This window comes from Ambystoma mexicanum, chromosome 2p (assembly GCF_040938575.1).
Source record: "Ambystoma mexicanum isolate Mex_15411 chromosome 2p, UKY_AmexF1_1, whole genome shotgun sequence".
Taxonomy (NCBI): domain Eukaryota; kingdom Metazoa; phylum Chordata; class Amphibia; order Caudata; family Ambystomatidae; genus Ambystoma; species Ambystoma mexicanum.
Window position 1 is genome coordinate 1,129,848,711 of NC_090923.1, and position 72,089 is coordinate 1,129,920,799.

The 72,089-nt window shown below is 45.4% G+C and overlaps 1 protein-coding gene, 1 long non-coding RNA gene and 1 other non-coding gene across 3 annotated transcripts; 1 reads left to right on the forward strand and 2 right to left on the reverse strand.

The window, feature by feature from the left end:
- Nucleotides 1–2,497: 2,497 nt before the first annotated feature.
- LOC138567204 (uncharacterized) lies at nucleotides 2,498–5,196 on the reverse strand. Its single transcript, XR_011302133.1, has 2 exons — nucleotides 5,067–5,196; nucleotides 2,498–4,025 (listed from the first exon to the last, which is right to left on the reverse strand). It is a non-coding gene; the product is annotated as an uncharacterized lncRNA (long non-coding RNA).
- LOC138568133 (small nucleolar RNA SNORA57) lies at nucleotides 4,116–4,250 on the reverse strand. The gene has a single exon (XR_011302505.1). It is a non-coding gene; the product is annotated as a small nucleolar RNA SNORA57 (small nucleolar RNA).
- A 127-nt stretch (nucleotides 5,197–5,323) lies between the features above and the next one.
- On the forward strand, nucleotides 5,324–39,604 carry C2PH11orf98 (chromosome 2p C11orf98 homolog). Its single transcript, XM_069645182.1, has 4 exons — nucleotides 5,324–5,480; nucleotides 10,301–10,440; nucleotides 14,700–14,797; nucleotides 39,039–39,604. Exons 1-4 carry the CDS (start codon nucleotides 5,433–5,435, stop codon nucleotides 39,173–39,175), a joined length of 423 nt encoding a protein of 140 aa, XP_069501283.1. The 5' UTR covers nucleotides 5,324–5,432; the 3' UTR covers nucleotides 39,176–39,604.
- The last annotated feature ends 32,485 nt before the right edge of the window (nucleotides 39,605–72,089 follow it).

Consider the following 72,089-nt stretch of genomic DNA (forward strand, 5'->3'; position numbering starts at 1 on the left):
TAACCACTCAAGTTTCACATCAAGAGGTGACACCATAGCCCACTCTGTGTCCACGGCAAGGAACGTGGCCACATCCCTAGGTACTCACTCAATTTCTGAGCGAAGCAGTGTGTTGGAGCTTCCATTGAACCAGATTTGGAGAAAGGCAATGCCTGGGGCAATGGTCGCTGTGCCAGGAAGAGGCATGTCAGCAGATTTCAGATGAGACTTCAGCAAATTCTACACAGAAATGTGGGGTTTCGCTCAGAGCAAAAAGGCTGGTGGAAGGTGGTCCCGTCTTCCCAAGGTACTGAGAGTTACATGCGAGAACTGTATGGGGGTCCAAGAAGGAACAGTGGATGCCAGCTTAATCTGCCGTTTTTAAACAGCACCAGGTAACAATTAGCAATGCAAAAGCTAGATCCGAATTTTCTCAAAGGGAGGTATAAAGGCCTCATAGTATTATTCCTTTCCAGCTACAGATGAGTGATGCGAGGCCGTGTTGAATACATTTGTTGGGTGTCTGTTTAGCACACACTATTGTTTTCATGCGGTCAATGTGCACCAACTTTAGCAGTGTTTTAATGCTTTATTCACTTGTTGGGCTTACAGGAGATAAGACTTCCTAAGTTACTGTATCTAGCTATGCAATAACACTTCCTTTGCAGGTTCGACTGTTTTACTGGAAGACTTCTCATTCAGATCACTCAAGTGCAGGGTGTAGAAACGATAAGTATTGTGTGATGCAGTTCTGTCCCACTGTGTAGGGACGGTCGCAGGGTTTGTGGGGTGCGGATTGTGTAGGTCTTCGAGTGTGTTGGAGGGGGGAAATGTGTGGTGTCCCCACACCCTGCCATGCAATGCTGTGAGGATGTTCCGTTAGTGTCAGTTAAGATGAGTTGGCAGAGGATGCCAGTCTTGCTCGACAGCTTTTGCTAAGCTTTACACCCCCACCCCTCGTTATCCAACCACCATCAACAGCATATTGTCCCTTGCCGTACTGCTTTTTCCGCGTGTCTGCCCTAACCCAGCGAATTTCAAACTAGCCATAAAACGCTTATTACAGAAAGTTTAGGCACCCCCCAAAATGGTCTCTACCGTGTTATCTGGCCAAACCTGACCGCGGTGAATTACCAGTGCGACTGCGAGTCCCCATGTCGCATCCAGTTCTGAACCCAGCTATCAAAAGAGCAAAGGCAATTCATATCCATGAAACATGCTGCCCTGCGTTCTGCTCTACCTAGAAGCTCCCTCTTTAACCCGTCAGAGCTTCAACCCTTAATGAAATGTCAGTACACAATGTTTAAGTTGTGCAATACCACTTATGATTGAAAGTTGCAGCTTTATGTGGAACTATTTTCAAGTTTTTCGCAGAATAGCTGTTAAAGTGGCCTTTACAGCATCGCCTTACACTACGTCCTGCAAGGTGTTGCGAGCCAAATAAGAAAATCTGGTGTGGACTGCAATATCTGCTCGGCTTGCCTGTACATTAACCAGCCGCTTCACCGCAAACAAAAAGCAGGTTTTGACCCGATGGACAAATGTACAATATGGCTGAAGACTTGCAGGAGAGCAATGCCCGTATGAGTAATCGTTGGAATGCACTCGCTTCGGAAGGTGTTTGTGTTCACATTGGTCACCAGACATCGCACTATCTATAAAAATGGGGTGGATTCTTACACAATAAGAGGGTCTGGTGGGAACATTCCCGAAACTCTGGCAATGGAAAAATTGCTATTTCGCACAAAGCACAAAACTATTAAAGCTTAAAGGTCCGGTCCAATTACTGAGCCCAAGAAAAATCGAGGCCATTGTGCCAAAGCTGTATCCATATTTATAACGCATGTATCCAGAGACCTCGTGCTGGATAGCAACGCTACCTTGCACAGGGACGTAAGGAAACAACTACATTGGCAGTGTAATGGCTGAGCCCCAGCAAGGAAAATTTGAAACGTAGGCACGGAGGAAGCCCAGTTCGGAGGGGGGCTCTTTTGGCGCCAGTATATTTGAACGCGACAATGCCACTACTTTAATGAAATAAAAACGGTGCTATCTCCAACCCACACTTCCAGGACCGAAGCGGTAACCACAAGGCCATAGAGATCTTCGCGTTTTCGTATGCACAAGTTATAACAACCGAGGACATTTTTCAGGGAAAGCAACTTGTGCATATGAAAGCGATAAGAACTATGGCCGTGTGGTTACTGGGCTTGCGACGAACCAGTGACAATATCGCGCCCAAACAAGCTGGCGCCAAAAGATCTCTGCGGACAAACCGAGCCGCGCCGAAATGGTATGACATGCGAGAGGCAATGCCTCGCTGAGTCCAAGATGCAATACATCACCTGATTTGTCTCAAGTAAGGCGTCCTTGCAAATGTGAATTGGGCTTGGCACCAGAGTAGGTGCATGTAAATATTTGGGATGTTTACATCCAACTTTGTGCTACCCCATCGGTCTCAAGACACACCAAAAGCATACATTTTATCAAAATTACACCACACAAGACGAGCCAGAAATCGTGTGTTTTATTGGTTTATTACATTGTGCTATACATTTTGACTGATTACAAATTGACCCTCGGCCAGTAAAGGGGTAATTTCCAACAGTAAGGATTTAAAAGGAAAACAAAGTCAGTCTCTGGTAAAGTTCCATAACAAAATAAAAGTAGAGACATTCACCATAATGACTGGATCCCCAAAAATATGTATATATGTGGTGGCTTGAGCAGTATAGAAGGGTGTGGGGGGTTCTTCTATAGCTAGGTGGATGTTGCAGTAAGCCCTCAAAATATTGCTTTCGCGGATGTTGCAGGGGGCCTACAACTGATCATTGATCACACCCAAAGGTTCAGGAAGTTGGGTGGTGCTGTAGTTACGGGAGATTTGCGCAGCGGAAGACACCCACGAGGAAAGAATTATCCAGTTTGATGCATTCCCAACACATCTAGATTCACAGCCTATTTTGACCCTTCCACCAAAAAAAATAACTTAGTCCAACCACCGTCTTGCCCCCATATACGCCATCGCAATCACCACCCCCTCCCAGTTCTACACTAACCTTAAGCCACGCCTCCCAGTTACTTTCCACTTGTGCCACTAAATTATGCACCACCGTGCAGTGCAGCCAGCAGAATTGCTCAAGACAAGGCTCCTGCTATAAAGTGAATGAGTGTCCCCTCAGATCAACCCATAGTATCCACTTATGCCCAGTCTGCATCTAGGTAATTTCACACTACATACTGTACCAGGTAAATAGTGCCCCCCAAAGCTAGTAAAATGCCAGTTTCCATTACCACCACCCGAGACTAAAGTAAAGTATGTAGTGACAGGCATACGTTATTTAGTTGCTTATATAGCAGTTCGCATCACCTACACGCGAATAGACGGCTACGATGCCCATGTTCTTACCACACCCAAGCATGACCATTAAGTACTTCAAGATGCTGGCAATGTAGAGTTACATTTTTAACGCTACATCCCCGCACATAAGAGTCCGTAATTCCTATCGCCATGGCAGCCATTTCCAGCTATGTGCCGTAGCCATCACTGGTACCGCCACGTGGTGGTTGGGCTTCAATTTATTTAATTGTTAATAACGCGCTTATTGCGGGGTCGGGACTCGGACCTGTGTTACACACTACGGTGTCTTGTATCCTAGACAAACGCGTGGCCTCCGAGCTATCCTTCCTCCCCTCGTGTTCGGGGGACCCCGTTAGCCACGAGGCACCTCAGACAAACTTTAGGCGTGCATAGAAATGATCTAGGAGGGGGATCATTTCCCCCATGCTAAAGCCAGCCATAAAAAAACGAATTTAGGGAGTTCTGGGTAAAAGCCACGTTCTTAGGGTTAATACTTACACGTATGACTAGCAGACCACACGACAAAGAAAATGAATGAAGAAAGAAAGGAGATCCTAAATAGAGTCTAGGGGGTAAACCGTTACAGAACACCACATTGTCAGCACGCTGCACCAGGTCCAAGCACTGGAACGACCTCTATTGACCGGCGGAATGAAGGGTGTTCAAATTCTGTAAAGCGACCCACCTGTAAGGGTAAAAATATTGCACATTAGTTTAAGGGACAAGGTGGACACATTAAGAGACCAGAAAATGATTTCGAATGACATTAGCAATTTACTGTCCCAGCGATTGAGGATAGAACCAGCCGATGACAGCAGCTGGTACCGAAGACATAGCACTGGATGTTATTCTACCTCCGAACATTACACACCTTAGTATGGAATAACCAGGGCATGCCAAGAAATGGAGGCACATTCATTCAGACATCACCCATTCAAACCATTTTAATACAATCCTACCAGTTAAAGTAATTGAAAAAGCCGCCCCCAACGGATGCGCTAGTAGTCTGTGTCGAAGGAGCAATTACCACGGAGAAAGAATAAGGGGGGCGAGCAAAGGGGACAACGGAACATTAAGGCTAAAACGGAAGGGTCAAAGAACCTGAGAAAGACACTTGAGAAAAGGCCAGACGTAGAAGGACGTGAGAACTCAACCACCCAAGAAAGAACCGAAGAAAAGGGGAATAGTATAGTAGGGAACAAGCAACATAAAACTACAAGAACGGCGGGGGAAACTCGACGGAGCGCGAACAAGTTGTTACAAAAATAAGAACAAAGATAGAAACAACGTGGCATATCTATTCGTGAATGGGGAACAATGCAAGACCAAACTGTTGGGAGTTAAACTGCACACTAGAAATCCAATACGCGGCGATTAATTGTGGGTGGGCAGCGATTACCGAACCTGTGCCGGTTTATGCCCCTTGATGCAACTAGGATCATATCCACATATGGGGCACCCTGAAAGAGTACCCGAAAATAAAGTCATACAAAAAAATTCCCACCTAGAGACTACATAGGTTGAGACATAAGTACGAGGGTGGCAGGTGGTCTGTACTTAGATTCTTGCAATTAAATTGCATTTAATTGGTATACGAAACAAATGGCAAAGTGCCCCATTAAAATCGAAGAACGTCCAGTTCTTTAATTTTTAAGAGTTAAGTACATTACTTTTTAGGGAAATTGGTAACTTAAACATACAAACACTTAAGTTTACAAATACATACCTCCTACTCCTGGACCCCAAAAAGAAAGCCGAGACGTGCGTGCGGTCTTTATATACTCATTCGGAGGACACTACGCCTGCGCAAAGAGCAGATGTGTTTCGGAGATTACGGGCCTGTCAAGAGGTGCCGCCTTATCACTTGAGTGATGCAATTAACAACCAATGAACGAGTAGTTTTTGTTTTCGTTGGAAGACGGACATCTTCTATGGCCAATTGGGCAATAAAGAGTGGGCGGACACCTCACACATCCAATCGCTTCCGGGTAGGATAACAGAGGAACTGCTACCGGTGGTTGTTGGGCTAGACACGTGCGAAGAGCGATTTCAGGATCCGTACCAGTCCTTGTGTATCCAGACCTACTTCAACATGGCGCCCGGTGGAAAAATCAACAAACCCAAAACTGTACCTAGGAAGGTAATGTATTGTACTTTGTGGACTACGTGTATCTACTTTTCGCTCTATCACGATCACTTCGGTGGTGATTCTTTTGTTTTAACACGTTACAGTTTCAATCTTAGACGTGCTACAGGAAAACGCGTGGCATTTTCTTTTCTCTTTATTCAATCAAGATTACCAACCTTTGAAGTGAATGCTGTTTCCCCCGCCAGCGATCCCGTACCAAATCGTATATCTGCCTTTTGACACAAATCCCTCATGCTCACTATGTTATGATAGAGTGTGCAGGACTCTATGGTAGGACTGTGGAAAAGTGTTAATGTTTTGCAAGTAGCCCTATATTACACTATATGGGAAATATGACTGGGTTTTTAACAAAGTATTTACGTCAAATGGATGTGGACAGTGATGTGCTGGAAAACGAGGGGAGGTTCTCTGTGGGCGTGGCCTAATTAGTGGCTTCGGCAAGTGCCGCTGATCCCCACCAGGCACCCATTTGCAGTGATCATCACCTTCACGTTTGCAGTGTGAAGGAAATGATCCCTGCTGCGTACCTTAGCTAAAGGACTGCCTGGAGTACCGGCGCCACTATTAAAGGAATAGTGCCATTAAAAAAATGTATTTGCTCAAAAGATGGCCCATGATTAAAAATATTCCTATGTAAACTTTTGAGCAAATGAAGGTCAAAGTCACACATTTAAAGCACTAGGAGGCATCCAGTTTGTGAAATAGATGAGCCTCCTGTGCTTGTGTTAATTTCTGCCCTAGCAGCACTAATGAAGCAAAAGCCAGCCAGCTTTGTGTAGCCAGCTGCTTTTGCTTCATTATTGCTTGAGAGCAGAGATTAATACAAGCTGCTGCTATTAAGTGCTTAAAATTTCATTCTTTTTAAAAAGCACTGCAAAATGAATGCTGCGGTAGTTTATAGTTTATTCATTTGTATTGCGCACCAGACCCGAGGGCACAGCGGCAACAAGGTTATTCGCAGCTTGGTTACATTTACAATGCAGTACAGTAATTATAATGGTTTTATGGATACAATGCAGTACATGTAGTGGATAATAGATGATTGAAGCAGTCGTGAAAAAGGCAAAAGTTTACGGATTTACAAATATACATATTTGTAGGTAGCAGTGAGGTGGGATGAATGGAATTAGCGGTCATTGTTCTTTATCCAGTGTATGTAGTTGAGTCTAAAGTGTGTGTAGGTTTGGGGTGTTCTTAGAGAAGGTGGTAGGGAGTTCCAGTCTTGTGCTGTTGTCACCCATTTTGGTGCGTTTGAATCTGGGAACTGTGAGAAGATTAGCGTTGGAGTTTCTAGTAGGTCTGTTGGAGGTGTGTTTACTTATTCTATCGACTAAGTAGCGGGGGCAGCGTTGTTGAGGCATTTGTGTGTTAGTGAGGCTACTTTGAGCAGGATTTTATCTGTTGTGTTGAGCCAGTTGGCTCTCCTAATGTTGGAGATGTGTTCTCTCTTGGGGATGCTGAGCGCTGCTCTGAGAGCGTTGTTTTGTAGCGTCTGTATTTTGTTAGTAACTTGTTTGCTAGCTCCTACTAGAGGGCATTGCAATAGTCCAGTTTTGATAATACAAGGGCTCTGGCTAGAGTAATGCAGCTCTGGGTGGATAAGAAGGGTTTGGCTGCTCTTATAAGCTTACATGTGGAGGATGCCATAGAGCTAACCTGTTTATGGAAGGAGAGGGAGGAGTCAATGTATATTCCTAAGGTTTTCACTTCCTTAGCTACTTTGATCGTGTTCCTGTCTATAATGAAGCTGGTGTAGTTGTGGTCCAATTTGGTTAGGTTTGCAGTGGAACCAAATATGAGTTCAGTCTTGTCATCATTCAGGCATAGACTGTGAGATGCCATCCATGCCTGGATGATGAGGTACACCCTGTTCACCAAGGACAAATCATGGTTGTAATCTCCCATCAGCGGGATGAGGATCTGGGTATCATCGGCATAATTGGTGTAGGGGATACCCAGACCATCTAGATCAAGCAGGGGCTTTGTGAACATTTTGTACAGTGTAGGGGAGACGCATGAGCCCTGGGGGACTCTGCATGTGATGGGGATGGGGTCGGTGGCAGCTGTGGTGAAGAGACGCATGGATCTGTTGCTGAGGAATGACTCGATCCAGCCGACGGCTTCTTGGGAAAAGTGGGCAGCTGAATCCAGGTGATTGCGTAAGATTTTGTGATCAACTAGATCAAATGCCGCAGGGAGGTCAAGAAGAAGCAGTAAAGCTGTTTTCCCGCTGTCTCTAAGAGTGTCAATTTGAGCCTTCGGGTCGATAAGGGCTGTTTCTGTCCCGTGTTTGGGTCTGAAGCCTGATAGTCGGATACCAAGGAGATGGTTTAGTTCAAGGTATTTTTGGATTTGTTGGTAGGCTGTCTTGTCTAATATCTTGAGCAGGAAGGGGACGGTGGTAATAGGTCTGTAGTTGGTGGGCATGAAGGGGTGCAGAGAAGGGGGAGTACCCAGGACTCTTTGAGGTTGCGGAGGACGGTGCCCGAGGAGAAGGAGGCGTTGATGAGTCTTGTGGTGAATGGTGAGAGGTCTCTTGTCGCATCTTTAATAATTTGTGGGGGGCAAAGGTCGCCCTGACAGTTAGGCTGAGAATAATTTTTTTCTACTTCGAGAGTGGAGACTTTGGAGAAGCTAAAGCGGGAGGGGTTGGGCAAAGGGTGTTGGGGCGCGGGGTCGTGTTAGTGGGGTTGGTTGGTTTAAGTGGTGACAGTCTAAGGAGTCTTATTTTTGATTTTAGTTTGAAGGCTTGTGACTTTGTTGTTGAGGGCATTTTGGACCCCTGTGCACCATTGTATGTCCTTCACACCAGTGTCCGGGGTTAGCACAGGTGTTTCCGGTTCTTTAATGATTGTAAACAACTCTTTGGTGCTGGAGTTGGATTGGGCAATTCTCAGGTTGTACGACTCAGCTATGATTTCTTTTTTGTAGTTGGACGTTATTTTATTGAGCAATATTTTGTTGTGGTCTGTGGGAGAATGTCTCCAAGCTTGTTCCATTTTGCGTTTTTCTATGGAGAGCCAGTGGTTGAGATGCTTTTTCGGTTTACATTTTCTTAGTTTTAATGGTGCAATGGAGTCTAGGGCATTGCGCATAGTTTTGTTATAGCCTTCTACAAGGTCGTGAGGGTTGGAGGAAGCAGGGAGTTGGTTAAGAGTAGGGAGGATGAGAGGTATCAGTTTTTACACTATTTTTTTACTTCTCGTGGGGGTGGCTGAGGCTAGCACATTGTTGGTGATGGGGCTCGAGGCTTTGAGGGTAAAGGAGAGGAGATGGTGGTCGGACCATGATTGAGGGGAGTTATCGGTGATGGGGCTGCGCAGTTGTAGTCTGCTACCCAGTCGAGGGTTCTCCCTTTGTTGTGGGTGGGGCCAGATACTTTTTGGGTAAAACCTAATTCAGAAAGAGTATTATTGATGAGGGTAGCCTGGTGATCTTTGGGGTCTTTAAAGCCTTGGTTGAAGTCCCCTAGGAGGAGGCTCTGGGGGGTGTTTTTCAGGTTATTGGTGAGGATGGTGCTACGGTCTTCCTCGAAGGATCCTAAGCATCCGGGAGGCCTGTAGAGTAAGTGAATGGATATCGTTTGGGAGTTAGTAGTAGGGAGTTTAGCAGTGAGAGATTCACAAGATGGGAGGTGGGTAGAGGAGTCAAGTCTAATGTTGAGGTGTGTTTTGGCAATTACGGCCAGGCCACCGCCTCTAGATTCTGCCCCAGCATAAGGAACACACGCAACAGTTTTCTCTGTCCGGGCTCCATGATCACACTGGCGATCCGTCCGTGGCACGCCCCATTTATTACATGCGCACACGGTGGAGTTGCACCACTCCTCCGCCTGTGTGCCCTTCAGGCACCACCATTAAGGAAAACAAGGCCTTTACATAAAGCCTGAAGCTCTTGCGCATGAGCTTGATGCTTTATATAAAAACGGCTTCTAGCAGCCTTGGTCTAAGAATGATTTTGGGAGACTAGTCCTGGCCTTCTTAAAGCCCTGGTTTGTGGGGGTGGAGAAGAATTTGAAAGAAGGGGGCAGTGCCACTTGTGTACAGGCGCGTTATAAATGCCATATCATACATGCCAACATACTGGAGCAACCATGAGGGAGATTCTGCCACGCAGCGGGAGAAATTAATGTTCCCAAAGGATTGCATTGGGGTTCAAATTATTTAGACGGGAGAAAGTAAATCATATTTGTAATTGAAAAATCTGGAGGGTTGGCATGTGTGCTGTGTTGCTGGGGGAGAGGGTAGGAGGAGCAGAATAACTTCTTGCCTTTTAGTACATAGTGTTGACATAGCCATTTCTATGTGTTAGTGGGCAATCCTGTTAGGTGTAGGCCCTGGGAATACGTGTTTGTTCCCTTTAGTTTGAACTTGTATCTGCATTTATATCCCTGTAGAATCGTCTTTGAAACATAAACTTAGATTGAAACTTAGATTGAATCCTAGTTATCTAATCCGTCAAAGTAGACTGAGTCCGCTGGAGGCGTGTAAATTGCACACTCCACTAACAATTCCCCTTAGCAAGTGCTATCTTCTAAGAATGGCTCGCCCTGCTTTCTCAGACCGCCACCAGTAGGCCCTGATCAAGCGATTTCTGTCACACTTCAGAGGCCCTGACCTGGCTTCCTTTTGGTTTTTGTCTGTCCAAAAGTGTCGGGTCAGACGAAAGGGGTGGATTTTACAGTACATGTTCTCACACTAGCATCTCCTGATGTTCTGTGGTGACTCTAGTGACTCCCCACCCCCACATCTATTAAGCCTACATGTGTCGTCCTTGTATTGACCAGTAATTCTCATTCTTCTTTTCCATAGGACCTTGGCAAGAACATATTCAAGCGACGTCGTGTCCTGAGCAAGCGCAAACACCAGAAGCACAAGATCACAGGAGCCAAGATTGCAAGCACCATCGAGGACCTTGGCCTCAACGCTACGCACCCTCTAAAGAAATTGGTGTGCGTTGGGTGGAATGGGGGACTTGAAATAATACCTCGCCTCTCTATGGGTTCTCAGGTTGACATTGCAATGTTTTTCGCTCATCTTTGTGTTGTGCGCTTGTTCCCTTGGGGTCCCCAAACCTCAGACTAAAACAAGCATTTAACACCCTGTGCTCTCAATCTTTTATCACCCTGTGGTAGGTTGCGATATGCAAGGTGTTGGGATGACTGGACTCCTAATCCATGATTCTGCTGCCTAAGGTGAAATGTTGGCTACTTCCTTGGTGCACACTACAAGCCTAATGTCAAGACTGACTAGATTTGGCTCTTAAAGGAAACGCAGACCTGAGGGGTTATGTTATTCTTCCGAGCAGAAGCTTTTTAAGGGTGCCATTCTGTGCTTGTAGTAAATATCCACTTTGGCTGGTCCTATATACTTTGCTTTTAGCCATTTTGAGTGTATGGAAATGGGGAGCGTACATTGTATTGTGCTGTTTTATGCTCCCTCATGGATTGCTAAATCGTTCTCTGCACTAATGCTGTGCTAGGTAATGGCTGCCGTCAAACTTGTACTCCCTGTTCGCACGTTTGGCGCTTGGTAATTGGACTACATCCGCATCCAACCTCTTTTCACTAGTATTTTGAAAAACAATATTTCTGCATGTTTTCTCTTTATCCTCTCCTTTGCCACCGCCGAACCTTCTGTTTATGGCGTTAGTGAAAATATACACAAATGAACCCAACCTGCGTTCAATGGTTATTGGAACACACACATGCGTGTCCGGAGTGTGACATGTTGCTCTGCCAGCAGCATCAACATTTTGGGCTGCAAGAGGCTAGAATAAGGTCCCAAAGGTAGGGAAAGAGTAAGAGATCAGCAGTGAGTATGGCTACACACTGGCGTGAGGCTGTCAATAGCTGGGGCTCGATGATTTGCTGGCTCCGGGTGTGGGGCTGCTCTGGTATGGCACAACTTGGAACACCTGTGAGTAGACGATACTGCGTGATGCCCCTCCAGCCCCAACCCCTCCTGCCGCCACAGCATTCGGCCAGAGCAGCGATGTTCGATAGCACAGTTCCATCGAGCACTGTCTGCTCTGCAGTTGACACTTGCCATCACTGCCAGGTGCCTGCCCTGCAAACGTTGTGCAACTCCAAGAGGAATCCATTTATGAAAGCGGGGAGTAGTCGGAAGATAATCTGTTCTTGGGTATGTGGAGAGGTATCGGACCAGGGAAGGGATTATCATTTGTGCCATTTAACATCAATAACACGTTTCCTTTGAACAAGTTATCAATTTCCGAATAAATGCACATGGTGGGAATTTACTGTACAAGATCCTCAAAATGAATACTAACACATGATGATTTTTACTAGCCTCTTCTGGAAAAATAGTTAGCTTCACTTCCCCCCTCCCCCCTCCTCTCGCTGCACATGTCTGTCCTGTTGGTCTATTGTCTACCTACGGATCGCTCATACTTTTAGAATATATGTGCAGGTGTCTATTCTGTCCGTCCAGCCATCTCATCTGTCTATCCTCCCATACATTACTCATCGGTCTCATGCAAGTGTGTATATGTTCAGTTAGTAAGGAATTTAAAATTGAATGTAACTTGTAAGGCAACTGTGCCTTAGATTTGTCTTTAAGGCGAATATGTTTGTTAAAAGAACTAGTAAAATTGGGGCTCTACAACCAAATTAAACATGTAAGAAGGTAGTAAGTTGTTTTCTTATGGCTGGCCAGGATGCCTCGGACTGCTTAACCTGAATTTCATTAGTATGTAAAATGACCAATCAGTAGGGTGTGGCCATGTTAGAATGGCAAAATCATTGGGTTGCTATGAGGACGTGATCTTGTCTGTTATCCCTTTCTATCTCGGCTATGGTCCGCAATGCCTGTGCCTGGGGGTGGGGTAGGTGCAAAACGCAGTGGGGGGCTAGTGACAGCAAATCCAAGTAGTGTGATGGGAGGTGCAGCATGTCGGGGCTGCAAACAGTTGGAAAAAAATTCATACAACAGCACAAAACGTGAACAGGGAAGAGATGAGGAGAGGCCACCACATAAATCCGTGTCCATGGGTAAGTTGCTGGTCTGGGTAAATCGAGCGACCTAGATGTCTTGAACCATAGGGGAGCATGTCGGATTTAAACCTGTATCTGGATAACACCTAAATGGGGTCCTTTACGAACCCGTATGTTTCTTTTTTTTAATGTATTTTTAAAACGTGGGGAGGTTTAGTGTAAAGTCTTGTTCAGGACACCAGGTGCAATCCCTTTTTATTGTGAACACTATCAGCAGCTCCCCCACCACCTCAAGTGCTGATCTCCTCTGTCCATTGCCCTCTCTGTTTACAGGCAGGGTTTGTGAAGCACATTGATCCAAAAAACAGGTTAGAGTAAACGCAGCAACAATGCACTTCGTCATGACTCGCACTGAGCCACCCACACTCGGCTCAGCCGATGTGCCTCAGACCTCATTTGCAACACTGCCTGTTATCCCTCCATTGGCATGCATAACGGCGCTAACACCTACTATAGCCCCCCCCACCCAGTAATAAATCATACATTGCCCATACATAATGAGATGAGACTGAGACCTTTTCTGATTTGGAAAAACATTTAAAAAATTTGGGAAAAACACATGTTCGCTTTCTTGGCGTCATCCTAAAAGGCGGTCCTAGCCCTGCTCAGGCCACAAGTATGCCTGGCCCAAAAACCATGCTTTCCCGGGTGGCTCTGCCAATCCTGTGTTACGTAGTCCCATTCCAAACTGGTGAGCCCTTCTCACTTCTGTTTCCGCTCTTGCGAGAACGGCCCGGCACCCGACTGCCAATTCAGTCACTCCCATATTATTCCAATGGAGCGAACAAGGCCACTGCATCAAACCGTCCCTAGTGATGACAGCTCCCGTCTCACCCCATCCTTGCTTATGCTGCCAGCGGTTATAGCTCGCGGCATGACTGCAGAGTGCCTCCTTCTCTAGGACCGCCCTTGTAACTCTGCCTGCGACAGAAAAACAGAATTAGAAATATTGCTACAATCACCTAGGAAAAATTAGACGTGGTTAACTGTCAAACCACGTCAAACGTGCACAAATTTGAAGAAACAAAATCGGCTCGGTCATTAAACCGTAGCTAACATTATTCCTCTACTAATCTCTGGAACTATAGTTTGGGCGGGAGGGTGGCTGCTGATGCCTGGGCTGGAGGAGTGGCCTGGCCCTCTTAGCCCATGCTATTCAAGTGCCTCTCCAGGTCGGGCAGTTTCCGGCCAGACCATAGGGTACACGCACTTCCGCCCCCCTCAGTGAGAGGAGGCGAGTCCACGTAGGGGGTGTCCGGAGGGGCGGCCTGCTATGCCAGCTGCCCCTCTAGCGCCTGCTGCGTAGAATGGTTTATCTGCTGGCACAGAGCTCTATCGTTGCCCCTCAGCCAGGACCAGGCCTGGCCCATTGGACAAAGCCAAACCGACGGGAGAGGCGCACAGGACCAAAGAAGCAGAGTGGTGACCCCTGCTGAGGTCCATGATGAGAGCCACGAAAGCCCTGTTTATAAAGTGAGGCAAAGTAAAATGTAAATCCAAGATGCTAAAGGACCAATGTTTCTTGGCCAAACATGCAAAGCTGTGCATGGATGCATAAATAGATTAACAAATGCGACAACCACCTCTGGCTACCAGCCAACGGTTCTCCCCTGCTGGTCGTACCAGAGACCTGAAGACAAACACAGGATGGCACTATCCCATAATTCCCGACTGAACCACCCCCCCGGCCCTAAAACCAAGCTCTGCATAAATAGTTTGGGTGGTTAGACATTAGCATTGATAAAAGGCAGATTCTTCTCTGTTTTGGGAGCACACGGTACAGCATCCCTCACCTGATGGCAATCTTGACCAATTCCTTAGTAAAGAGGTGGCTGCAACAGCGTGCAGCCTTGTTTAAACGCACACAGAGCTGCCACCAGCCAGTGAGTTGGGAAAACGTGCAGGGCAGAGCATCTTGCTCGAGCTAAGGTAACTTTGAGGCACCCTGATCTGGGAGACCTATGGACTCCAGGGCACATTACTCAGTTACATTTCAGTGGGATTGATTAACCAGTAGGGCAAGGAAAACGTCCTTGTGCTTCGAGGGTCGCAGCATACGACTTCCTAACGGTAACCTGGCATGGGCCGTCATGTGCTTTTCGTACAGTGTAATGGCCAGATTGTTTGTCTTTTAAGAGGTTTATAGTGTTAGATACTGGGATTACTCACATTGCCTTTTTTCCACCGCTTCACAGATCCAGCACTAGGGACAATATTACAGTGTCGGGAAAGCAGCGCCGTAAGCTTCTAAAGAAGATTAAGCACATGGAGAAGGAAAAGGCATCCATGGATGGTGAGTAAGTAGAGCGAGGAGCAACATATTCTTTGTTGATTTCTGGCACTGAGAATCTGAGCACATGGGCAGTAGCGCTATATCAAGTGGGAAAGCTATCTGGGTTTGAGGGGCAACACCGAAATAAGAGGTGAAAACAGCAACGAGAGCCTTTTACTTTTCTTCATTAATAATTGACTTGTTCTTCCTTCCCTACTTTGGCCTTTCACATTCCCCTTTTAGATAAGTGCATTTCCATCTTTTAGACTGCAAGGCATTCTATGTTGCCATTGGATCTCCCAACTCTCGGCTGATAAGATCGCTAAGCAAGTGGGGCTAAATGGTCTCAAGAAGACCAGGCAAGCTGACCTCTGGGAGCAAGACAGAGCCACCCTCGCAGTGTTTCAGACAATGAGTGTTTGACTGTGACAGAATGCTATTGTGAGGGCAGAATAGCCTGAACATTTGTGATTTTTCAGTGTCGAATGATACAGGTAGATGCGGTCTGCTAATCACATTCTTCCCTTTTTTAAGGTTACATGATGAGAAGCATAGTGCAAACATTTTACTGCTAAACTTATCTACTGCACCTCTCGGCATCTGTCTTGTTTGGCAACGTGGCATTTACAAAGCGAAATGGGTGTTCCAGGTTATCAAAATTATGTTTAAGCAGGAGCTCAAGGCAGCTTCTGGGTATCCATCATTACCCAATGTCCAGGAGCTAACATTGAGGAAACAAGAAGCTAGTTCATAGTGTTCCGCCAATCGCTAAACTTATAATTTGGTCTATTGGGGACCACTTCGGTGGTGACGGTGCGTGGTAAAAATACACTTTTTTTTATTTTTTTTAAAACATTATTTATGATCTCTTATGCTTTAAATGTCTTTTAGATTTGTCCTAATGTTCATAGATTGTCCTAAAAGCACATTGTTAAATCAACACAGATGTGTTTGTTTGGCGTCAGTTGGTATGAGAAGCCAAAAGTAGCACCTGGCAGCTGTGAGTGTCCAGCTAAGCAGGAGCCAAATAGCTACCAGCTTCCCTCAATTTCGAACACCACGTTCATTTAAAAAAAAAAAAAATAACGGATGGAGCTGAAGGCTCAAGCAGCCTGGTGTCAGACGGGTCTAAAATAGTGTTTCCAGAATCTTGTTAAACATACAACTTTAAATATAAAATGGAAACCAGAAACCGTGTCTGGTTATTACATGGTCTCTCGGAATTCTTTACTGGCCAAAACCTTTTGGTGTCACCTTGATTGCTACTGACTTTCCTTTCGGTCCTCCTGTGTGTTTGGGGCCCCCTGTGTGTTCGGAGCCTAAAATGGACCATTTGTGCTTGGGCCTACCTAAAGCCTTAGCCTCCCTTGGGAAAGGCTTGTCACTCTTCAAAAAGACAGGAACTGTGCCCAGTGGGCTACTGCTTCAAAGGACAGGTTTTTGTCAGGCTAGAGAAAATGCCATGCCAATAGGGTGGTAATTTAGATACTCTTGGATATTGGCAGGCTGGAGAAGAGGTCAGAGTTGGAGTAACCAGGATAGCAGGCCATTGAAGGTTCCCACCATCTTGGATTCTCCCTGAGCTCTGAAACGTCCCTTGCCCTCTACAGTGGTTTATCACAAAATGTGGGTTTTAGGGAGGATTCATTCCAGACATGGTCTTGATCACGAATCCCAAGAAGAGAAGGAGTATTAAGGAGATCAGAATGATGTCAAAGGCAGTGGACAGGTAGAGGGGAATTGGGATGGATGATAAATTGGCATAGGCAATAAGTTGGAGACATTCATGAGAGCAGTTTCCGTGGAGTGACTGGAGCGGAAACCTGCTTCTAGGAGGTCCCAAAGGTTGTGGATTTCTAAGAAATTTTTCAGACTGTTGAACGCAACCCTTTTTAATAGTGTGGAAGGATAGCAACAGGGTGAAGTTGGCCAGTAGGTTCAGGTCAGCCCCTTGCTTTTTCAGCAGAGGGATGACACTGGCCATTTTATAAAATACAGGCTAAGCAAGCCGAGTTGAAGGACCGGTTGAAGAGTTCAGCGAGGTGAGAGGCCACTAATGGGGCGCAATAGGCTTGACTGGCTGAGGAGCAAGAGGGTCTGATGGGGCAAACGAGGTAGCCCTCATCAGTAGAGCGAGGACTTCAATATTAGTGTGTGAGGAACATCAGGAAAGGCAGTTTCATTTTGGACATTTTTGCAGTGCAGTATTCAGTGAGTGAAGTTTATAGTCGAATGTTTAGGAGAAGTGAGTTTAGGGTGCCCTGTAGCCTGCAAGGATTGTTAAAAGTGAGTCAATGAGGGTGCAGTAGAATCCATTTTTGCTCTATCAAGAGTGGACTTGGAAAGAGTTCAGGGTAGAGTTGCAGGTCTTCATGCGAGTGGGTACACCCTCATTTGCGCAGCAGCCGAAGCATGTTTGTGCAGTGACATAAACAAAGGTGATGGCTGGAAGGAAGGTTTAGAATGATTCTTAACCTCTGGCTCTGACCAAGCCTGATTTGCATATGGTCTTGCCCCTTCTGTAATGGCTTGGCAGTCTAAGAACAATGGTCTGCAGGGTTACCAAGGGCAATGCCAGCGGTTCAAATTCATTCTAAACCTTCCAACCATCATCTTTGTTTGTGCAGGGACCGAATATGAATGAAGTGTCCCATGGTTAACTATGGTGAGAGTTGGTGGTGAGAGTTAGCAGTGGGAAGTGTGCTGAGAATGAGTTATAATAGGGTTTCAAAGCTTGAGAAGGCAGTGTTGGAACAAGCATATGTTGGGAAGTGGCATCAGGTGTGAAGGAGAGTGAGAACTGAAGGCACGGCGAAAGCTAAGAATGGCAGATGGTAATCTCCTTTTAGTAATGGGTGAGGCAAGTGGTAAGGGGAGGTCAGGAGGTGGTGATGGAAACAATGGAGTGATCAGATTGGTGTGACGGTAGTATTGGTGGCTGAGAGGTTTATCGTAGATGCCTGTATGTCATGCCAGAGTAAGAAATGGCTACATTGGCTGAACCAAAATGCCAGTCTTGCCATGTAGTAACACTTATCATGCTTGCTTTATAACGGATTCTCATAAAAAATGCTGTATGAACGGGCAGGACCCCCACACTCTCTGCCAAATCAGCTCCTCGTTGGCTGGCACTGCTCAAACGCACGCACACACATTCGCTCTCTTTAATTTGCACCATTCACATGTGAACCCAGCCACCCATACATCATTCACTTGCTCATGCACCCACAAATTACAGAACACACAACACACCCTTGCATGCACGCCATACATACAAACATACATCGTAAACATGCAACATCCTCGCACTTGCACACACTTACAAAAATATGTTTTTCTTACCCGCTGTCCCTGAATCTGTCCTCTGGCTCCAGCCTCCACCACGTTGACATGAGCTTGGAAGCAGGTTCCTGTAATGTGAGGTGGAGCCGGAGCGCCTAGATCCTGTGCCGCAACCAGAACATTTCTTCCTGAAGTCGGATTGCAAGTGCTCCAATTTCAGAAAGATGTGCTTTCGTTCAAAGCTTCACGGGACCCATCCAACACCACCCCTGTCTCCCCCCCCCCCCCCCCCCCCCTGCATTCACCCACTGCGGACTGAAAACTCCAGGTATAACCATACAATGCAAGAGACTCTGAAGCAGATGCCAAGATTGAACACTTGACAGAAGGCTAGAAGGGAGTTCATCCAATGTTGAAAACTGTCTATTTAAGGTGGTGAGACTACCCCTCTGTTGAATCGTCTTTGTACTACTGAAGGGTTGCGCCTAGGACTTTGTTGGGCGTACAGTGTGCTCCAAAGTCCTCTTCCATAGAGACGAAGACCAAGACCTCCAAGAAAAGGACATGCCTTTTCCCTCAACCATCCCAGAGAGACATTTGGGGTGACCTTCTGGCGGGACAAGGCAAGACTACTAGTACCCAGGTACCTGCTCCGTGGATGTGGCAGACCTTGCAAGTGCTTTCTACAAGCATTCCTGACTGGGAACAAAGGTTTCACCTTTCCACTGGAGACCACGACAGTGGTCCCCAGGCAACCAGAAGTCCAAAACTGGCTCTAGGCACTGTTTGCTCACTTCGATCTGGTTTCATTTTGGCTCCATTGTTTCTGGTAACTTTTCAAGATCTTTCTTGCAACCAGAGCTACTTTTGACACCTGCTGCATCGCATTGTTGTGCCTCTTAAGACACTGCCTGACTGTTATTCACCTGATTCGACAGATCCCCGCTGCATGGCAGCGCCACATTCATGGACCATGTCACGCTCACTCGACTGTCTCGATGTGCGTGCTCCTTTGGGGACAACTGACTCAAAACGCTGACTCGGACCATCTAAAACACCTAGTCTGTCAACCTTGTTGCGACCCAAGAACAAGCATTAAAGGTATTCTAGTTGATTTTGCCACCCTTAAAGTGCTCTACTGACCCCATTTAAAGAAATCGTTAGAACACTTGACATTGCTGCTGAAATTGCCTGTGCTCCCCTGTCTTCAAACCAGATTGCCCCCTTTCATTTCAGAGTCTGTGTATTCTGCATCTTTTCTTAGATAGGTGGGTTATAGTGTTTTTGATTAGTGCGTTTGTGTTTTTTTGTTTTAATGATCCTAGTTTTATAGAACCCTGGTTGGACAGTCTTTTATGTTGGTGCCACATTAATACTTGTCGGGTGTTTCCTGTTTCATCATTGTTTTGGTGATCACTGCTGGTTTAGTAATAGTTTTGGGCTGAGTAGGAATTTTATTTACTACTCATCCCTGCAGAGCAGTGTTCCTTTCATCATAGTGGCGGGTACGAAGAGCCCAGAGAGAGTGCTAAAAGCGAGAGGTGACAATGCCAGTGAATAGGTGGTAAACCAAGGGGATGAGTGATCACAGGGCAGAAGAATAGAGAAACACCAAGTGAGCAGCCTGAAGGTTCTCCAAGGCAAAAGTGCAGAGCATATTGCCCAAGAGAAAGAGCCAAGGAGTAGTTCATGCTAAACATTTAATGCTGTTAGCCGACGAAGCTGCCGAGTGAGTCCGAGGCATCGCTGGAACCGGAGAGCCGTCGGGACGCCCGTCGGACAAGAAAGCAAGCCCCTGGGAGAACCGAAGGATGCCGATTAAGCTGGTGAGCCCATAGAGGGAAGTTGGGATGCTAGGGCGCTTCATGGCATGTAGCATGAACCTGAACAGGAGAGCTGGGATGTCGAGCTATTTGAGAGAATCAAAGGCAGATGAAAACTGGTTAAGGACCTGTATAAGCAAATATCAAATCCTGGGAACTGTTTAGCATTGGTCTGTTTATTGATAGAAGGCCCTGGCAGGAGAGTATACCAAGCAGAAGGATTGCGTGTCTGGGACCCTGACCCAATTGTGTTGATACACATCATTGAAAGCATAACTGGAGAGTGTACCAGACTGACCGCCTCACTCTCGAACTTGGAGTGTGTAGATGGAATCCAGGGGATGGTAGTCAATTCCTCCCTCCCACCCCTCAGCACTGGAATTGTGATGTAGTGTGACCCAGGGAATCATTTCCCTTTGGTGCGTTCAAGAAGCTAATGGAAGTGATGCTGCTTCTTGGCCTTGTGACTATCTGGGGAATCTCAAGGGGGAAGAATCATACCCTTTAAAGATTGTGAACTGTGAGAAGCTGGGAAAGCTCAAGGGAAGAGTCAAACTGAACCACGCCCCCTCGGGATTGTGAATTGTAGAAAGCTGGGAAAGGTCCAGGGAAGATCCATACCCTATACCTGAAGAAACTCTGGGGGAAGGGAAGCCCCCCTTCCACTGAGAGTTGTGGAACTTTGTTTTCAGCACCTTTCTTTGGAAATTTTTGTTGAAGGAGAGCTGTGATTCTGACACCATTTAGTTTTTAGGCTGGGAACCCCCTCTTCGTTGGGGTGAGCCAGGACTTTCTCCAAAGCCCCCACTGCCCTCCCCACACCCCTTTTTACTTTGGTTAATAAGTCTTTATAAACCACCAAGACACCCCTGTGCCCGCATCTTACTCCTGGTTCCTCTTTGCTTATGTCTTCGCTCTTCCTCTCCTCTGCTAATCTGTCTGCATTGTCACCTGGTTATCCTCTGATTTCGGGGCCCAATCCCTGCCCGCCCAGCCACATACCAGCACTGCCTCCTGGCAACCCTTGCCCTTGGGACTGTATCTGCTACTCTACAGTCCCCTTCCAGCACTTAGCAGACACCCATTGTATACATTTTATCCTTGCACTTACTATCTGCTGGCCGCACTACTTGTTGTTGTTTCTATCATATGTTCAGCACTTTCCACTCCTCCCCTGCACTTGCACGTTCTCATGTCACTGGGCCTAATAAGATCGTTGTTTTGTCCTCCCTCGTTTCCCTTCCCTTGGCTCGTCGCGCTCTGAAACACTTGTGTATGGGCACGATACAAATAAAATGGGTCCTATCATACAGGTGGCACTAGCAAGCAAAAATAATTCTGAATTGTATGGTGTGGTTTTTTCTACCACTCTAGGAATATCATGCCAAACGGGAGAGAACAAAAAAAGGGTGCCATGATGGTGGAAGGTTTTTTCTAAACAAACATTTGTCTGGGGTTTAAAGTTACCAGCATGGGTTCCTCAAGACTGGTCCGACTCTTTGGCAGCCTTGACTGAGCAATTAGGCCTCATTTTTGGCAGATGGTTTAACACTGTTATTGGGTACAGATCGCTTCCAAAGGAGACCAAGTAAAAGATTATCCGCACAGTATGTATCTATGCACACACGTATTTGAGGGCTTGAACTCCCATTTACTATTACCTTCTGTAATGCAAATAACTATTATGACAAAAGGTACAGCACCCCCACTTTTAGGAAGAGTACAATTGTATCTAAAAAGATACTGTAGCAATGATAAAATGCAGAGAAAAGATAATCGGATCTTTATAAGATTATATGGCAAACCAACAAAATCACCAATATCGGCATGAAAAGTCCAGCCCAAGTCCCTGAGCAATTGTTCAGCAAAAGTAAGCAAAACCGTTTAGGAGGGTTTTAGTTCTTGCACAGATCTTCATGCAGCCCACAATAGGACAAAGGAGACCAGCGCGTTGTGGTGAGCATTTACCTGCATGTTTCCACTTTCCAGAGTAAAAGGGGGCGCAGACCTCACTGCAGTTTATGTCCAGGTTTTACAACCAAAGACATTGCAAGGGATGGCTCTGGTCAGGACCTTGCAGGTTATGCGTTTTTTCTTGCTTTGTGGGGAGCAGTAAAAAAAAGGTATGCTAGCTTGACCAGGAGACCTCTGTGAGGACAACCAGCAAACCCAGATAAGTGGACAAAGTTGGGGAAAACCACTTGCACTGTTGGTGGCAGTGATGAATACAGGAGCCCTGGGTGCAGAGGTCAGTTGTGGGGACAGTATTGAGGCTTGCTAGTGACTGTTACTGTTTCAGAACTTCGTCACAGATGGAGCCTGTAGCTGGAGTTCAGGATTCAAATGAAGGACGTCCTCTGCAGGGGTCCAAAGATGTTGGAGAAGGGCAAATGGTGCAACTAGCAGTGAGTAGTCTGCTAGTAATAAAAGGGGAACACAGGACTTCAGCTCTAGTGCGCAAATGCGACCTGGAGGCTATGACACTCGGTAGAGCCACAGAGGTGTCACTCGAGGATGTCAGACGGCACATGTAGCCACAAGTTCAGTGTCCACATTAAAGATGGCGGGTGTGGGGAGAATCCCCTCTTAGGATAAGCAGGCTTTCTGGACTGAGCGTGTTTTGCAGCTCTACAAGGGAGCGTGCCACGCAAAGTGCATGGCACATACGTTCGCCCCACTGGCTCGTGGGAGGGAGACGCCCGAGGTAAACTTTCCATACTCAAGAGGCAAAGCTTGGCGATTTCAGTTTCAGCGGCTACCAGCATCCTTCAGTGTCTTCCTGGTGTTTGGGATTCTTGTTTGAGTGGTTGACGGAAGATCAGCTCCAAGATGTCCCCAGATATACAAAATGCAGGGTTTGAGGTGAACTTGGCAAACTCGTTCAGGACATGCACCATTCTAACTGAGTGGTTATCCAATCCTGAATAACTAGCTCAGAGGCCCTTGTGATATCAGCCAAATGAGGATATGTATTCAGTATCTTGACCTTAAACCAGTACTCATCCGTTCCAAACATAAACACAGCTGGCCATCTCAGGCTCTGGATAGAGCGCGCGAAGAGGCATGACCGTTTCCTACTTTGAGGAGTGGGAAGATGGCCAACAAAGTCCGTGGTCTGCAGAGACTGGACTTAAACAGGGATAGGCATTTGGCTATTGTAAGGCATTTGGCTATTGTAAGGCATTTGGCTATTGTAATGTATTTGCTGTACATATGCTGTAAAAATAGGTGCACAGGAGTTCACTAGTAGGATATATAAAGTTAGATTGCCACCAAGCTGTCTAGGGCACAGTAACAATTAAGAAACACATTTTATAAGAAAATAAATCGTGGTGGGGTGGTTGGCAGAGTCCCCCTGTACTAGTGTCTGCAGTGTGATGAATCCAGTGGCGTCATCTCAGATTAACTGGCGGTGACCACCTCCCCATGTGGCATGGGGACGGCAGCCAAAACCTGATCATGAGAGCGGCTCACATGGTAAGAGACAACATCCAGGGGGATATTTTGACTCCATTGACCAAGACGCGGTTTACACCGGCTTCCTAGGAGGCAGAACCTCTGATACCCAAATTATTATTTGCATTTTGTTATTCTAGACCCACTTCCACCTGTGGCTCAAACGCCCACAAGATCATGCGTCGCTAATGTGCCTTGATGTGGAATGCACAAGAAAAACCATCTAGGAGTGAAGTCCTCAGACAATTATGGACTCCACTCCCATTACCATCTTGTACTGAGACGAGGCGAACCAGGGAGTTTCTGCAAACTTCATAATACTGACAAGTTCTTGAAGTTTAACATGCAGACTAGTGCAGGAGGAGACGTTGCTGCCCACGAGCAACATCAGAGCTGCTGGGAACAACCAGTGAGTCTACCCGAAGCAGCTTGAGACCCCGGCGCGCCATCAAGTGTATGAATACCGCAATATTGCAGGTGCAGAAAATGCAAAGGTTGTTTAAATGCAGTCAAGGCAAACTAGCAATTCGGCAGGCAAGACAAAGTATAAACTCCATACTCCATAATACTGACAAGTGCTTGTAGTTGAATATGAATAAATGCAGACTAATTGTTTTCCCAAACCGGCAATGAGCGGGACATTAAAGCCGGCAACCGCACTGTCAAGTCAAGCTGTGCAGGAGGAGATGTTGCCGCCCGTGCTGGGGCTCAGGAATGCGAGGTACAACAACTGGTGTAATGGAGGGAACCACTGGGAGAAGAGAAGTACTAGTGCAAGCACAAGAAGGGCCTTGGAGCCACTGGCAGCCGCACCGGAGCTCCTGGATTTTGGGATGCTCTATGAAACGCCATTCCGTCCTGGACCGAGCAGGAGAGTTGGCGTGTGCCTGAGGAGCGGCAAAGGATGTAGCGGGAACGTCTGCACACTCAGGTCTGGAAGTGGGTGGAGTCTCCCCGCGGAGGCCCGAGCAACATCGGAGATGCTGGGAACAACCGGTGAGTCTGCCCAGAGCATCTGGGATCCCGGGGTGTTTGGACAAGTGCGCCATCTAGTGTGTGAATGCCACAATATTGCTGACACAGTGCACAAAGGTTGTTAAAATGCAATCAAAGCAAACTAGCAATTAATCGCCCAATAAGGAGGACAGCCAGCCACCACCCGGTTCCGTAAATTGCGTGGAGAGTTTGCAGCGGAGTGAATGGGGAAATCCTAATAAAGGTGAGGTTCCTGAGGCAGAAGGCAAGTCAACCACTGGAACACAAGATCCGACTACCAAAGATGCCGGCAGACCCTTCCAGTAATGGCAAAGAGACCACTGCTGTCCTGACCCGGTTTTCCAAATCGACAGACGAGCTCCGAAGAGGACGACAACTTCCCTTTGGCTGGTGGGACCAACTAGCCAGAAGACGAGCCCAAAACGAGCCATCCCACAACATGCGGTTACTTTCAAGGGCTGCAAACCACCAATACCAGGGGACCTCCGACTCAATTGTATGACGATTCCTGGCAGGGGAGTATTATAGATGGTCTACCAAGTGTTAGAAATACTACAGAAATGCTGTGGCAGTATCCATTTGTTTAAACAAGACTAGTGAAGATGCAAAGGAACTATTTGCTAAAGAGACATGTGTCCAGTTGGTTTAAGAATCCAGGGGAAGGGGAACAACCTCTGGATCTGAGGGTCTTTACTTGGAGACCGTTTTTGTTGGAGTCCTCCTTTTTGTTTGATTTTGAACACTTTTGGGCCAACATTTCCTTGTCCGACTAGGACATTTTGGACACAAGGACGGCTTTTCTTTAACAACTGACATCCTGACACAGACAAACTCTTAGTTTTAGTTTTCTAGGTAGGGCAGTCTCTCTTTAGAATAGGGCTTTAGAGGTATTATCCATCCCCCTTTTGTTTAATAAAATATCTGATTTTGAGGATAAGATAATGTCTGTCTCATTTCTGATCCCTCACAGAAGGTAGTACAGCTACTTTGAATTAAGTAAGGGGGCAGTGAGCCGTTTACTGGCAACCTTGCGGACTAGCCAGTACTTGTCCAAGAAGTGAGCTATAGTCGCAAGTGAGATGGAAAAGGCACCTCACCTGCCAAAAAAGGGTAAAGGAAAAGAAACCAAGAGATTCCACACATATGCTGGTAGCTCAGGATTGAGGCTAAAACGAATATTTTTCCTAATGTTAACAATTTCTGATCTTGGCGTAGTGGCACTGACCAGCAGAACAGAAATTTACGGAACTGAATGCTGGAAAAGTAAGTAAGCAATAATTCATATAGGACCAAAAATTGAAAGGTTGGTCTCTGACCGTGAAAGAATACTGACAGATGTCAGACAGATCGTCAAGACTGGTGGAGAGCAGAGCACCTTACCTCTAGGAACCTTTTGAAACCAAGGTTAGGACTGGAGCCATACTAAAAATCTAACTTGCATACTCAAAATAATTTATACTTTTATCACTTAGTATGTCGTTTTTCAAAAAGTTACCCAACCCAAGCCAGACTCCTGGTTCTTTTAATCCACAACATTCAAGTCCGCCTCTAATTGTGTGAAGAGGTATCCCACCATTACTTGATGAATGCTCTATTTTGTTGGCATACCAAACTGAGCTTGATTTCCCACAACTGCACTAGTTGTCTGCACAGATCCTGCAGTGCTCTCATACTTTACAAAGGCTATTTGCAGAGGCTAGAAAACTACAGGATTCTGCTCTTTTAACGTTCATCTCCTTCTATTATGTCCTTTTTTTAAAAACTTGACATACATGATCAGTACAGTACCCCTGGCCTCCTAGTCCCTTTTGGCCCAGTGGCTTTAACATCATTGCATTTTTTTCAGAACCATTTGAGTTCCCTCTAGGCCTGAATTCACTTGCTACAACAGAGTATTCCATTACCTCCAACTTATCGCAGTCTATCTTCCCTGATACGTGCAGAATACTGACACGTAAACGACATCTAACATTCTATCAAGGCTGAACCAGGATCTTTATTTGCAGATTGAAACTAGCCGCGTACTGCTATAACTCTTCAGGCCTTACCTAGGCAGAGAGTATTTGGAGTTTCAGTCCCTTAGTTATCCTTTGTACCACATGCAATCTGGTCTCCATTCTAACTGACCAGTACTCTGATATACTTTCTTCTTTTCTTGCCATAATAGGCACATTTCTTATGAAGCGGGCTCCAGTGATGACCTCCACGCCCTTTTGTCTTTGGTAAGCCTATTTTTGTCTGCCTCAAAGAAGCCCCCACCTCCTCTCCAGAGCTTGGCTGTAATAAGTCTCCTTTTAGAGAGTTTGTCGCTTGTGTGGTTTCTAAATCTTTTCATCCGTGCCTCATTTTTGTAAGAAGCCAGCCCCACAGATAAGGGGCGGATCGGTCCCTTTTACTGGCAAAAAATAGTCAAATAAACAAATGGAGAGTAAGAATACTACGAACAAAAAAAATAGGAAACTGACACATAGGAGCTTGACCCCCTGATGTTGTCCACACAGATCCATGGGTATGTTTGGACCAGTAGTAGACCTAGTGCCACAGGGGGAAACGCTACTATTACTGCGTGATCGGAAGAGCTAAAAGTGTATCTGCGCAAGGACATTTCAAGATACGGCCAATGGAAGATCTAAACATGAACCCACCAGTGTGATACTCGGACGCATATGACTACTCGCCCAGCCCGTCGGCAGGATATACCCTTGACCAAGGACTCGGTCAAGACCACACCGTGAACACGTACCCCGCACCATATTACAGCCAAGACCCATACGAGAGTGGAATGCCAGAGCATGCGGACAACCAATACTACACTCACGAGAGGTACAGCAAAGAATATGTCAGGCTCATCAGTGACACCTCAGAGGACAGCACGGCACCGAAGGTCGCCATCCAAATTGGCGGTCAAACAACCAGTTTGTCGTGGACACCGGGGCAACAGTTAATGTTGTTCACGAAAATCTCCACCACGACATAGCAGACGCCTACCCATTATGTCAATCCCAGGCTCGCATATTGCAGGGGGGCGGGTCGTATTGGATGTTGAAGTTATCCAGGGCCTCCCGCCAGGCGCACAGATCCTGTGCTCCGTATCCTGTTAAGAATTAACCATCGAAGAACTCCAATCCCTGTTTCCAAAGTTATCTGAAGGAGTGAGCATGCTAAAGGACACAGTGATATCCCTCCACATCGACCCAAAAGTCAACCCAGTACCTCAACACTCTTGCAGGGTTGGATTCCACATGCCAGCCCAAGTCACGCACAAACTGCAACTACTCCTGGACAACGACATCCTCTCTCTCACTCGCTTTTCCAACTGGACCTGATTCAAGGGTACTACCAGCTGGTAAGTGACCCCGCCTCCAGACCAATCGCCACTTTTGCAACGCATCAGAGGTTGTTCCGCTACAAGCGGCTCAACTTTGGGATATCCTCTGCTGCAGAATGCAACATCATACACAAAGCGGGACTCCCCACTCAACGGACTGAAGTGCGCCTTCAACAAGCATAGCCTTTGCTGCTTCGGCCACATCTTTTCGGACCAGGGCATCACGGCTGATCCCAATAAAATCGGTGCCATCATTGGCCTAGCCTCCCCCACAGGAGTCGCCGAGCTCCGATCATTCTTAGGGATGGCAGGCTACTGCGCCCGCTTTCTGCTGAACTATGCCACTCTCACGGACCCGCTCTGGAGCCTTCTCAAAAAAGATACTCCCACCCCCCCTTCGAATGGGACCAGCGCTGCCAAGAAGCGTTCCACACCATAAAAGAGCAACTCGCCAATAATCGACAGCTCGCCTACTTCAACCCAGGGTGGCGCACTAACCTCACTGTTGATGCCAGCCCTGTTGGTCTAGGAGCCATACTTGCCAAGACAAGCTCCAGCGAGCATCACAAACGCAACATTGTTGCATAATGCCAGCAGAGCCCTCCCGTCCACCGAACATGCATACTCCCAAGCCAAACGAGCGAGCCTAGCAGCGGTAGGGGGCATGTGAAAAATGTCACTTATCGGCAGAAGATTCACCCTCCTCACGGATCACCAGGTGCTGGTCTCCTTATTCGGCAACCCCAAGACCAAATTGACCCCGTGTATCGAAAGGTGGGCCATCAGGCTCCAGGTATATGACTACCTGATCGTCCAAAAACCTGGGGGGGGGAGGTGCCAACCCAGCAGACCATCTATCCCGACATCCGGAAGGGGAAACTGAGGACTCCAGGAGGCAGAAGACTGCATCTCCTACCTATCAGTCAATGCGCCCCACACCCTGCAATCGCCAGAGGCATTCGCTGCAAAAAACAGAGCGGACCCTACCATACAAGCGGCGGCACGCCTCCCCAACACAAACCAGTGGAAACGCCTCAGCACAGAAACATTTGTGGGAGAAGTAGACAAAAGATCTGGAAAAGATGGCTAAAATACAGAGCGAACTCTCCACAACAGAACAAGGAAGACTGCCCTGCCGCAAACGCCTAGTGGTTCCCAAAGGCCTCAGAAAAACACTTGTGAACATAGCCCATGGGGTTCACCAAGCGGTTGGAAACAAGAAGAGGTGTGGTTCCCGTATGGGGACGCTATAGTCGAGGACAGCCTAACCCACTGCCTGATTTACCAGAAGACCACTGCGAATAGTCCCCCCCCCCCCCCCCCCCCACCCTACCCACTACAAATAGTACCACTACCAGACGGGATGTGGCAGAGAATAGCCGTGGACCTTTATGGCCCACTAGAGGAAGGGGGCTACTACCTACTTGTAATACTGGAGGAGTACTCCTGATTCCCACTAATAAACATGTACAATCCATGGCATTCCACCATGTGGCAAGAGTGGTTGATGACTGTTCAGTGAGTGGGGGGGGGGCCTGTAAAGACTGATAATGGCCTACCGTTCCAAGGACAAGATTTTCGGAAACTCGCCGCGCATCTAGGATTCCACCCCCAGAGAATCACACTGCTGTGGCCAGAGGCGAACGGAATGGTGCAACGGTTCATATCCACCATTAAACAAACCTAGCAAGAGGCCACCATAGATCAAATGTAGCTACCCCAAGCAATATGCCAAATGCTGAGGAGCTACAGAAATGCACCACAGGAAGCAACAGGACAGACGCCATTAGAACTAGGATAAAGTACAAACTTCGGACGCCTTCTTCCCCAAGTGGAAGACTACACGCCAGAACAGGATGCAGAAATCCAAGAGATGCAGACAAGAAAAGGAAAGCCGAAGAATGGGCGGATCAAAAGAGAGCAAGGGAACACCAGTTTCCAATCTGGGAGATGGTTCTGGTGAGACAAAGACAGCAAAAGAAGACCGACCCAAGGTACCACCCAGAACCACTCCTAGTGACCGAGTGAAAGGGCCGATGGTGACCGCAACAGGAGATGTGGAGGGGTGCGGGGGTGGATAACCTGCAATGCCTAGTTCTTCTGCAAATTATACCTTGACGAACCTGAACTGAGGGAAGTACCGGCAGCAGAAGTGGAGGAACCAGGAAATGAAGAAGCAAGATGTTTGGCAAGATTGTATGCAGTTCCCTGTGGGAGACTGCACCAGCCTTGTCCTCTTGCCAATAGTTAACCCAACCTCTTGCTATAAGCATCTACTACACAAGTTGGTGGAGTGGCTTTGCAGCCCGGCTTATTTCAAGAGGGGTCAATGTGAGCTGTAGGGTTGCAACAGTTTCACAGTGACAAGTATCCAAATGACACTTACACTCAAGGTTTCTTGGTTAAACAATTATTTATTAATTTAAGAGTCAGTTCAGTAAGCCTTCTTTATAAGGGAGCAAATCTGTAACACTTAAATATACTTCAAAAATGCACACTCAAGTTTCAATAAATCGGTAGATGCCCATTTGGGATGGCACACAGACACTTCTACACCCTGAGGTGACTTCAATAACTAGGACACTGTGGACATTGATGTATCACTGGTACATTTCGAGCAATACTGAGTTTGGTGTCAAAAGGCTAGAGGAGGAAACCATGGTTAACAAGTTTCTCAGACAGGTAAGCACTCCCCCATTTACACCCCCCCCCCCCCCAAGCAATGTAGATTAACCCTTCCCCAGCTACACAAGTAAAGAATGTGTGACTTTTTGGAGAGACAGATCAAAACACAAAGCCAGAGGTTAGAAGAGTATCGGGGAGCCAGGACCGCCAATGTCAATTGAGCCAAGTCTAGGGGAGCTGATGTTGTTCTTGAAGGTCAGTAAAAAGTCTTATACACTGTTGGAGAGTTTCTGTTGAAAAAGAAACTGTTGGGCCACAAGCTGGGAGGCTTGTGAAAGGCAGAGCTGCAAGCAACTCTACACAAGGCAGTAAATGCAAGTCTCAACTGAGTGCAAGAAAACTACACAGCAAGAGGTAAGTACCCCTCAGTTGACAGTACTTTAGGTCTGAAGAAATTGGTTCCAGCTGGCTTCTGTCCCTCTTGTAGTATGGCAGATCCTGTTGTTCCTGGGCCTCAGTCGTGGGGACAAAAGGGAGGACGTCTGGGGACTCCTGCACTACGGTTTGAAGGTTGGCAGCAGCAATGGGCAAACTTCAGATCAGTGGCACTTCGCGATTTCAGCTTCTCGTGAATAGTACCACTGCGGTTGTCTGATACCTTGTGAGCTTTCCTTGCTTCTGGGGTCCAGCACTCTGTTGTCGCTCAGGCTTGGATCGCCCTGCTTCGAGGGAGCCCGGAGGATCTTCCTGGAGCCCAGGTCTGACTTAAAAACGATACTCTATTCTGGTGTTCCTCTCCCTGGCACTCTGTTCCTGCAGCAGCAATGGAAGTACAGCCAGCTTCAAGGGGATTTCCAGATGCGTTTGTCTTGGTCGATTGGTTACACCAACCCAAGGGAGAAGTCGTCCTTTGCAGGGCTTCTCTAGTCGAGGCGAATCCGGAGCTTCAGCACTGCAGCAGGGCTTCACCGGGCAAACCAACGGTCCAGGAGTTGCAGCAAGCATCTCTTCCAAGCTCTTCAGATTCCTTTGTCCACTGGTTGGCTCTGCCTACTGTTGAAAAGACCTCGCCTTTTTATGCAGGTTTCTCCCTTCATTTGCAGGCTATCTGTCACTCGCACAACAGTGTGGCTGTCTCCCAGGACAGCCAGCTGGCCGGCCAATCACCTTTTGGGTGCATTCCTGTAACCCAGAAGACTAAGCACAGGGAGTTTCGGGCACCTCCCTCGCTTCCTGCCCTGCCAGACACGCTGGAGCCAGAGGCGGGCTTCAGCAGTGAACCCTGCCAAAGACCAACAAAGGGACCAAACCTGGTTTGACGCGCAGAGTAAATCTCAAGAAGGGCCTTTCCAACAAGAAAAGGCAAAAAAAGACCAGGGCCATTTTGACAAAATTGGCACCCGTAGGTGTCTTATTGCAGCTGCAATTGCAGCTCGCGGTAAAAAAAAAACGCAAGGATAGGAAAGAGTAAACCACTGCCACCAGCCGTTAATTGCAGAAAGGGTAACATAAAAATGTTGCATGAGAAAGTGGACAAAGGGGATACTAGGTAACCCCTCCAGCACTCTATGTAAGATGGTGTGTGCTGGGTCTACAAAGTTACAAAAGGTAAGTAAAGTCAATTTCACTTTACTGCTCTTGGAAACAGTTTAACCAAGAGAAGGTATTTAAACCTTTGGGAAATCTGAAGGACTTCTGTGCCACTGCACTGTGCACTGATGTCACAATGTAAAAAGATGATGCCTATGGAGTTGTCAGACTCCAAAACCAAAAAGAAACTCTGTTCAAATCTAAGAAAAATAAATGCGAGAGTGGGGGAAAAAGGTCTCACTCTCAGGATAAAAGGTCCAGCAAAAGAGCTGTGGGTCTCTAAGGTAGAAGGGGAATTGGCACATTTCTGAGAATTCTCCCTAACACAAGCGAACCACGAGGGGCAGAGAGGGTCAGGAGAGACTTGTGAATCCCCCGACTGCCCCTGGCGAACCACAAGGAAACCCCTACGCCTGATCGAGCAGATGTGAACAATGAACTTCCATACTAAGCAGGGGGGAGGTGTTACAGTGGAGAAATGGAGGAGGGCTCCTTTAAAGAGGATTTATTTATTTATTCAGATTTCTTTAAAGCGCACGTCAGCCCGGGGGCATCGTGGCGCTGTTACATGAGGACATACATAATCTGGTTACCGTGGAAGGAAGATGGTTACAAAGCAGTTTTCATTACAAGGCACATTTCGTAACAGACGTATGCGAGCTGGTGTGGGTGAAGGAAGGATGGAGTTAGTTGAATAGAGTGGTTTTGAGAGATTTGCGAAAGGAGTACAGAGAAGGTTCTGCTCTGAGTGAGTTAGGGAGGGCATTCCAGAGTTTAGGAGCTATGTGTGGGAAGCCCATGCCGCCGGCTTTGGCTCTTTTTACAGTGGGTACTCGGAGTTGGTTGGCGTGATGGCTTCTTCTGGGACGGATGGAAGAGTTCTTAGTTATAGTTTCAGATAGGTAGGGGGGTGCTGTGTGATTGATGCACTTGTGTGTGAGAGTGAGGATTTTAAAGTTGATTCTTTCCTTGACTGGGAGCCAGTGGACAAGTCTTCTGGCCTGTGAAATATGGTCAGTTTTGGGGATGTGTAGTGCAGCGCGGAGGGCATTGTTTTGCACTATTTGGAGCCTGCTTAGGTTTTTAGACGATGTGCCTGCCAGGAGGGCGTTGCAGTAGTCCAATCTGGCTCCTATAGTAGCTCTGGCTATGGAGAGGCAGTTAGGCGTGGTGAGGTAAGGTTTGATGGCGTAAATGAGTTTGGTGGTCAGAGCAGACGCTGAGGCGATGGCGCTACTTTGTCTAGTCATTGAGAGTGTGGCGTCAATGTAGACTCCTAAGGTCTTGACGGCAGAGGAGACAGGTATGCTAATACTGTCGATGATCATGTGAGAATAGTTGGGGCTGAGTTTGGTTAGTGTTTTGTTGGGGGCTAGGATGATGATTTCGGTTTTGTCTCTGTTTAGGCAGAGACCATTGATAGCCATCCAGGTTTGGATAGTCGAGTAGATTTTGAAGAGGGCTTCTGAGTCTAGGTCGTAGTCTCCGGAGAGGGGGAGGAGAACTTGCGTGTCATCTGCGTAGTTTGTGTACGCTATGTTGAGGGAGTCCAGTAAGTCAAAGAGGGGTTTGGTGAATAGGTTGTAAAGGATGGACTGGGGAGGAAGGGGCGGGACGGGGGAAGAAAGTGGCAATTGTGAAGAGGAGAAATAAAGAGAAGGTCGACACGTCCCATGGCTACTGCGTTTCTTACTGGGGCGATGTTGGGGGAGGGGGGGGCCCCCCCCTGAATCCATGGCCGCTTCCTCTTTTGTGGTGCAAGGTCCTGTCCATGGGTAATACCAAGGATGAGACATCGGAAGGCGTTTCTCACAGGGCTGTGTGGGGCTCTTGGAGCTTTGGCATTCTCTAATCTTGCTCAGCCCCACAACTATACTATCTTAAATCGGCCCATCTTTACACCCTTAAGGGCCTTACTTAAAGACTATTTGACAATATGTATGTTTGTGTGTGTAATGTATATTATATATTTTTGAGGCTTGTGGAATCTGCTTAGATCACATGCTGTGCATAGGCCGACATCTAGTGGAAGATGGTGCGTCGAATTTCGATGCTGGTGAAGATTGAGGAAACCAGCCGTTGACGACTGCCATGACGGACTTCGGGCCTTGGAAGGCCTCTGGCCTCAGCCCTGTACAGTAGGGAGAGTGGGAGGTGGTCATACAGGCTTCTTTCCACCTTTTTCCTACACATACCCGCCCTCTGCCATTTTATAACATATGGAGAGTACTCCATTTAAGTTCTGCCCAAAGTGTAACAGGAAGTTTCCCTGGGTAGACAAGTGCAATATGTGTATCCCACGAGACCATCCCAAGGCTACCTGTCGAACTTGCAGCTCTTCAAGCCGAAAACCCTTAAAGACCGCTCAACTAAATGCTGGGCCCACTATGCCAGGCAGCTAGAGGCCATGGAAGTGGAGGGGACATTCGGCGATGGCAGCAATGCTGCTGAATCGGACGCCGAGGGCAGAGGGGTGACTTTGCACACCCACGCACAGGCCCCGACCCCCGAAGGACTGGCTGACGGCCACGTTGTGGGGGACAACACTTGGCGGCAAGAGCTCTACGCTTACTACCTCCACTAAGCATATCCGCCCCGGCCGTGACTGGACACGCAGGTCGAGCGATCGGCAACGGAAGACACCAAGAGAGCGGTCCAACGAATGTGTCCTCTGGGCGTTCGCCTCATGACAAAGGGCAACCGTCTTCGGTTGACAAGGGTGTCACACTATCAACTATTCCGCCCTCTATACTACACAGCCAAGACGCGTAGCGTCTACACCCGAGATTCGACATCCTTCTTTGAATACCACATCCAAATCTCTCGACGCAAGGTGTCGAATCCCTCGGAGGGCCCCCAAAAAAAAAAAAAACACTCCTAGTCATGGGAACGGGGATAAACCACTTAAAAGGTCATTTTCAGAACACCATGTTCATTTGGAGAAGCAGAAAAACCCTAAATCTATAGGGAAGTCCAAGGTATGAAATCCTACCACTAAAGTTAAACTCATTCCTCCCACTGCTCATGATATGGGCACTGATGAGGAACCAGAAAATTTTGTTGTGATTCCTAGCTCTAAAGACTGGTCCTCAGCTGATATTGATAGGGTAACGAGAAGGATGTTATTCATGGCTAACTTCTATGAAAAGGACCCTAATTATTTTCATAGTTACTCCAACCCCCCCCCCCCCCCCGCCCCTCCTCTCTACCTCTCAGCCCCCTGCTAAGAAACTTGGTTCTGACGCTCCAACTCAAGGCTTGGTCACAGACTCCTGTAGGGTTGATGCTTAACACCCTGATTCATATTGTGAGGAGTCGTCGTCCCTGGTACATGACTCACCAACCTCCTTGATGAGCTACTGGCTAAGGCAGCTGCCTGTTTTCGTATCGACACACAAAGGATCCAAGAGGACATGGATTTCGCTGAAGAAATCCTAGGATACCAGAGAGCCATTACCCAGGCTATCCCTCTGTTAAAATCCACTCAGCGTAGGATTGATCCCTCGCTAGTAACTCCTAATCTCACTCGACCAGTTAACCCGCGAGTCGAGAAACTGTTCCGGGCCGCATCCACCGATTCCCTGTACGTTAGGGGCCAATTAAAACTGGATTCCCTGGTAGTAACCACCACCAGAAAAAGGGCAGATACACCGCTTGCTTTTTCGGAAGCACCTCCTGATAAGGAGCGTAAGAGACTGTACGCTTTGGGTAGAAAGGTTGCCTCCACGTCTGCCTATCAAGCACTGATCACCAACAGTGCCACCCTTTTGGCAAGCTACAATTGCCATCAGTGGGAAGAGGTATCGGTTTTGGTATCCTCCGCACCCGAGTCAGCTGGCTCAAATAGCAGCAGATGGAAGATCAGTATCAGGCTGCATGCTAAAGACAAACTTTGATGCAGCAGATAATGCTGGAAGGTTAATTGCCGAAGGCACTGTGATTAAGCGTCCTGCTTGGCTGAGGCAGTCGGGGTTCAAACCTGAAACCCAAGCAACCCTTATAGATATGCCCGTAGAGCTGAACTTCCTATTCGGCAAGGCAGTGGAGGAAACTTTAAAGATGGCAAAGGATGAGTACAAGACCCTAAAACCTCTTGGTCAACTCACCAATAAACCCTCTGGACAGAGGGGGAAACAATTTTCGGGGCCAAGGTTCCCAAAGGGGTTCATACTATTATCGGGGAACCTTATGGGTTAACAATTAGTCCCAATCCTCACAAGGCTTCCCCAGAGGGCAGCGCAGGGGACGCACTAGGAGTAGAGGCAGCCCCGCCGGAGGTGGTACGCCACCCAACAAGTGACGTTCTGCTTCAGGTCCCCTCCCGTGCATTCCTAGTAAGGGGGGTGGGTGCATTTCCACCTTCACCCACGCATGGGAAGGGATCACTTCGGACAGATGGGTGCTGTCCACAGTGTCCGGAAGATACTGTATAAAGTCCCCATGACCATCCTCCACGACAGAAAACTCACTGGAACACCAGAAGATCCTCCTCGAGGAGATTGCTGTTCTGCTAGCCAAGGACGCCGTAGAAGCCGTCTCAATCAACCAGGTAAACTGGTATTTATTCAACCTACTTCCTTGTGCCAAAAAAAAGATCAATGCGCCCAGTATTAGATTTGCGACCTGCAAACAAGTATGTCAAGCCACAAAAATTCTGCATGACTACTCAGTTATCCCCCTACTAAAAAAGGATTACATGGCAACATTGGCTATGAAAGATGCCTATTTTCATATGTCAATGTTCCCAGCGCACAGAAGATTCTTGCGTTTCAAGATACAACCAGCACTACCAATTCAAGGTGCTGCCCTTCGGAATAGCTTTGGCTCCAAGATTATTCACCAAGGTACTGGCGGTGGTGGTGGTGCACCTACGCAGGGAGGCACTCCCCGTGCCGGTACAACCAACTCTCCCAGTAAAGGGGGCTAACGGTGCATCCTCAACCCAACTCGATGAACTTGGCAGCATGGCTCCTGAAGTCATAGTTCAGACATCTCAATTTACCTCAAAGATGTATGGATATCTTGAAGGAGTCAAGAAAACCAAACACGAGGCACTGTTACTCTGATAAATGGAAACTATTTGTAATTTGGTTCCAGAATAAGCAAATTAACCCTGTTCATTGTACTTCTTCTAGTGTGGTCACCTATATGCTCCACCTAATGGATTCAGGGCTAGTGTTTAACTTGCTTAAAGTGCACCTGGCAGCTTTATCAGCCTACACCACTTCCCATAACAAGGTGTCATGGTGGAAGGTGCCAGTTGTCAAAGCACTTATGGAAGGGGTAAAAAGACTCCACCCTCCAATTTCTAACCCACCACCGGGTTGGGACCTTAATGTGTTACTTGCTAAGCTCATGGGACCTCCCTTTGAGCCCATGCACAAATCTAGTCTCAAAAACCTGACTTATAAAACTGCCTTCTTAGTAGCCAACACGTCCATAAGAAAGGTCGGTGAAATTCAAGCTCTGTCAGTGCAGGATCCTTACTTTACTATTCATAAGGACAAACTGGTTTTACGCACTCGCCCTAGGTTCTCACCTAAATTAATTTCCAAATTCTATGTTAACCAGTCTATTGAGCTACCGGCCTTCTTCCAAGAAGCCAAGAGCTCTGCTGATGTGACACTCCACTCACTAGATGTGAGGAGGGTGGTCCTCTACTATATAGACAAGTCCAGACCACTAAGAAAAACAGATCAGCTGTTCCTCGCCATAGCTCCAGGCACAGAAGGCGATTGCGTCTCTAAGAACGCCATCTCTAGGTGGATAGTTGGATGTATCCAACTGTGCTATTTCCTTTCAGATAAGACATGTCTTTCACGCCAAGGGCCCACTCTACAAGAGGTACCGGAGACACTCTGGCTTTCATTGCAAATGTGCCCCTTGACAGCATTTGCAAAGCAGCTACATGGAGCTCTATTCACCCCTTTACTCGGCACTACTGCATTGACGCTCATTCCAAGACAGATACACAAGTGGGATAGGCGGTTTTAAGACATCTGTTTGCTCATGAACCTTTGCACATACCACCTCCTTCTTCCGCTGCTCGCTTATCTATGCACAGCATGTGATCTATGCAGATTCCACAAGCCTCAGAAGGGATACATTACTCACCGTAATTGTATTTCTGATGCTTATATCTGCTTAGATTCACATGCGCCCACCCTTCCTCCCCTCTGAGAGAAGGCGCATGGATGCTTATCTATCTTCTCTGCTTGGATATTCTGTACTCGCGCTACTCCTCATGTCAGAAAAACACAATCTGAGGGTCCTACTCGCGTGAGGGATCATGGGTACAGGGGACGTCACACTAGGGATAGTATTACTGGCATGCCCTAGTTTGACGCCCCTTTTCGAGTTTTGAAAAACAACTGTAATACTCTGCAGCTTCCACTAGATGTCGGCCTATGCACAGCATGTGGATCTAAGCAGGTACAATCATCAGAAATACGATTACGGTGAGTAATGTATCCCATATATAGGCCCAAGAGCTTCCGTTTGCTTTTAGCAGTGTAAACCATTCTAATGGGAATATCTGAAACCTGGTGGCATTTAATTCAGAACCTGCTGCATGCCTAGTTCAGTATCTCAAAATGTGAGTTTGGGAATGGTCTTATTTAAAATGTTTTATTATACTTTTTCCTCAAAGAAAATATCAAACTGTTAACATATAAAGAAAAATAAATATGATACGAACCATGTACTGTAATTTAAAAGCAAGGGGTAGGAACAATGAAGGATAAAAGGAAGATGTTAACAGGCACATGCTTCTCCGACAGCTGTATGAACTGGTCTCTTACGTTGCCAACAAGATTCACTTCTTGATGCTTGGACTCAACTATGAACAGATTTACGGAATCTTGCGATCCGTTTTTTGTTTTTACTCACTAATGTGGGCCAACTCAACAAATCCCCCAACATTTGATTCAAATGGCGATTGAGTTTGAGCATTTCTTTAGCAGAGCTGTGGCTCCCATGTGCTGTTTTGATTGAATTCACTTCTGGGAAGGGTGTTGGATGTTTTATGTTGTCAAATGCTTAATGGAGTGGTGTGATCCAGAGTTGATTCTTGTAAACTGTGGGTAAAGGTAGCATTTGGCATAGGGTATTTTCTGAATGCATATCGATTACTCCTTCTCATTTTGTCTTTGGCCTTTTGCAGTTGAGGCTCCTTCCAAAAGCCGCAAACTTGCCAACACCATGGAGGTGGAGCCAGTTGCTCCCCAGAAGAAGGCTAAGAAAGTCCCAACGGCTGTGGATGTGGAAATGCAGGACTCGGGTCCACAGCAAGGCGAGTGAAGCCTGAGGAGAGGTCTGCCTGAGATAGTTAGGAAAGAGACATGCTGGTTCAGTGGGACCTTACCTTTGGACCCTTCAGCTCAATCTTTGTTCCTCTTGGTGCCTTGAATAGGAATCTGAGCTTCCAGGTTCTTGACTCCACGTTCAAACCCAATCTGATGGATATGGTGGATTTAACAGAGAGCAACTTTTGATCTGCCACTGTCCTCCGCACATATATTTTTGTGCCCCAGCTCGTGTGGCCGCAGGTCACGAGTGTTGTAAAAGGACGCCATGACTGTAAAATACGTGATGACAAACTACTGCATATTTGCAAACTGTAAGAGCAAGTCCATGTATGATTTCAGACCTCCCTGGTGATTGCAAAAGCTAACCTAAAAAAGGTATTTATCCACATTAAAGGTTTTATTAAAAACAAAAAAGCAAGGATGTTAACTTGATGGCTGAGTTATTTGTGGGCAAGGGAAGAGAACGTAAGAGGGGGAAAAAAAGCTGGTGGAAAATTATTTCTAGAAATCTTCATGTAGTGTCTCACTGGAGCCAAGACTTGCATAGATATTATGTGCGCCCAATGTAGCTCTTGTGCACCTGTACCAACAAACGGGGGTTAGTAGCCAATAAAAGGCGGAACCATCAGTGGGATAGGCATGAAGAATTGTAGGAAAGCGGCAAACGTACAAATAAGGCAGTTTCTCCTCGTTTTCGCACCACTCGTTTGCCCTGCTCCAGGATGTGTTTAGATGCAACTTTGTGCATAATGAGATGTTGTGTGAGCTCTAGCCCCACAGTCTGATCCTAGGCCTATAACTCGTTAACTATCGGATGTCTTAGTCAAAGTAAGAATTATTTTGTCTAGGGGTCCGCTGGTAAAGCTAAGAATGATCCGCTACCAGTATTGTCTTTGACTTGCAATGCATGTCTGTTGCTCGATGATGATCTCGGCTTGAGTTCAACACAATGTGCATTAGTAAGACTAATACAGTTTTCATCTTGACAGAATTTTCGCAGCTTCTTTTTAATGCTGGAAAAGCATTGGCGCACAGCAGCAAAATAGGTTCAAACAAGTCCATCCCTCTTAACCCCCAATCCTAGCTTCTCGTAAAAGGGGTCTGTCACTTTTCCCCATGCCCACAATATACACATGATCAGCTGCTAGTGCCTCCTTGCCTTACTATCTTATTTTGGGGGGGGGGGGCCGAGGGGGTGTGATGCAGAATGAATAGGTATGGCCACAGCACTTGGCTGTTCCATTTCTTGGTGCTTGCCCGACCGCCCCCTCCAGATGCTGCTTCAGTTCCTGTTTGTGCCCTTGTCTGTAATGGGGGACACAGACATGTAGTCTGTAAGCTGGTTCAGTGGGCTACTCCCCTACTGCCGATCTGTGTGTATACAAATCAAAAAGTAAAATGACAGAATTCAGAAAGCAAAGCTGCACCCTCTGTCATGGTTTTACATGAATATTGTTTCAATGTTTTCCTCTTTGTCCTTACAAACCCAATCCCTTTTTCAGAATAAAGCTTTTGGGGCGGTGGTTATCTGCAGCACATTTTTATAACCATTCTATAAGCCCCCACTCTCCCTAAACTTGCCCCCTATGGACGCCTCCCGTTTCTCGTGGCTGAATGACCTCGGATTTACTGCTGACTGGCTGGTCTATACCGCAAGAGGCAAGAAGTGTTTGAAGTGGTGTGATGCGGATGTGAAGACTAGGAGATCTAGGCATTACCACAAGTAATTACGCCCCATCCCCTGATAAATCCCTGTCGTAAGAAGGCATGCCAAGAGGACTGCTAACTGAAATCTTTTGTCACTGGTTGTTGTCAGCTGATGAGGTTTTGCGACCACCCTAAAAGGCCTGTAAGGTGAGGACGGCCGGGACTTCAACTGCTGCAAGGGTTTATGGTAGAAGCAGGCCATGCAGCAACACTGCCCAAAGGTGGAACCTGACGTCACGTGCCAGGCTGTTTGAGCCACTGCAGGAGAGCAGAGAAGCAAAACCTTTATCCGAGATCCTGCTGGATGTCTTGACTTGGTTGTTTAAGAGCAAAGAGGACAAGGAGAATACCTTCGCCAGCTTTGGAAAAAACCCCTAGACAAATAGCAAAAGGCCATAAAATCAGCGAATGGGGAGGGGAGTGAAACATGTATTATGTGTGTTGAGACACACTATCTGAAGGAATGCAGTTCAAATCTGCTAATGTATGAGAGGGGAGTGAGAAAAGGGCAATAAGAGGCTGACTAAAGATTAGGGAGAAGATCTCACAAACTAGCAGGCTAAAGCTTAATGATGGGATGCTGGGAAGCGACCCACAGCACCAGTTAAGGTGACATTTGAACTGTTTGAGAGAAAGGATACACATATGAAATACTGGGAAAGTCTCCTAGCCCAGAGTGAACTGTATTTTTGCTACATTGGACTTTTTTTTTTTATTTTTAGATTCACATGGTGTCCCATATAGCTGTTCTTCTGGAAGAGTTCAGTTTGTTTCGCTTGAAGCGTTGAATTTGAAGGTGGCATGAGCAGGTCAGCAAAAGAATCATTGTGCGATTTCTGCACTTAGCACCGTTCTTCTAAGATTCGACACCATAAGATTTATTTTTTCTGCATCGGTTCAGTCACAAACTTATGTTGGTGGCAAAAAAGAAAATCGAAAGAAGACTGCTTCGAAACATGGAATTGACACAGACCATTTTGGCTACAGACTGGGCAGGTCGTATGGAATGAATGCAATAACGATTTCAAACTTGATTTCTCTATTTTCATTGTTGTGGACCAACTCCTTTTAAAGTTTTGCTAGTTGAACCAACATGTTCTCGCTGTATACCACATGGGTCGGCTAATTCATGGGTTTTAGTGCTGGTGGAAGAGCACATTGAGATGGAGGAACTGCAGGCTGTAATGACCTCAAAACCTGATAAGCACGACCTCGACGCAGGGAGGGGATGAGGCAGGTTGCAATTATTTATGAAAAGCATTTTAAACTCTGCATCATAACATTTTTCGACAGGTTGGGTTGGAGGCAGGAGATTGCCACTTCATGAGACAGTGCATTGATTTAAGAAAGATCTTTTAATATTCTGTGCTATTGCCCCCCCCCCGCCCCCCCTCCTCTGGATCGGCCAAATCATTCGGTGACGGCCTACAATACAGGCTTTCTCATGATTTATTAGATATAAAGAATTGTTGAATCCTCAGTGATTTTAATATTTGGCTGGGTGACCCTCTCCGCGAGTCTAAATGTCTTATACAACATTTTTGCTCCCGCATCTTTAATCGGTTGTCTACCCACTCCTCTCTCTCTCAGGAAAGGTAATTGCCTGCATCAGCTATTTTATACCAACCGTTGTTTCTTTTATCAATCATTTGATGACTTCCTTGTTTGACTCGGTTAGTGAAATACCTGGCTAGTGTGGCTAAAATATTGATCTGACGGACATAAATCTCACCTTGGCAAATATGCAGAGGAGACTAGAAGGAATAAATCCTTGCCCTAATGTACCCTGCCTTAATTTCTCACTTGATTTTAGGGATTTGTTTTTTAAAATATGTGACGCAGTGGCTCCAAAAGAAGCCAGAAAAGAAAACGTGTCATTCTCTTATTTATGTTTCTCTGACAATTTAAAGAACCTTAACGCTCAAGTGCTGGAGGCAGAATGGAATTTGAAAAAAATTGGATTCCGTCACTACCTTTTTGTTAATTAAGATTCTACAAATGAGCAATATATAATGCAAGAAAATATTTGCATGAACAAATTCTTCAATTTGACAATATACCCAGGAAACGTCAAACTGTGCCCTCTTCTAAATCCAAAGGCCATGTCTCTTAAAATCCCCACTTCAGAGGAAAAGTGTATGGAGCTTAATGATTATTTCACTTCTAATATCGGACATTCTGAAAAATATTTCCCTTTGGACAAAGAAGAGGCAGCCAGAAGCAAAACAGTTCTTGACCCTGGAGTACCAATCTCAGTGGCTGAGGATTAAACCTGCAACTTGTTTGTGTTCCATTCAGTTATCTTGGCAGACACTTTAGGTCTGTTTAGAAAACTGAAGGCCACTATTCCTGCAAGATCCTCCGCCTGCTTGGCGTTTTTCTGAAACAATTGCAGATCATATTGGGATGTTTATTAATAAATCACTAGAGGAGGGTGTTGTTCCTACTTGGCTCAAGTCAGCATTATTCCTTTACTGAAAAAAAAAAAAACAGATCCAATGTATTCTAAGCAACCATAGACCTGTTGCTGGGCTACCTTGGTTGGCGATGATCCTAGTGTTGTCTATTGTTAGCATTTGCAGCCTATTGGGCCTATACCTAGCATTTGCAGCCATTGTGCCCAACTGCTAGCCACCTGCACCCTGCGACTACCGGAGAATACATCCAAAACCCAACCTCTCATTCATTATGTGCCTGCCCCTCCTACCATATAAGACCACCTGGCTACTTCCTCTACTCGCCACCATAGCCATTACCAGCGTATGCAGCCTCCCACACCCAACACTTACCTTGCATGACACCCATGCTCTTCATGGCACACCTTGCCAACACGCAGACTCACCCCCCGACCCCACATAATCCCTACTTGAACTCACCTGCGCTGTGGCTGGAACACTTCGCCACTAGGCCAACACCCAACCTACCTTGCTCAGCGACCCTCAGGAATGCAAGACAGGGTTCAAGATTCCCGCGCCACACCCGTGCTCCCCAGTGGCTCGCTCACCCCCCCCCTCAGAGCCCTCCATCTACACATCTCACACTCACCAACACCGAACAACCCATCCAAAACACCTCTTATCAAAGGTGCCTTGATTAATGCCTGGTCACTCCCTGCGCACGCCCTAGACATTGCTGATCTGATTACAACCCATGACCTTGATTTCGTTGCCATAACCGAGATCTGGTTACATAGTGCCTCAGGACCTCTACTCGTGCTCTCCATTCCCGCCGGTTACACTATTATCAGATGGGACCGCAATACCAAACAAACTAATGGCAGTGGTGTTGCATTCATCCATAAAATCTCCATGGGCATCGAAAGCATTAACAGCCAACAAATCCCGTCTGCAGAACTTCTCACAGTCAAATTCCCCATCTCCCCCAATCAAACGGCCACACTCCACCTTATATATCTAGCACCCAGACCCATATCCTCCTCTGATGACATCATGTCCATCATAGCCGATAAAGCCAAAACCAAATCACAAATCATCCTACTTGGCGACTTCAATCTTGGATTCCAAGACCCTAATGACCCTTCAGTGCTAGATCTGGCTAACACATTAACTGACCAAGGCTTCACCCATCACATCACGGAATCCACCCATTCCAAAGGGCGAACCCTCGACTGGCTAGCTGAATCTAACTGTTGCATCCACCTCAAGGACAACACCCCTTGCGCATGGTCAGACCCTCACACAATCCTCTTCGAAATCAAAACCACTAACCTCTGCCCCAAACAAGAACCTGCCCCCGCCACCCAGACCAGAAACAAGACATCACCAAGGCTAAACTACTCCCGCCTCGTCGTCCTGCTTTTAAACAAAATTTCCCTCACATGCATGGATCCCACACTACACATGCAACCAGTCCATGCTTAAAGCCCTAAACGCTATTGCCCCCATCAAATTGAGACCCAAGCCCTGAGCCCACTTTAACTCATGGATCACCCCTCACCTAAGAGAACTCCGCAAAACCAAACGCTCTGCTGAATCCTGCTGGAAAAGTCACCCCTCTGACACCAACAAAGACCACCTAACCATTGCCTCACTTAACTACACTACAAAGAAGCCAATTCAGGCAAAGAAAGACGCATACAACGGCCGCATCATGGAAGCCAAATTCAACACTAAAGAACTCTTCAAGGAACTTGAATCTCCCGCAACCCCTGAACCCCCCCCCCCCCCCCCTCACCCTGATTCTTGTATCAAAGACAGCTCTTGGTGCATAAACATTCAAGAGGCCCTACTGGGTAAAATACCACGCTTCAAGCCAAAATTAACCCCTCCAAACCGACGCCCAACCCCCTCCCACTCGCATCACCTCCCCCCGGCTCACAGCTCTCGGCACATCTGAAGTTGAAAACATCATCAACAAGCTTAAGCCAACCAACTGCCAAGGTGACCTATGTCCTATCTCAAGCATCAAGGATGCAGCACACGAAATAGCCCCCTTCATTACCACCTTCATCAACACATCCTTTAAAACAGGCATTGTCCCTAACAACCTAAAAGATGCTTGGGTCATACACCTACTTAAAAAAAACCCACGCTCGACCCGAGCACACCCATCAACTACAGGCCTGTTACCACAGTCCCCTTCTTGCTTAAAATCCTTGATTGGGCCGCTTACCTTCAGAACTAGAAATACCTTGAATCCAATAAACTCCTCGGCCTCAGGCAATCGGGTTTCAGACCCAGGCACGGGACAGAAACGGCCCTTATTGATCTGAAAACACAAATTGAGGACCTCAAAGACAAAGGGAAACTTGCACTGTTGTTAATATTAGACCTATCCACAGCCTTCGACCTTGTTAACCACCGCATCCTTTGTCAGCACCGCTCATCAACCACCAACTTCTCAGATACTGCCACCTCTTGGATCAGATCATTCCTTGACAATAGATCCATGCAAGTCTTCTCCACGTCAGCGGCTGCTGAACCTTCACCTGTCCCCTGCGGCGTGCCTCAGGGCTCCTGCGTATCCCCTACACTATACAACGTGTTCACCAAACCTTTCTTTGATATTCTTGACTATCTGGGCGTCACCTACACACATTATGCCAGTGACACCCAGATAATCATCCCTATCACTGGAGACTACTTGGCTGACACCAAATCACTGAATGACATCTACCTGGTCATACAAGCCTGGATGGCTCAACATGAGCTATGTCTTAACGATGATAAAACGGAGTTCCTCATCCTCGGTTCACACTACCACCTCAGTAAACTGGATCCAGCTTTCAAGGCTTTTACCATTGACGGCAACATCATCAAGGTTTCTAAAGACACCAAAACCCTTGGGATCTACCTTGACTCCACTCTGTCCCTTACAGACAAACCAATTCAGTTACATCTGCCTACACGTGCAAACTGATCACCGCGTGTCACCCCTTTCTCTCCACGGCCAACTGCATCATCTTAGCCAGAACCCTTGTCATGTCCAAGATCGACTACTGCAACGCGCTCTACCTGGGTACTAGCCAAAGGAACCTAAATAAGCTGCAGGTCACTCGGAACAACGCCATCAGAGCAGCTCTCAATATTCCTAGAAATAACCACATCTCAGCCACCAGACGCAACATGGGTTGGCTCTCAGTAACCCAAAGAATCTCCCTCAAAACCCTGACACTTATCCACAAGTGTCTCTCCAACCAGGCTCCAACATATCTCTCCAATCGATTTGCACCTCCATTCGACCGCAGAGATCTGCACAAGCCAATAGTCTGACCCTCCCCAAATTCAAGCGACAAAGCGGGCGGCTGTAGCTTCCCTGTTCTAGCAACCAAACAATGGAACGCCCTGCCTCCCACACTCTGGTCCAAACCCTCCCTGTATACCTTCGAACGCAATACTAAATTGTGGCTCCAGAACAGTGACAACTAGCACAGTTTCCTGTTCCATCTCTGCACTGCTAACTTAGCCACCCTGCATCTTATGTGTATATACTCACCTCTGTAAATATTGTAAATGGAGACTATATGTTCCTTATATGATGTACAATGCCGCCATTTATGTCTGCTGTAACCACAAAATATGTACCCAGATGCCCGAGGGCAAGGCGTGCTTTACAAATAAAAAAATTGAAATGGGCAAGGTAGTCCATTCTCAGTCACAAGAATATATAGAAGCCAATTATTTCCTACACCCGTTGCAATCAGGCCTCTGGCTGTGTGGGGGTGATGTCCCGGAAGCGGCAGACCAGGCAGGTTTCTTGCTGCAAGTTAATGGTGGATTCGTCTGCTGTGTTTGACACAGTAAATCACCAGATCCTCCTTCACTGGCTTGAGCATTAAGCAAAGACCTCTAAGCCTGCGTGAACTATGGTTCTGCTCTTTTCTAGCAGATGGATTCCAGGTGAAACTATGTCCTTTTTAAATCTTCTAAAAATCCTTTACCATGTGGAGTGCCTCCGGTATCCCCCTTGTTGTGCATGCTATTTTTACATCTATATGTGACCAGTGTAGGACATCCATGAGAGGTTTAATCTTGGCTTTTCCACCTATGCTGATGATACCCATAATCTGCCTGAGCTGGTCAGAGAACATTAGGGGGTGGTATGGATAGATTTGCAGAGCGTTTTGATCAGGTGGAATCATGGATGCTTGAGAATGACGTTCAGCTTAATACAAACAAAATGGAAGGCCTCCTCTTGGGCACTAAGAACACATTTCTGAGGCCAGGCATTCTTACGGAAACACCCAACGTTTTTGACATTCCCATAAAATATTAAAACCATAGGTATGGATAACCAAACCATTGAAGTGGTTAAAGCTGTTTTTTTTTTTAAAAAAACTTGGACTACAACTAGGAGCGGTTCAATTCTGAGTTTATGCCGGGTATAGTGGGTTCTTACACAAACTCATAAATTGACTATTGCAACTTACTTTACTCTGGCCTCCTGGCATCCTAGATCAGTTCACTCTAACATGCTACTGTTGGCTTTATTTGTAATTTTTGCCAATGGGTGTGCTATCTACATCCAATATGCAGATTCCGGTTTAAACCTTGCTATTGCTCGTGGCACTGCAGCAAGCCCTGTTGGGCTATTACCACCATTTGGGCCAAACTCCTTTAAAAAATGACCACTGCAGAAATGACCCCTGGAGTGTCTGCACAACCTCTGCCCATATTGGCTGCCTACATCCATTTCTGGCCAATCTCAGGAAGCCGGCAGGTGATAGCCGGCCCCCTTTCCAAGACCCTTTTCTAAGGCGCCTGTCGGAGCAGGAAAGGGTACCTCTCCTAATAAACTCTTTATGAACGCTTACGAATTTTGGTTTCCTGGGACTTTTGCCTCAGTAAGCTGCCATAAGGCACAACGTTCCATCTTTCTTGCCTGAACACTAACTTGGTTTCTATAACTGTTGCATGCCTTTTCCACGCAGGCTATTGATGGCTTCCTATCAACCATTCCCAATAACACTACTATGCCATGCATGCCTTACAGTGCCTTGTCTGGAAAAGTCGAATTTAGGTGTTCCTACATCTGTACAACTATTTTCCTTTTTGTGCTCAGGGTGCCTTTAGAGTGCCATTCATGTGGGTAGACCTTCTTACTATGCTCACTGCTTATTTTGACTTCATTACAGAGTCCTTACTGTGTGGCAGCCTCCTTATTGCTCCCCTCTCCATGAACTGTAGCTTTGCAAGTCTGTGTAACCGTACCTGACTCATATGCTGTCTGATGTAGCCCCCTGTAACATGAGGTTACGCTTTGCCAGTCAGTGTACACACACCATGTTTGTCTGTATCCGTATGCTTACTTTTGCACTTCACCAATGTACCATGCACTTCTGTAACTAGTGCCTAGATGCCTGAGGCCTATGGGTGCTAAAATTGATGCAAAAAAATAAAATGTTTTGATTGCCATGGGATGGCACTGCCTCTTCTCTGCACCGTTCCCTTCATTGGCTCCCTGCAGAGGCATTGATAAGAGGGCAGGGGGGAACTAGGTGGCTATAGCCCCGGATAGAAGCTTGGGGGCTACAACCAAAAGGCTAGATAGCCCCAAGTGCTCACTTGAGCATATCCCCGGATCTCTTTCAGACCTAGCAACACTCCTGGCTCCCTGTGAACAAACAAATTGGTTCTTTACTATACTGTGCCTCACCTTCAAATGCCTCCATGATTTGGCACCGTCTTACCTTCAAAGTAAAATATTTTGTTATTTCCCCACCAAGGGTCTTATGATCCAAAGGAAACACAATCTTGATAATTCTGTCAGCTAATATTTTGAAAAGGGGTACTATGTTTTTCTGTTGCAGCTCCCCCATTGTGGAACTCTTTACCACAATTTATCCCAAGCATGGATAACTTTCTTCAGTTCCTCAAGGCCAGTGAAACCTGTCTATTCTGGTAATACCCATCTTTCTTCTGATTATCTGTCCTAGTGGATACTCGCGCAGGCGCCTTGCTCCGCGACACAGTTCCTTCTGCAGGTGGCCCATTAAAAATGCAAAACCAAAAAGCAAATACACGCACCAGGAGGCAGATTCAACGGTCGCCTAAAAAAGTGAAGGTATTAAAGCTACCAATTAAGTGCATTCCAGCGGTGCTGGGCAATGTGCCCCCTACAGGATACTAAGAGTTTAATGAAAATAAATGAAAGCACATTGGGCACACAAACAGAATAAAAGGCACACCGTGTTCACCGCAGCAGCAAAGTCGAAACAAAAAGCAACGACTTTGGCACGGAGTGCATGCGTCCGTGCCATCGTTCTGAAATGGGACCTTGCAACCACAGAGGTAATGAAAGAGTACATTAACTAAAGATGCTGCTCAAAAGATTGACACAGAAATGTCTGCATCGAAATTATATGGCACGAAAAACATGAACCGCCACCTAAACTAGTTGGTAAGGAAGTTTGGGTACATTTACAAGAAGTGTACGAGGATGATCAAGGGATGTCTCCATCAGACTCCAACTGCTACCCCGAAGACTTTAATGGAAAATCGAGAGGGGAAAAACTAGCACGCAAGATAAGGACTTGGATCTGTGCCTGTAGGGCAGTTGCAAAAAGGGCACCCCCGTGGATTTCAGACTGAAAGGGTGCATTTAGAAGGGTTAGCTTTTTGTAACAGGGCCTCTCCACATCCCTTTTGGGGCCCCTCCTTTGTGCTCCCCAGGCGCTGCATGGTCCGCACCTCCACCAACTTGCCTTCTGTGCTCCTGCACACAAGACGTGCACTTGTCAGGCTCCCATTTATGCAGCGCCCCCACCAAAGTCCTGTGTATGGGAGGTGCCCTTTTGTATTCAGCCTCCCATATATAGGGCTTTAGGGGTCGCGGCCTACAGACTATGAAAGAAAGGACTTGTAGATGCTGAAGAAAACGGAGGAATAACGGAAAGCTTGGTCTAACCATCATATAATGGCCAAATCCATCCAGATTTTGTCCACTGGAATTGCGGCCGGCCTGGGATAGATTCCATTATTGTTCCTCCTGCACCGCTAGTTGGACCAGTATGGATTTGCCCATTATATGATGTTTAGACCAAGACTTCCATTATTCCTCCGTTTTCTTGAGCATCTTTTTTAAACACCATCCAGGGGTTAATTTGTGAACACTTTGACCCAGGAACTCACTCTACAATACGAGCGACACATGGACTGTAACCACTTTATACTTCTTTGCGCATTTAATGCCCACCCAGGCCAATTGGCATGGACATACACCAGTTTTAGGAGCCAACCAGCAGCCATTACCGTTATACTGACAACCTTATTAACCTCACCAGACCGATCGCTAGCCTTGAGAACGACCTTCTTGGTCGTAACACGTGTTGGCTGTTTTGTTTCTTGTTGGAATTTGATCGCATGCTTTGCACGGTTTATTGTCATCTTGTTCCCTAAACAGACTGATTTGCAGCATCATTTTAGGCTGTGCGTGTGGTTTTGTACTTCCAACAATAACTTCTAACCTGGTTACAGGATACAAGCCGCAACAATATTTTGAAGAGAAATGTGCAGTGAGAAGCTCTGTCAGAGACAGCAGGGCAATGGTGTAAAGGACTAATTTGAGGGGCTGTATATAAGCAGTGTAGCACTCACTGTTGTAGTGTCCGCACGTGGGCTGTAGCTGGGGGGTTCAGGGCTGTAAGGCACATGTTAATTGGAACTCACCTTGATTTTGAATGTGTGGGAAAACTGGTGACCAAAGGAGTTCATTGCGTTGCATTTGGGTTTTCAAGGTCGTTAAGGTGGAGTGTATGTTGTATGACATTTGTATAGTGCCTAACTGCCATTGTCATGGTTTCAAAATTCTTTAGGTTGTCTGGCAGATTGACACACTACAGTGTGACACATGATAAAACCGCACATTGCATTTCAGGGGAAGGACATTATAATGTAAACTTGAACATTACAGTTACCAGAAAATTACATTTTTTTTTTTAGCAAAGTTGATTGGTACCGCAACATTTTATTTAGCGTTTTAATTTGCTGTGTGCTTTGATATGTTAGTGACGTAAGTGAATAATGGCAGGAAAACGTTTTTGGCGCGAGGCTTAGCAGTGAAAGGCAGGTCGAGCAGCAAGTACAAAAACAACTATGCCTGTTACAGCTCATTTCAGTTGTGGTCTCTGCAATTGCATGTTAAACAACAGTACAGTACATTAAATTGTACGCATATTTGCTAAACCAAAGTTTACTAACAGAGGCGTGGTAACATTACTTATTAAACCTGGAGCCATGTTAAACTTTATTCATATTTGGTAGTCCGTGGTCTGGTCATTACAGTTGCAGAAAAATCACAATTGGTTTAAGAGAGATGTCTACGACTGTAGAGTTATCTATAGCAGTTTTCTGTGCTGGGTGCACAGTGCTATAGATTTCGGAGCAGGACATTTTGACACGGCCGGTTCGGCGCGAACTGGCCGCACAGAAATGTCCTGTTCTGAAATGGGAGAGCAGCTATCAAGGGGGCACTTTGCGCATGTAGGCTGGGGTGAAATGTCCTGCACCGAGAAGTGCGCACTCTGATGTACTGGGTGCACCAAGAAGGGGGCACTCTGATGTACTGGCACAGTAACAGAGAGCAAAGCAGTGACCATGCCCTGGTATGTATTGGCACTGAACCTGATAGTACAGTGGTGCACGAGCTTTTGCTCCCGTGGCAGTAGTGTATGCACTGTGCATTGAAGGAGATGTAATTTTTTCTGCAGCCAGGATAGCCTTACAGTGCGTGCATTCACTCGGAGGGGGCGGATTGAAACTGGGATGTACACTCGTTCGGAATCTGTGTATTACGCAGGGGGATCTGCACGCAGGGTCTGTGTATGCATGTAGGTATGGCGCTAAATTGCACGCAGGGTCTGTGTCTGCATGTAGGTACGCTGCTAAAATGGACGCAGGGTCTGTGTGTGCATGTAGGTATGGCGCTAAGGCGATGTGCACTGGTGTGCTGCGCGCCAAACATCCCAGCGCCGAACTGGCCGCAGCGAATTGGCCCATGCCGAAATGGGGTGTACCGATAGATTTTGCTATGACCATGAGTAAGTGATTGCTGGCATGAATTGTGAAATTGGACGTGGGACGTAGGTCAACTATTATGTGTAGCGTTAAGGCAGTTTTTGTACCACCCTCTGATGAGAGAACTGCAAACACTTGCCTTAAAGGACGGCTAACACATCTGCCAAGAAATAGAAGCCAAATCTCTGAAGGTAACTAACGTCTACAGAGGGACAAGGATTAACTCTTAAGTGGAGCTAGTAGGTCGACACAAAGGTACAATTATTCCACACACACATACCTAGAAAATAAAATATACTGATATACTGAGAAAAGATTTACTTTAGACCTAGAAATATATCAGTCAAATAAGTACCTATGGTATGATATGGCATTTATAACGCGTCTTCAAACAAGTGTTTGAAGGCGTGAAAAATGCTGTTGTAATACACAGCATTAAAATGTACTCCGTATACATATTTATTTTTAAAAACAGTGATTGTATCGTGTCAATTCAACCATGGTCTCCATAATCCACTCTTTGGGTAGGTTGGTAAGAGTCTTTAATGGCAGTCTGCAAAGCAACATACAAACAATCCACAGGACGGGGCACAACACCAACGATCGAACTGTATATGGAGCAGAAACCCCCGTCCTGGGTTTGCATGTTTTATATACTGTCAATCTACAAAGATCTTCTATGGGAGGGGTGGTACATACATCTCACAATATCAACAGTATACAATGTGCAATACTTGTTTCTCACAATAGGGAATACAAGCAATCAGTGAGCTTCTTGCACCTTGGAGGGTAAACTTTGCAACATGCAGCAGAACGTTTCAGATACATTTCTAGCAAGTCGGCATTCCTACTACAACTACAGTTCTCGTACTTCTCAGGCAGTGCGTGGCCTGCCTAATGTTGCCAACTCTACACACACAAGCCGTCTCACTAGCTAAGGCGGTGCTCTATGCGAGCCAAACAGGAAATGTGTATGAAGCAAGAGGTTTCTCACCCACCACATATCTAAGGTTCCCTTTGTTTAGGACATGTGCACAACAACATAGGATAAGGCATTAAGTCACAATTTAACATGGCAGCTGTAGACTGATGATCTCTTGCATGAGAGAAGTAGAGGAGCACATAACCATAAAGCTCTATTTCACTTTTGCCACCACAACCCCCTCCTATGAGACCTTCGCTCCAGTCATCCATTCGCAACTTCTGGGGAATTAACTGTACAGAATGGCAAATCGTGGCAGTGTACGTCTTAGGTTGGGTTCTGGAAGATATTTTACAATGTGTACTCATACATGTACATACCCATTTGCATAGAACGAGTATCAGTGCAATTTGCATGACCGAAGGATCCAAGGAACGTAGTCATTGAGTACCCCAGGACCAAACGGACCATTCAGGGCTAGTCTTCTAATCGAGGGGCACTTGCTGTCTGGTGAATGTGGGCAACGGTATCTGTGATATTACCCCCTGAATTTGGAATGCAAGTACAACATCCCATTTTTACTAGAGGGTGTCCAGTGCCATACGACACCATAGAGCAGATAGTAATTGGATTGTGGGACAAAAGTGGCAGGAAAGCTGCAGTGGCATTTGTAATGTCTTCTATAAGTGTAGACAATCAGAGCTTCTGATCCCGGTTCAATTGCACCACTAACCCACAGTTGAGGTATCCCCTACCACTGAAGAAGCTCTACCCAACCGGATGCTCTGTTATGGCGAGAGGTGGATGGAAAGGTGCGGGAGTGCCTGATAGCTGGCAGGACATACCCCATGAAACAGCTACCTCCCGGGGCAACCACGAGTAAGCTTTGTTCCCACAGATGAAGTAGGTCCCTCAATCAGCAGTGAACCCAGATTCTGAAAATGAGAACATGACGTTATTTATGGTCACACTGGTATTGGGCGAAAGGTAATATTGATATTTGCTGTTTCCTACTAATAGAACACCCTGGTTTGTATAACACATAAACCCAGTAGCCTAAGAAGAAAGGTGAAGTGCAGCTGATTTCCTTGATATGTGATCTGGCGTGGGAAAATGTGAAGAACTATTAAACCCCATCTGGGAATGAAAACCAACACAGGGTTCGGAACCTCAGGATTGGGTAACCAGCTAGAGATCAAGGCTGACTTTTCACCAGTTAAAAGGAACAGGTGTTATTGGGAACCCAGAAGTTAAATCTTGTGGAAGATGAGCACGGATCCAAGAATCAGAGACATTGAATATACAGGAATGTTGCCAAATGAGGTGCAGGAACGTATTTGTGACATGTAGTTCAGGAAGCAGCACTCACAGTGCGTTGGATTATGAAGAATAGTGCAGACATGGTGCGGCACTTGCACCGTGCATGCACACAGATGTTCCCAGGTTGGAGAGTCGATCCATAAGCGCAATGTCACAGTAAAGAACCTTCAGTTCGCAAGGGAAAACACATGTTCAGAAAAAGCTACAATGACGTGGGCCTCCTGCTGTGAGGAAAAGTACACAGTTCGGTGCAAAAGGTTGCAGAGACAATGTTCATACCGGTTCCTCTGGTCAGAATCACAGTGAGTCCTTAGGAATTCGGGGACAGGAGACCGGGCAGACCTGGGCTAGTTCTCTCCTACAGTGGCAGCAAAATCAGACATAACCATAGTACCAAATCCACAAGCACACAGAGGCCATTCGCCCAAAGAGAATGACCAGCAGGTGATGTTAAAAGATCAAAGCCAGTCAGGAAAGGGCAAGTTGGCAGCACAGTGTCAAAAATCTGGCAGAGTACTATCGCACCTGGGAGCTGCATTTTCTGTCTGTTGACCGCTGGAGTGGTGAGTGGTGGTACACACAAATAACGTTTTGGGGATCATTAACCCTGGGGAGGACCTTGTTGGGGCCACAGGGAGTATCTCTCCTCTGTCGGGTGGTCAGGTCCAGGGGGGTCAGGTTTGGAGGTGGTAGGAGAGGAGTGGAACCTGAGTCGTGGTGGTTTCCTCCAGAGCCTAGGTCTCTTGATGGAGGAGCTTGAACAGTAACTCCTGCAGAGACCCTACCACATTGAACAGGCTGAGCGGTTATGGACCGCACATATATGTAGAGAGGAAGTTGTGGAATCGGTTTCTGTCCTTGCTCGATGATAGTATGAAGAATCGAGCTGGGCTGGCAGCGGCAGGGTGGAAGTGTCTGGGGCTCTGGATGAAGAGTGTTTGATGTAGGTACACACGTTCTGGGAAGCTGAAGGTTCTGTTGACTCAGTCCTGGGTCTTGTACCTTCTGGCACTGGGCATTATGCAGGCAGGTGGCAGTGCCAGCACACTTGGCGGCTGTAGGAGCTATGAGAAGGATTTGGTTGGTCTGTCACAATGGGTCTGAAAGGCTGACTTCCTCTGGTGCACGCGTTGTACACCCAATCACCAGGCTGCAGTGAATGGCGGGGCTCGGTCACAGCTCTGGTGCAGCAGACTGTACCTGAGTGTAGAGAACAAACAGACTTGACTAGTGCAAGACATTAATTAAGAATTGTTTCTTCTTCTAGGTGCAAGTACAACTGTTGTGGGGCCGCTGGCAGAGACGTACGCATTGGACACCTTATGAGAGCTCAGATGGGGACAACCCTTGTTTGCAGTGTGGATGGTTGCGTAGGTGGAGCAGGGCAAGGGACAGCTCCTGGGGCCACTTCAATATGGTTTCCTGACACACTATAGAGCGTCTAAGCTTCAAGTTGACGTCTCACAGTCCGCTAGACTTGGGTGTGTGGCGGGTTAGAAGAAGGAGTTGGACACATTGAGGAAATTCTAAATCATCTTTAATTAAATTATAAGGCATATATTTCCCTATTGCTAGAGGGAATACCCTGCCTATCTAAATGAACTAAAGGTGCTCATCAGTTGTCAGGAAGTCCAAAGTAAAAATGTCCTCCATCCAAACTAACTCTAGCTTGGCCCTACCACTATGTGATCTGTTTTGTGTATTTCTAATGCACATATCCCAAGTGGAACCCAGCAAAACTGCACCTGGGCGCAGATGTAAATATGAGTATGCGAGAACATGGACAGCTTTCTTTAATATAGCCCAGAAGTTTCAGTTAAACACATAGGTTTTTAGTGACTTTTGGAAGCTGGATAACGAATGGGTTTCACGCAGATATTGTGGGAGGGAGTTCCAGGTGCGAGGGCCCAAAAAGGAAAACCGTACATCTCCCCAAGTAGATGTTTGAGAGGAAGGAACTATTAATAGTCCCTGTCTGTTCAATCGTAAAGTGTGAGTCGAATGGTAAGGCAGAATCTTAGATATCAGGTACGTGGGAGCAAGCCCATGAAAACATTTGAAAACAAGGCACAAAATCTTAACTCTATCCGCTGTTGAGAAGGCAGTCAATGGAGACTTTTTCTGAACTCTGAGATGGAAGCTTTCTGTGACAAAGAAAAGATCTTACCTACTGCTGAGCTCTGTGCCACCTGTAGGTGTTGGAGATGATATTTTGGAATGCCAGTTAAAAGGGCATTACAATAATCCAGTTTAGAGTTTATGAGAGTGCCTACCACAGTAGGGCGATCTTTTCCACAAATAAGTGGCAGCATGGGTTTTAGAAGCTTAAGTTGAAAGGATAGGGATGTTATGATTTGATTCACATGTAGGTTGCAGCTTAAACTGGACTGCCATATGCAATCTACATTTTTTACAGAATGAGTATATTTGGATGAAGTCCCAAACAAAGCGGGGCAAGGAATCACAGATGTAACATTGGACAGTTTCTTTTTTGGGCCAAAGAAAATCTCAGTTTTTTAAAGGATTCAGTTGGAGTTTATTTTCTAACATCCAACCATTTTTTCAGCACATTTTACCAGTTGCTCCACTGCCTCTGCTGGTTGTTTTAAACTGACATAAATGTGTGTGCTTCGTAGGAGGATTTTGCTTACAGTGAAGCCCAGGCTCGTTTTTTATATACACGGCATTGCAAGTCAGAGAAGACTCTTGCCTGCTGCAGCGTTCTACCATGCTTCCTGGAGGAGGCGGGGCGATCGATATCACGTGGCGTGGTCACGTGTCTTGGGACTCCTTCAAGACTCGGAGGCTACCACCCTTGCGGCGTTAAGCCCGGCGGAGACAAGCCCCACTGGCTGTTGTGTGGCTGTTAGGCGCTGGGGCGCTCCAAGAGAAGAGTCCAGCCTGCAGTAGTCCGCAGCAACTGAAGCAACTGAGGTAAGAACTAATCAATGGCCGACAACAGGCCACAGACTCGGCTAAAATCTAAACAAGCCCAGACCTTTTTGCTCTCTCAGCCCTGTCATATGGTCGACATTTCAATGCACACAGACTGTGAAAGCGAAAGTGTCACTAAAAATGCCAACGAAACTGACTTTGTTTTTGTGAATGAACTAGAAAAAGATGCAAAGTCAAATATTGAATCACCTGAACTAGTGAACCTTGTGGGACCGAGTCATCCAATAATCCCAACACGAGACATAAATACCCAGAAGTTTTAGTTGTAGTCTCACCAATGGACACACGGGAAGAGGTGGCTCCTCCATTGGTATCAATACCAGTCTCTGTAGTAGCATCAACATCAGCCGCAGCTATAGATACAATGCAAGGTAAGTTGTTGCAGACACATCAAAATGCCCAATTACCCGTGGCCAAAGGCTTAGTTACTGAGGTATTCTCAACATCAAAATTTGAACTAACTCTCACCGAGAAACTGGTACCGGAGCAGCGTTCTACTTCACAGACACAGTTGCCGACACAAGTGTCTCTTGTGTATAATCAAGGTGGGGGAAACGAGATTATTGGAAAAAATGAATGTAATTGCAGCAATGGCAGCAATAAGGATAGCAAGAAAAATGATGTCCACAGCAAACCACAAATAACATCACCATTTACGGAACGGTTGAGATCAGAAGAAAGAGTACTCATAAACGAAGATAGTGGCATGGAAACATCCAAACGAATCGCTAAGGACCCCAGCTTACAAGCAATTGATCCACTAATAGTGGATATCAACGCAGAACCATTCCAATCACCATTTGATGTAACAGACCTGGAGCTGCTTGCGGTAGAAGTCCCAATTACCACCATGGATACAAATTTATTATGGTTCACTTTTTCTCCAGACTTCGCTAAACCGTTAACCCAAGAAAACGAGTGTACTCTAAAACAAAAAACACCAAACAGTAATGAGGAAGAAAGCTGGCGTAATGCCAAATATAACGAAGGCAGGCGAGGAGAGGAAAATGACATGTGTACACAAATTACTTCAGAGCAAAGACACAATGAAGTTGCCTGCGAACATGTAGGTGAATCTTTTTTTAGAGAAGAAACAGGTACGGCCAAAAAAGCGATAGACTATGCTGGAAGAGAGGCACGCCTGACGATGAGGCTCCAGGCTGATTTGGAGCAAATGAAAACAAGACTGGCTTTTAGCTTCATAAAGGGCAAAGCAGGCGATATCAGCTCTCCCAGACAAACGTCCAGTAACACGAGCACCACATTGAAGAACCCGTCCTTATTTGAAAGAACCGGTAATCCAATGCAAAAACTGATAACTAGCTCGCCAGCGGAGTTTGTAAAGGCTGGTTGGACAAATAATACCAGAGACAAACGAGACATGCACTCGACTTGTGAAAATGATGTAAGGCCAACTACAAATCATCACGACTCTAAGACCCAAAAAAATCTTGGGAAGAGAATTTCAAACGGCACTCTGATAATGAACACAGAAACGAGAGATTATGATCAGCTCTTCCCACAAAGGTGTCAAAGCCCCAAACAACAGAAAAAAGAGGTATCCTGAGAGACAGGTACAATGAAAGAACAAGAAGCCCTGTTGAAAAAGACCTGGAACAAAAAGCCAACTTGTCAACAGTGGCTGCCATCCAGATTCATAATAATGTCTTAGCTGCCACCTCATTGGCTCTAATTCCATTCATAAAATTGTATGAGAGTCTACATGAAGCAATTCAAAACAACGAAGCAATATTGGGCACCGTCAACGGAAAAATAACTAAAATGGAATCCCGTCGGTTAGAACAGCAATCACGACAAAAAGAAGAAGAACCCCAGTTAGGTGAACAACCAAATAAGCAACTGGAGTTGCTTCTGAAAGACAGTGAAGAAAAAAACATTCGAATGGAGGAAATGGCTAGTCTTTTGAAACAAATGGCCTCGCAGACAGCTTTATTTACAGCTTCACCCGTGAAGGGGGTGCAAAGTGGAATACTTGCACCCACACAAGGTCCTTCAGAACCAAACAAGACAGACAAGTCTGACGGAAAAAGTGTGCTTGACATCGCAACCAACGTCAATAACATTCTTGCTATATCAGAAAAAAGTGACAAAATAACGAATGACGTGACGGAGAGCAACAACTTGCCAGCAGGAAACGTGAGTGATAAAAGCAGATTAATAACGGACATGGTAGACAACATAGAGAAACACAACGAACTAATAAACAAATCAGCAAGGCATGAACCTGTTAACGGCATAAGCAAGGAAATTCCCTCTTGCTCTTTACTAATTGAAACAGAGGCGACGACCACTAATGAGAAAACCACAGAAATCCCGTCTTCCTCCTTAGCGAAAGCATCGTATGGGATATTTAGTGGTCTAGCAAAAAATCTCTTCTCCGACACCAACAAAGAAAAATCACATGTGGTTGCCATCAGACAAGGAAAAAAAGACTGGAAAAAAGAAGAATATTCAGGCCCCACCAAAGCAACACAAGGACATTTATAAGAAATTTGACAACTCCAGTAAAATCTGAGTTACTCGAGAGAGAAAAACTTGTGGGAGTACAGAAAAATGACACAGAATGAAAAGTTGGAAAAGGTGATAATAGAGGGACAAACCCAAAAAAAAGGATGAGAATTGACTCAGATACTAGCATAACCTCTTCAGTTGAACAACTTGAGGAGCTATGCAATCTCTCAACTTTTCATGACGAGAATGATGATGATTGCACAATAGTGTCGGAGGATGAGTGGCTTGACAAGAAATTACATAGCCCAGGTCCTTCAATACAGAGCTTAGGTAAGAAGCAGCTAACAATGGAACTATGCAACAAAAAGAATGGAAAAGCTATACAGTCAAGGTCAGTAATTGATCAAGTTGAATCGGATAAAAGACTAAAAACTGGGAGTGAAGATCATAGAAACAAAATAAGGCTGGCTTTAAATCCAACTCAAACAAAAGCTCAAAATCAAAAAGACACCAAAATAGCGGCTAAAGAACATCGAGATAAATTGAACGTGCAAACTAGGAAGATAAGGGTTGAAAACGTCTTGAATGACGATTCTGATGTCAACTTGAATCGTGGCAATATAATGCGACTGCTACATTCGGTACCAGTGCTACGTACCATCAGATCTGATGACATTCGAATTGTTAAATATGCTTCAGAAGATCGTGTTGACTGTGTGTTACTACATATCATCTCACAAGCAGTCTACAAGATTCTGATGGCCGCTTAAGATGAGCTATTGTGTTTAGGGTTTGAGATTTCAGAACAGGAGACGAATGAAAAGCAGATTGCAGGAGAGGGAATACAAAATAGTAGCAAAGTCCCAACCCAGGAACAACAACGACAAGAACTCAGAAGACATCTGAAAATCGTCTCCCAGCCGCAACTCCGAAATAGAAATGGATTGCTTGAGAAAAAGAATCACTAGCTAGTGAAAACTGACCAAGATGAAACAGTATCCGTGATTTCCTGGAATACCAGAGGATTTAGTCATCTGTACAATGAATTCCCAGTAGACCTGACAGATAATTTTGCGATCCGTTTGCAGGAAACATGGATGCGCTCCCATCCAGTAAAAGATGGCTACAAAACAATGTTAAACCCGGCAGTGAAAAATACAAGAGGAAGACCTTTTTCCGGGTTAATAACCATGGTGAAGTCAGGAACAAACTGGGAAGTAATTGAAGAACACAATCCCAATAGTTATGTACAAGGGACCTTATTGAAACACATGAACAGACCTGAAAATAAAGAACAGATGATACTCTTGTTGAACGTCTATTGGAATCCAGCAAAAATTGCAGCTAAATCATTTGTTTCCGCGGTAACGTCGCTGATAGACAAAAACCAGAGAAGTTGTCCAGATTTATCAATCATAGTGTGCGGTGACTTGAACATTTCATGGTTCGATAAGAATAAAGAACTGATAGTGGCTAAAGCTACGAACGGATGCCTTGAAAGTTCTAGACGAACAAAATGGACTGATGAAATGGAAGCACTTTGATTGAGTGATTGCATGATGGTAAATGGGAGTGTGAATGGCGATAGTCCTCCAAATTACACATGGCATAATTTGGGAAATAATAAGACTCTTGATTATATTTGGACGTCGCGAAATGTGTTCACAAACATCAACAAGCGGTGCATCTTACCAACTACAAATAGTGACCATTATGTACTGGTGATGACATGGCCATTATACTGCAAAGGTGAGGTAGAAACTAAAGGCCAAGCACTAGAGGTAAATGTTGGTCGAAACAGACTGCGAATAAATGAAAAACAAATTTGTGTATGGACCACGGCGATACAGGAGGCAAACAAAGAAGTCTCCGACTTGATAGATTACGTGGCACTGCTTCCGTCTTTAACAGTGGGGTTTGCCAATAAACAGAACATTGACACAGTACATAAACATAACTGGAGTACGACTCTAAGTAGACAAAAGAAGAAGCTAAAAAAAGACCTAGCTGAATTAAAATCACGTTTATGTGTACAAAAGCATACCTTGATAAAACAGAGGAAACAGAAATATCGTAATTGGGTCAAAAGTTTCTCTTATCAGAGAGACCAAGGGCGTGGAGAAGAGATGCTGGGTCTAATTAAATTAAACAACACAAGAGAAATATGGAACATTTTGAACAGAGGCTCCATTAATCAAGCTGCTACCTTTGCAAATGGAGTAGCTGAAAGTGATTGGCTGTGACATTTCCATAAAGTGTTTTCTGGGGTTGAGATGGCATCAAAGACAGGAAAACAACAATGTCAAACTAACTGGGATATTAACGAAGACAGTGAAGATATTTGCACTGCCATTGTGAAGCTGAAGAATTCAAGAGCGGCCGGCCCAGACGGCATCACTAATGTGATGCTGAAAAAACATAAACATGCATGGTCCATATTTATTGAAAATTTGTTCTGGATAATAGCAGAAAGACGGAAAGTGCCGGAATCTTGGACAACGGCAACAATTGTACCAATCTATAACAAGGGCAGTTGGGACGATCCTGCCAACTATCGACCGATTGCCCTTCTGGATACAATTAGCAAGGTATTTGCGATGTTTTTGCAAAAAAAATATCAGTTTGGGCGCTGACGACGGCAAAATTGGATAAAAGACAAACAGGATTCACCAAGGGCGTTGGTACAGACATCAATTTAGCCCTGGTGAACCCATTAAAGTTGGAAGCCCTACAGAAGAAGGACAATTTATTTGTAGCCTTTATTGACATGCAATAGGCTTTTGACACCATAAACCGAGGAAAACTATGGCTGAAACTGGAAAAACTGAAATGTCCCGAGACTTTGCTGCAACCAATAAAAGCACTGTATGAAAAAACATCTATTAGAATCAGACTAAATGAAAGAGGTGCCTTGTCAAAAGAAATTGTCACCAGTAAAGGGGTCAAGCAAGGATGTCCATTGGCTGCTACCTTGTTTAAGCTATACATAGCCGACATCCGATTTGATTTAGCAACTGTGAAATGCTTTCCACCGAGAGTCAACGGACAACAAATAAGCTATGCAATGTATGCAGACGACTTGGTATTGTTTGATCGGACCCAGATAGGTCTGCAGCGGCTACTGGCAAAAGTAGAAAGTTATATGGCAGAAAATGACCTATTAATAAATGTGAAAAAAACAAAAATTATGAAATTTGGACACGCAATAGGCTCAAGAAACAAAAACTTCAAGTGGGAAGTATATAAAGATCACCTTGAAGAAGTCGCAGAAATTCGCTATTTGGGAATAATAGTGAATACTTCAATATGTGAACGGAGTTGGGTAGAAGACATTTATCACCGAACTCGAAGTCTCTCTCTACAAGGTGCAAGAATCTAGATGCTTTATGGAAAATTTTCCTTAACACGGATACGAATGTTTTATGTGCAGAAAGTAATTCCTGCAATAACATTCGGGGCAGAATCAGGATGGAACATCGACCAAAAGATATGGCCACAACTGGAAGGCCTTTTCTGGCGACGAGCCCTGAGACTGCCCAAATACCTATCAATAACAATACTACGTCATGAGTTAGCTCTGGAAAGTTTACACGGAACAGTGATATGGAAATCCATGTCATTATTAAGAAAGATGGTTATTTCCAACCCTGAGCCTGCGTTCCAAACACTGGCACCAAGTAGTGATCAACCGCATAAAGGCTTACTTCTGGAATGGTCGGAAAAAGTGAAAGCAATCATGCAAATTGCTAAGATTACGTTAGAAACGTTGGTAGATCGTCCTCAAATTGCAAGAAAGAAGTTGAAAGAGTGGCTTTGGATTGAAAATATTGACAACTATAGAAACATGCCCACAGCTCTAGATCTGGGACTAACGATGAACAAAGTCGACAACATGCCAAAGTACCTTCAACAATTCCTGTCACGACATCACAGAGACAGCTTTCTTCGTCTTCGAACAAATATATATAAATCAAAACATATGATGGCAATGCGTCACTTAGACAATATAACGGAAAACAGTTGCAGACACTGTAAACGGTACCCAGAGACAACAAAACATTTAGTAACTGAATGTTCGGCATTAATGGATGCAAGAATGGTACATCTGAGCAAATTTCAGCCTGAAACAGACACAATGGCTGACTTTTGGACTCACATTTTGGGTGGAACCTCGGTTCACTTAACTTGCTCGGTAATCAATTTCCTAGACAAAGTCACAAATTGATGAATAAGGATATAAGAAAGACGATTTAAAGACTACAGAAAGAAACGTGAATGAAAATAATGAAATAAAAGTTGTAATAAAAGTTTGAAATAAACTAGATGTTACAAAAAAAAAAAATCTGAGTATCATCTGCATTTGAGCGATACTGTAGGTTGTATTGAGCAAAGATATTAAGCAAAGGATGTATGTAAACATTAAAGAGCAGGGTTGACAAAGATGAACCCCTGCGGTACTCCACAGGTGACTGGTAGTGCTTCAGAAAGATACAGGCCAAGCTAGACCTGTTACAAGCGATCAGATAAGAATGAACTCTTTAGATATGTGTGTCAGTGATAGCGGTCTGGTTTTGAGTATATCGAAATCAACTGTGTTGAATGCTGCCGACAAGTCGAGCATGACAAACATGCTTTCGCCCTCTTCGAGAAGGTCATCGCAGACCGCCACTTGGGCCGTCTCAGTGCCTTAACCTGGCCTGAATCCTGATTGATAGTCATCCAGGATATTATGATCTTCCAAAAACCCCTGCAACTGGGAGGTCACAACCTTCTCCAGGATTTTAGCTGGCCACAGGAGGCCAGCAATAGGGCGATAGTTTAAGAGGATTTTTTTGATCGATGGTGGGCTTTTTTTAGCAATGTGGTAAGGTAGGAATTCTTTAAGGCTGACGGTATACTGCCTTGAGTTAGCGAGGTATTCAAAAACAACTGTAGGGGCTTTCTGAGCACCAGTGCATGTTTTTTGACCAAAGTAAGATCATGACAGTGGTTTGTTGGCATAAGATTAGTAATTTGTTTCTTCAGTTACCAATGAAAAAGTAAATTCTGGTAAGTTTACTCCATGGCAATGTTCCCTCTAAGCTGTGCGCATGTGCGCTTGCCCAACTTCCTTCTGGGTGCCGCTCAGAAGATTTTGAGCAGCGCACACAGACAATTCTTAGCTATTCAAAAAGTTTAAATAAGGCACAAGCCACAGCAATTACCTGCAATTATCTTTCGTTTGAATTAACCAACTAATCTTGATATCCTGCTCATTTGCATTAGACTACTATGCAAGGGTGACAGTAAACACCTAAAATCCCTAACAGCAAAATACACACACAAGAGGTTAAAAACGAATATGAAAAACTGGCTCCATGAACAGAAGAATCTAACCAAGATATGCCTGCACACATTAACCAAATAATGTTCCCTCCCCACACATGACACCTAAACCTGACTCTACCACACTTTTACCTTATGACTCTAACTTTGGCCCCAGAACACATTAAGATACTACCAGACAACTTTGACTCTTTCTCTCTTGGCTCTGCGAAAGGTTAGCAGACTTGAACCTACATCCACTTCTTTTATGTTTGTTGTAACATGAATAATGTTCACGCCTCACCATTTGTTACTCATTGCGCCTTAACAAAAGCGTCACCCACACTATATAATCGAACTATCAGCTCAAATAACAGATATTGACTGCGAGTAAGCAGGCTACTTGGATGTTTAACCTTATCCCATACTTCCTCTTTTTTTTACATATGTCACGTAAATGCCTTGAAGTGGCCCCCTTGCAAGTTAACGCTTCCTAACATTCTAAAAATCAAATAATAATTTGCCCTCTAAAGATTTTGAGATGACAAATGTGATGCTCAGTGTCTCCTATTTTAGCATTACTAACATTACCCTATAAGTGGAGAGCAACATTGCAATTTCATTTACTTAGCCTACAAGGGATAATGGGTATGGACTGTGCCTGGGGCTACTCGCCCATAGTATCCGGGCACCATATATTCAGACAGGAGAATGCTTTTCACACAATCTGCATTGTTTCCAAGTGTCCAGAGTTCCTTTGGGCATAGACCTTCACACATTGTGTGGCAACTCGCTTCTATACAAAAACCGTTTCACTTAGCACTTATGCAATCCTACACAATGATATATGGGTGGGGTATGTTGACAACAATCTTGTATGCACTGCAAAAGGATTGTGTACATGCATGACATTCTTAAAATGCACATAATATGTTGAGGCATTATATATGCCTTGCTTGCAAGTATTGTGGGTCTGAAAATATCCAAGTGAGGGTTTACTGCTAAAATCCATCACTTTTCACAGTGCTCTATCAACTAGTATTGGAAAGCACAAGGGCCGTGGAAGGGTATGGGTGGAAGAGCCTAGGCCATCACTCCTTGTGGGTGATGATCAAAGCAGCACATTTCAAAAACCAAGGCAGATGTTTGGGCAGTACACTGAAGGACATGTGTTGCTTGTTTGCTAAATGATAGGAAATTCTCATACCAGTCTAGACAACAGCACCTTAGTTGTCTATCTATGCTCAGCTGCTGAGGGCTTTTCAATATATCCATGTGTTCTGTGTGTATCATCTCTAGCAGCTCCCTGTATCTTATTTAACTTGTCACAAAGAATTACAGAAGAGGGATCCATAGTTACAGAAGAAATCACTCAATCAATTGTATCTCTGATGAAATGATGCTATTACCTTAAAAGGCATATAGATGTGATGTTCTTCAGTAAGGCACTTGTCTGATTGTATCGAGGCTGTGGTGAGGAAGGGTGGGCAAAACTATACACTTTATTATGTGCCCTGTCATTTCACTTCCTATGTAGGCGTACAGGCAGGGCTCTAATCAGATTGTACTCCCTTCTTGGAGTCAAATGATTTTTCTGGGAGTAAAAAAGTAATAAGCTTTGCCAATAGGGATACTTTCGGCTCATTAAAAGATGCCCTGTCCCCTTAAAATTCCTCTTGAGATGGGCATTAATATTATTAGAGTTCCTTCCAATGCCACTGCTCTACTGGTCACTAATTCGAAAAAATATCAGTGGAGCTTTGTGGGTTTAAGCCATGCTATGTGCATTGTTTCTCATTTTTGTTAAGCACATTTTCCTTTTTAGGGAGTAAAAATGTATGGGCCATATGTCTCTTAGCTGTAAGGCTGGTGTTACCACTACACACAGGAGAACGTAATGTGGATAGTAAGCAGAGGCACAGGAATTTTTGATCCTCATATTCTGAGGGGCAGTTATTTTAATGCAATTATCATCCTTACACAAATTATTTAAAGCATGTTCTCCTGGCCCTTGAAAACTTCATTAAAGTAGCACTTGAACTCCTATCAACATGTTTTTTGACACATTGCTTTTAATTGCCATTAATCCATCAGCAAATGTTTTATTCTGTCTGAATTTCTTGACAACCACATCAGTTATGCCAACAGATATGTGTTTTGTAATAGACATGAGTGATTTTCTGGTGACATAAAACATACCTTTTTCTCTGCACAGAAGCATCTTTGCAAGGTACTGTGGCAGATGTTGAAGTCTTGGACTGGTTGAGATGTTTTCTCTATAATCACATATGACATATTTTATTTTAGCCTATCTGTTTGAGAAAAGTGTTGTAAGATTTGTAAAGAATTGCAGTGGCTGGGAAGAGGAAATTCCTTTCTAGACTCTCTTCTGCAACGGCAGCTCACAAAGCTTCTTACCTCATTAGTCAGTTGCGCACATGGAAAATAATGAGCGCACAACAGCCAACCAGTTCTGCACATAGAGAAAAATAATTAGAGGGAACATTGCTCCATGGTCGACCACATAATCACTATGGGTCTTATTTTGCGAAGTTGCAACTGGAGTCTCAATAGTTTTTGTCTGAAATATAATTAATATTTAAATCATTTGCCATAGAGTGAGAAATCGGTAAGCTAACATTCATACAACTAGGATTGGAAACTAAAGTAAATAGGCCAAGAGAATGTCTTTTCCCCCCCTGGTCTTTTCTACTCTTCATATACAAGTTTCTCCTTAGTACAATAATTTCTTAAGGTAATCCTCTGGGATAGTCTCTTTCATCAACTCTTGTAGCTTTTCCAAAATACCCTGAGGTTGTGTGCTTTGTGTGGTATTATACTCAGAATATTTTTCCTTCAAATATGTTCTCACATTCTTGTCTAACCTTACATACTCTTCCCAGTCTTTTAATTCAGGCTTTCCTAATTTAGGTTTGTCTTGACTCCTTTATAGGTCTTCCTTCTTGTCATGTATTCTCTTTCTTAGGTTGTCTCCTCTTTTATCTTATTTACTTGACAATCTTATTTCTTGTCTCTCATTACATGACTCTATGTTGGGCTTTCTCCAGTCTTCAACTCTGAAGGCATAGGGTATCTTCCCTTCCTCCCAGGGGACCTGTTTCCAGTCTCTGTTTGTTCCCCAGCCACAGTGGTTAGATCCCTCTCTTATAGGTTTTTCACATCTCCTGGTAACTGGTCTTTCTAGTATATGTCGCCGACAGGACTGGGACGAGTTTCCCTCTTCACATAATACTGTCTTCCCCGGCCAGTTATTTGTTACTTACTTTCTCAGGTTTTCAGAATTCCATTTGTGCAGTCTTAGGTTTAATGTCTCATCGTTAGGACTGGTTCGAGTTTCTTCATACATATAATGGTGCCCAGGCAGCCTCCTGCTTATCCCTGTACCTCTCTGTATACAGGGGGAAGATTGCATTGCTCGGCTCTCGCTCAGGCAACGCTCTTCGGTATATAGCTTATCACTCTTCACTCTCGCCGGTGCCCCATTCTTGGATTCTCATTGGGTTACTGCCGTACACAGGTGGCTGTTCACGCTTCCAGCAGGAGTGATCTCAGCTTCATTGTTCGGGCATCCTGCCTACCATGCTGCATATGTGGTCACGCAACCAGCGGGTACATGGTTTCTCTCTACAATGATTTCTTCGCTGTTGCATATCCGCAGACTCCGGAATCCTGCAGTGGTGTTCTCCGTTCCCTCGAAAGTCACGGGCTCTGCAACTTCTCTCAGCACCGCCTTCACCAGGCGTGATGATGTAAGAGGGCTTACCCTGTGTACAATGCTCTCCTCCTCTCCGACTCAATGCACATATCTCCTTAAAGACATGTCTCCTTTTTCATATTGGTTTATTGTAGCATTGCTGTCAGAACCATAAAGGGAGAGAGTATCGACACTCTCCCCCGAACCACAGAAGCCAAATGGATTTGACCCTCCCACTGTGGTTGGCACAGGTGCCTGATGTCTGAAGTCACAAGTAACCACGTGGAAGCCAATGGGAGGAAGAGGGATTAGGGAGAGGTTGTGGATAAGGGGGGGAGAGTTTAGGGAAACCGGAAAGAGGTTGAGGGACAACGAGATTGACAGATAACACATAGCATGAAACATTAGGGTGTACTGCAACAACAGAAAACACTTAGCAAGCAGCAATGTTCCCTCTAAGCTGTGCGCATGTGCGCTTGCCCAACTTCCTTCTGGGTGCCGCTCAGAAGATTTTTAGCAGCGCACACAGACAATTCTTAGCTATTCAAAAAGTTTAAATAAGGCACATGCCACAGCAATTACCTGCAATTATCTTTCTTTTGAATTAACCAACTAATCTTGATATCCTGCTCATTTGCATTAGACTACTATGCAAGGGTGACAGTAAACACCTAAAATCCCTAACAGCAAAATACACACACAAGAGGTTAAAAACGAATATGAAAAACTGGCTCCATGAACAGAAGAATCTAACCAAGATATGCCTGCACACATTAACCAAATAATGTTCCCTCCCCACACATGACACCTAAACCTGACTCTACCACACTTTTACCTTATGACTCTAACTTTGGCCCCAGAACACATTAAGATACTACCAGACAACTTTGACTCTTTCTCTCTTGGCTCTGCGAAAGGTTAGCAGACTTGAACCTACATCCACTTCTTTTATGTTTGTTGTAACATGAATAATGTTCACGCCTCACCATTTGTTACTCATTGCGCCTTACCAAAAGCGTCACCCACACTATATAATCGAACTATCAGCTCAAATAACAGATACTGACTGCGAGTAAGCAGGCTACTTGGATGTTTAACCTTATCCCATACTTCCTCTTTTTTTTACATATGTCACGTAAATGCCTTGAAGTGGCCCCCTTGCAAGTTAACGCTTCCTAACATTCTAAAAATCAAATAATAATTTGCCCTCTAAAGATTTTGAGATGACAAATGTGATGCTCAGTGTCTCCTATTTTAGCATTACTAACATTACCCTATAAGTGGAGAGCAACATTGCAATTTCATTTACTTAGCCTACAAGGGATAATGGGTATGGACTGTGCCTGGGGCTACTCGCCCATAGTATCCGGGCACCATATATTCAGACAGGAGAATGCTTTTCACACAATCTGCATTGTTTCCAAGTGTCCAGAGTTCCTTTGGGCATAGACCTTCACACAGTGTGTGGCAACTCGCTTCTATACAAAAACCGTTTCACTTAGCACTTATGCAATCCTACACAATGATATAAGGGTGGGGTATGTTGACAACAATCTTGTATGCACTGCAAAAGGATTGTGTACATGCATGACATTCTTAAAATGCACATAATATGTTGAGGCATTATATATGCCTTGCTTGCAAGTATTGTGGGTCTGAAAATATCCAAGTGAGGGTTTACTGCTAAAATCCATCACTTTTCACAGTGCTCTATCAACTAGTATTGGAAAGCACAAGGGCCGTGGAAGGGTATGGGTGGAAGAGCCTAGGCCATCACTCCTTGTGGGTGATGATCAAAGCAGCACATTTCAAAAACCAAGGCAGATGTTTGGGCAGTACACTGAAGGACATGTGTTGCTTGTTTGCTAAATGATAGGAAATTCTCATACCAGTCTAGACAACAGCACCTTAGTTGTCTATCTATGCTCAGCTGCTGAGGGCTTTTCAATATATCCATGTGTTCTGTGTGTATCATCTCTAGCAGCTCCCTGTATCTTATTTAACTTGTCACAAAGAATTACAGAAGAGGGATCCATAGTTACAGAAGAAATCACTCAATCAATTGTATCTCTGATGAAATGATGCTATTACCTTAAAAGGCATATAGATGTGATGTTCTTCAGTAAGGCACTTGTCTGATTGTATCGAGGCTGTGGTGAGGAAGGGTGGGCAAAACTATACACTTTATTATGTGCCCTGTCATTTCACTTCCTATGTAGGCGTACAGGCAGGGCTCTAATCAGATTGTACTCCCTTCTTGGAGTCAAATGATTTTTCTGGGAGTAAAAAAGTAATAAGCTTTGCCAATAGGGATACTTTCGGCTCATTAAAAGATGCCCTGTCCCCTTAAAATTCCTCTTGAGATGGGCATTAATATTATTAGAGTTCCTTCCAATGCCACTGCTCTACTGGTCACTAATTCGAAAAAATATCAGTGGAGCTTTGTGGGTTTAAGCCATGCTATGTGCATTGTTTCTCATTTTTGTTAAGCACATTTTCCTTTTTAGGGAGTAAAAATGTATGGGCCATATGTCTCTTAGCTGTAAGGCTGGTGTTACCACTACACACAGGAGAACGTAATGTGGATAGTAAGCAGAGGCACAGGAATTTTTGATCCTCATATTCTGAGGGGCAGTTATTTAATGCAATTATCATCCTTACACAAATTATTTAAAGCATGTTCTCCTGGCCCTTGAAAACTTCATTAAAGTAGCACTTGAACTCCTATCAACATGTTTTTTGACACATTGCTTTTAATTGCCATTAATCCATCAGCAAATGTTTTATTCTGTCTGAATTTCTTGACAACCACATCAGTTATGCCAACAGATATGTGTTTTGTAATAGACATGAGTGATTTTCTGGTGACATAAAACATACCTTTTTCTCTGCACAGAAGCATCTTTGCAAGGTACTGTGGCAGATGTTGAAGTCTTGGACTGGTTGAGATGTTTTCTCTATAATCACATATGACATATTTTATTTTAGCCTATCTGTTTGAGAAAAGTGTTGTAAGATTTGTAAAGAATTGCAGTGG

Excerpts from the sequence above, each read along its gene's own strand:
- C2PH11orf98 (XM_069645182.1), top strand. The coding sequence starts at position 5,433 with ATGGCGCCCGGTGGAAAAATCAACAAACCCAAAACTGTACCTAGGAAG. Across the intron at positions 5,481-10,300 it reads CCAAAACTGTACCTAGGAAG|GACCTTGGCAAGAACATATT; the intron begins GTAATGTATTGT and ends TCTTTTCCATAG. Across the intron at positions 10,441-14,699 it reads CACCCTCTAAAGAAATTGGT|ATCCAGCACTAGGGACAATA; the intron begins GTGCGTTGGGTG and ends ACCGCTTCACAG.